This window comes from Talpa occidentalis, unplaced genomic scaffold (assembly GCF_014898055.3).
Source record: "Talpa occidentalis isolate TD23 unplaced genomic scaffold, MPIMG_talOcc4v2.1 talOcc4.5, whole genome shotgun sequence".
Classification (NCBI taxonomy): Eukaryota; Metazoa; Chordata; class Mammalia; order Eulipotyphla; family Talpidae; genus Talpa; species Talpa occidentalis.
Genome location: NW_023604861.1, coordinates 10,591,845 through 10,663,933, shown reverse-complemented (window position 1 = coordinate 10,663,933; position 72,089 = coordinate 10,591,845). Strand labels below are relative to the sequence as shown.

The 72,089-nt window shown below is 40.7% G+C and overlaps 1 long non-coding RNA gene across 1 annotated transcript; it reads right to left on the bottom strand.

The window, feature by feature from the left end:
• Window positions 1-28,017: 28,017 nt before the first annotated feature.
• On the bottom strand, window positions 28,018-57,641 carry LOC129146901 (uncharacterized). Its single transcript, XR_008554262.1, has 5 exons — window positions 57,579-57,641; window positions 57,104-57,171; window positions 53,470-53,589; window positions 53,012-53,198; window positions 28,018-28,042 (listed from the first exon to the last, which is right to left on the bottom strand). It is a non-coding gene; the product is annotated as an uncharacterized LOC129146901 (long non-coding RNA).
• Between the last annotated feature and the right edge of the window lie 14,448 nt (window positions 57,642-72,089).

Genomic DNA, 72,089 nt, shown 5'->3' with positions numbered 1-72,089 from the left:
CCGGAGTTGAGAAGGGAGCGGAGAAGGGGGTCACCGTTAGCAAGGAAATGCAAACCAGAAGCACACTTCTCTCCAGCATTCTTCCCTCCCCTACCACCTCAGGGCTCCCAAATCCCTCAGGCCCCCACCCCATAAATTCCTGATATGTTTGGACCAAGGGATTTCACCTGTATCCTCAGAAGGGCAGTGCTGTTGAAAACTGATGAAATAACATGACGTTTGTTACAAGTTTACTCGGTGATGCTGTGGGAGGAGGGTTAAAGGAAGAAAGAGAGTAAGGGAAGGCTTAAAAAAAAAGGAGAGTCAAGAAAGTCTGTGGGTTGGGCCTCCCTGGTGGCGCAAGGGGTTAAGCACTGCACTATGAAGCAGTGCACGGCCTCTGCAGCATGAGTTCAACCCCTGGCTGGCCAGGGATAAACCCACATGGCTCAGCAGACCTCTCCTGACTCACCCGCTGCTCCCCTCAGCAGTGTATTTCAGTCAGACTGCCTTTTCTGTTCCCCACTCTGTCTCTGGTGAGTCCTATCACCACCCCCCATCCCCCTCATCTCTGGCCTGGACCCCAGCTCTAGTATGCATAAATAAACAATTTTTTTTTTTAAAAAACCTCGTTAAAAAGAGTCTATGGGTAAATCATGGCACAAACAATGGCGACAAGGAACACAAGGAAAATAAAGTACTGTATGTGTGCAATTGAATTTCAGGAAAAGTAAAAAAGCTCACTAACGGGTTTATGAGCTGCAAATGTTAGGTTTGATGAAAAGATAATGCTTGCTCAAATCATAACAGACTTCCCTTTATCTAATGCTCTTGCTTTAAAGTTCCATTGTGTTCATTAGCTCAGCCTTCCGTTAGTCAGAAAAAAAAAATCAAATAGTGTTTTCATTGGTTACATACAAAGTCATTTTGTTGTGTGGATATTATTTTATAAATGTAACCTTGGTTACCTTTCATTATTGTTTTTTACAATTGTTTTCATTATTTTCATCAAATAATAAAACAAGATTTCAAAAGGTGGCTTTTTTGCTCTTTCATAGTATATTCATTCACTCATATTTACCCTTTGTTAGATAAACATACATATGCATATAGATTCTAAATGCATGTGCAAATTATTCTCACTCTTCTGACATTAAGAACCTGATCTTGTACTATTTTTAAATATTTAAGTTGCTATGTATAAATAATCTCTTCTTTAGGTATAATCCATAATTTCTTCTTTATGTAAATTAAATAATAATTAGGATAAACTATAAGTTAGAATCAAACATTTTTAACTGAGCCAAGGCTATAAAGTTCAGTTTATGCATTCTTAAGCTATTCATAAGCCAGTTTTCAATACTCTTGTGTTATAGGATTAAATTATAGCTTTGCAGTAGATTAGGTTTCTTTGTATTGTATTTATACATCTGGTTGGTCTATTATGCATTTTCCCCATACTATCTTATAAACTGATTAGGACATAACTCCTTCTCTATTGTATTCATAGGAACCCACCATAGCATGGATTTATAAAGCAAAATTAAATACCCAATATCTCTGGCTTACAAAATCATTGGTTCTCAATTGCTGCATTGTAATTCTGTCTATAGATCTACCTACCTACATTGAGCTTTAAAAAAGAAAATGCAATTAAAGACACAGATTGCCATGAGGGAGGAATTATATTCTACTAACAGTAATGAGTAAACTTTCCCCATTCTTGACCCCAGAGAGACCATCTAAGAGCTTTACTAAAGAAAGGCTTGGATGATACTCCTATGTCTTAATACAATACAGAAAATATAAGCACGTTCACAGATCAGCTGGTATTTCTTTTGGCTTTAAGAAGCTGAGCCTTTGTGTCCTAAAATTATAGCTCATAATCCTTGAATCTGCTGTGTGGCCAAAAAATTGAAAACTCAAGTATGCTCTTTTTGTTTGCTGAAGACTCAATAAGCATTATGAAAAGCAGTGTTTTGCATTTTACTAAGCATTTAATGTCATTCAAGTGATAATATCCTTTACCACTTTAGCAGTTGCTGAATTTCCTATTAAAGAAAGACAAAATGGATGGATTGGTTAAGTCCAGCCAAAGTTAAGCTTTGGAAGCTCTTCTTTACATTTGGAGGATCTGGCAGTTGGCTGCCAAAACTAGAATGCCAATTCAGAACTGCAAGTTGGGCAGAAGTGGGCACTGGTGAAGGTTTGAGTGTGTAGGAAAATATTCCTGGAATTGGCCCACTTAGTAAGCATTTTCATTTGAAAACAATGAGAAATTAGAGTTAAAAATGGTGCTGATACTCCTCTGGGCATCTACAATAGCCTGGGTAGTTCCAAACTTGCCCCTCTTCCTGTGATATTATATGGTAACCTCCTAGGGATAAAGGAACTAGATTTACAGCCCAGTTATAGTGGCTGGCTCAGTGTCACCCCTTACTAGGAGATCATAAAATGTTTGTTCAATGAAACCAATGAATAAATGAATGGGACATGATTCTTTTGAAATATTCTCTTACTCCTGTCTAGAGCTTGATGACCCCAGACTTTCCCTGTGCCAGCACAAGTACTCCAAAACTTATTGTCTGATTAACAGAAAGGAGTATCAAAAAAACCATCATGGTACTAGAAGTACTCAGATCTATGGATTAGGGATTAGAAGTGACCCATAACTTATATTCCGTGACCTCAATTTCCTAAATGTAATGTCCCAAAGACCTTTTTGGACCATACCCACCTGCAGTTACACTCTTAGAAAGGAACTGTACAGGAGGCAGTGCTGCCTTTATTAGCTTATCTTGGTTTTCCTTGGCTGCAAAGAAAGCAGCCAAGAAAGCAAAGAATTATAATTAGTGTCGCGAGGTATCAAAGGAAGATTGCAGATTTAATAATAAATCTGCAATTTTTGACCCATATCACCTCCTCTCAACTCTCTCTCTTTTCCTTTCCCGTCACCTCCTTTCTACCCTCTCTCTACTCTGCCTTTGATGGCAGGAGCTTCTTTACCTTGAAAACGTGCATTGGACCATGACTTGTACAGCTCCCGGAATTGTTCTGCAGGTGAAAAACCTTCCTGAGTACAGAAACAATTAACAGTTCCATTTACAACTAGACTCAAAGCTTTATGAGTGGCAAAGATGTAAATTTATTTTAACCTTAAATCTAAAGAATCATTTTTGTGTGTGGGAAACCAGTGGTAGGAGACTCGTGTGATAGGGAGATACATTTCAATTAATTCTTCCACCAACACCTTATCTCTTCTGCATCAGAACCTTTTATAGTGTTAAAATTAACAATTATGCAGCTGATGGCTGGCGAAATCCACCAGGGGACTCTGAGAGAGCCTCAGATAACACGACACATATAAATCATTCAGGAGAACAATTCATGAAAGAAAAGTTATCTGTGTTTGGGATGACATTGGAAGAACTAAATAGGAGTCAATTTGAAGAAGGGACATTTAGTCCCATTGTCCAGCTTGCCTTTTTCTTTTTTTTCTAATTGTGTCATAATATACATTTTTAAAATTAATTATCCATTAGTGGCAAGATAAATGTCTCTTCTTGTGCTAAGGAAATAGTGGCCTCATTGGTGAAAGATTATTTCACATGGGTAGCGCTCATAAAAAAAGCTGTTCCCAGATAAGGTGGCAATGGGTCTTTGAAGAAACACAATGAAGGGTGACAGGCAAGCCCATGTTTACCAAACTGAATGGAGGACTCGTGGCTTTCAGCCACAGCTTGGTTCTTAAGAGCCAGGACCTGGCCAAGAATACAGTCTAATGGGGCCATGGCATGGGGTCCAGGAGAAGCAAGTACATTTTCAGGGCCTTTCTCTTCTCCCACCCAAGTGGTTTGCCAGTCCCCCCAGAATTGGCTTTATGCGTAAACCTTCAATCACCGTGACAGATGTCTATCCTAGGGCTTTTTATAAAGGCTTTTTATAAATGAATGCAAGGAAAAGACATATGCACACCTACATTCTGGAATAAACTGGCATTTTTAAAACTGTTTTTTGAAGTAACATTGCTTTCTAACACTACAGGTTTCATGTACGCATTACTCTAAGTTAATATCTGTTTATACTCCATCAAGTTCATCACTGAAAGTCCAGTTCTGTCCTTTACTATACAATTATCTCCTTTTACCTAGTATAGCCAAACCCCCCCCTCTTCCGTTCTGGTGACCACTGATTTGTCTGAAAGTTAATTTTTGTTTCATCTAATTGATTTGTTTGTTTTCCATATGAGTGGAATCGTATGGTGTTGGTCTTTCAAGGAGCAAATTGGAACTGCATAGGACTAAGAGCTAAATACCACAGATGTGCAGGTGATCTGTTCTACTCATTTTTATTTGAATTTTATTTTAGATACAAGTTATTTCATCAATTAATTTACAAATCATATCTCCGTGGAATTGATTCATCTTTCTTAGCCACGGACTTTGATTTTTAAACTTCACTCATAGTAAAAAGGGATCCTCTTACAAACTGGTCCAACCACTAAGGAAAGCTGTGTGGGAGACTCTCAAGTTATTAAAAATAGAGCTACCATATGACCCAGCAATTCTACTCATAGGCATCTACCCAAAGAACACAAAAACATTAGTTCAAAAGGACACCTACATTCCTATGGTTATTGCAAATTATTTACAATAGCTAAAATATGGAGACAACCCAAATGCCCAAAAACAGATCTCTGGATCAAGCAGACGTGGTGTATATTCACAATGGAATACTACTTAGCAATCAAAAAAAGATAAACTCATGCCATTCACATCAAATGGATGGAGCTGGAAGGGATTATGCTCAGTGAAAAAAGTCAGAAGGAAAAAGAAAAATATCGGATGACATCACTTATAGGAGGAATATAGGAGAACCAACCAAAGGGTCAAAATATATATATACCACTTGCAGGCAGCTAAACTTCTGAGGCTTAAAGCAGGGGAGAGGGAAGAAAAAGGATCAAAACAGGGGAAGGAAGAGCACAAGGAACTGTGGTGATGGGTCACAGGCGCTTTGGTGCTGGGAGATTTATGGGGACTACACCTGAGAGGAGTAATCAGCACTGTACAAGATTGAGCAACAATGCAAGAACATTTAAAAAAATCAATGAAAGAAAAAAAGAGCAAAAAAAAAATAAACTTCACTCACAGTAAACGAAATATTTCACTTGCTGTTTCCACATTGGTATAGTAAGTGAGCAGGTTTAAAAACTTCACTAAGAATGAAGTGACAAAATTGTCATATAATTTTCATTTCTTTCAAGTAATTTACCATTTTCTTCTCACCCCCACACCTTGCTACTGTCATGCAGAAGAAATAAAAATCATGAGAGGAGAAAAAAATGTATGGGTTTTGGACATGGTTCAATAATTGTCACAGTGTGGTGAACTTTTTACTATTCGTTATTCTTTTGGGAAGTATGAATTATATTTGCTTTAATATTTATATGCATCCAAAAATACCTGGATAAAACTTCTGGTTTTGTTTCTACACTCCTTTCAATTGTGCCAAAAGTGTTTCTGATGACACATGATGTTTTTAATTATTTGCACTGATGAACCCATCAGTTATATATTCATTCTGGCCTCTATCTCTTTAGAATGACAGATGTGATCAAATGTTGACAATAATGGTGCAAAGATGTCATCAATTTGTGTAACACTCATTAAAATGTAGACAATAATGATTAGGAAACAGACATGATGATTCCAGGATTGACAGAGACAGAGGACAAATCCAGTTTTTCTAGAACAGAAACGGTTCCCTAAACAGGCAACATTATATTCCTCTCCATAATCTTTACCTACTGCACATCGTTGAATGATGTTGCTTTATTATCCCAGTCAGAGGTCACTGCATGGTCTCCTGTGTCCGTGTGGCTTTTCTTTAGGGATATTTGTTTCCTCTCACATCCCAAAGATGTACATGTGATGTTCAAGGATGTGTCTCAACTGCCCCTGTATGTGTGTGTGTGTGTGAGAGAGATGTGGCTGGTGGTGGAAAGTGTCCTGTCCAGAGGTGGGTCCCATTTTGTGCCCTAAGGTGCTGGGAGAAGCTTCCAGACATCCATGACACTGAATTGGAATAAATAAGTTGGGAAATGAATGAAGATAAATGATTGCTTAACATTAAAAATGTAGAAATGTTTGGAGCCTGGTCTTTAAATTTGGTGATGTTTCTGTAAGCAGGAATATGCCATAGAAACTCAACTGTTGTTTACATCACCTAGTCTATGGTACAGTTAGTGTCACAGTCTGTCATTTTACTTAAAAAGTCCAGATTCCAAGAACCTTTGGATGACTTTAAGTGAGGACTTGTAATAATATGTATGTTACATATTAAGTATAGATAGATAGAGACATAGGACTATTTTACAGGTAATAAAATATACTTTGTCCTACTACACTTGAATTACATTTGAGCAAATCCATTACCATCATTTTTTGTACTAGATTTTACATTGTTTCTCTTCTGAGTACTGCAGGTTACTCTTGTACCATATCTTTAAAATTTATTCTTTTACCATATCTTGTGATTTCAAAGAACTCCCAAATTTTAGTTTTGCTTTTTTCTTCTTAAAACCAGCCTGGCGGTTGCCTCTTCCTGCGGCCTAGCAGCGAGCTTTTCCTACCTTCTTCATTCTTCTGAACTCAGATTCCTCTAGACCTGCTTCTCGCGGTCTCTGGTCTTTCCTTCTTTGATTTTCCTCTTCCCTCTCCTTAGTTTCTCTTTCTTTGCTTTCTTTCCCTTTCTTTTTTGGGAGACTTCAGATAAGACTCCCTTCTGCAGAAATGCTTTGTATCTCGTTCCCAGTAAAATTTATACAACTTTGATCTGTTGTTTTCTCGACTACTTTCCAAACAATCTGTGTCTCATTTTTTCACACGTTTCTTCATGAAATGTAATTTATTAGCCTTCTCCATCACTCCATCCCTCTTTTCTTTTCTCCGTTTCCTTTTTTTTATGCCAGGGACCTGTCAGCCATTGATTTGGGTTTCTGTTACCTTAGACTGGCCCAGCAAAGCCACCAGGGGTTAGCAGCAAACCTGTGTCCTTTTTTATTACAAAGAGCAGACAACCTTAACACTGAATATATTCCAAGAGAGGAATTTTGTGTTTGTGGTTTTCTGTATCAACTTTAATCTTTTGCTGACTGAAAAAAATCAAACAAACCACAAAACAACAAACAATCAAACAAAACAACAAAAACCTGACCAGTTTTCTAACAGTATCCCAAGTCTTATACAGCTATTTTCTCTTGCCTGAATTCTATTTTGTATCTGTATTTCTTTTTCCAATCCAAAGCTTTCTGTTATTTTTTACTGAAGTTGTTAATGCAACAAACCTCCTCTTTTGGGGGTCACATTGGTTCCAAAATCCATAGTTTGGGTCTTGAGGAGAATGAATTGCTTTCTGAAATATTAGGAATTTCTTCCCGAATGGTTATCATTTTCTCTTAATGTTGTATCCAAAATAAATGCTTGTACTTTTTTTTTTTTAAAGATTTATTTTATTTTCGGCCTCCTCGGTGGTGCAGTGGGTTGAATGCCATGCTGTGGAGCTGTCCGCAGCTCTGCAACACAGGGTCGATTCCCAGCCAGCCAGGGAGAAACCCACATGGCACGGCAGACCTCTTCTGTCTCACCCACTGCTCCCCTCAGCAGTGTCTTTGGTCCATCTGCCTGTTCTGCTCCCCGCTCTGTCTCTGGTGAATTCTTTCACCCTCCCACCGGGTACAGGCCAGATGTATGGGAGGGTGAGAGGATTCACCAGAGACAGAGCGGGGAACAGAACAGGCAGACTGACTGAAATACACTGCTGAGGGGAGCAGCGGGAGAGACAGTAGAGGTCTGCCGCGCCATGTGGGTATCTCCGCACTCAGCTGGGATCAAACCCACACTGCAAAGGCTGCGGGCAGCAGTGCTGCATTCAACCATCTGCGCCACTAGGGAGGCCCTAAATGCTTGCACTTTTCAGTTTCTTGTATAAAGAAAAAGTTCAGGGCCTCCCCGGTGGCGCAGCGGTTGAGCGCTGGGTTGCGAAGCTGCCCGCGGCCTCTGCGGTGCCGGTTCGATTCCCGGCTGCTCCCCGGCCACCAGAGGAGGGTCCCACATGGCGCGCAGACCTCTCCTGCCGCCCGCTGCTCCCCTCAGCAGTGTCCTTCGGTCCTTCTGCCTGCTCTGTTCCCCGCTCTGGCTCTGGTGAATTCTCTCACCCTCCCGCCCTTCTGACTGTACCCAGTGCATGTATAAACAAACAAACAAATAAAAAAAAAAAAATGCCTGTATGAAAAAAAAAAAAGTTCAATAGATTTTTGTTAGGTGAATGGGGAAACGTCAGTTTAGCACATGCCAGTTGTAGTAGTAATTAATAACTTCATCTCCACCACTATTACATCATCTTTGCCACAACAGCTAACATTCACCAACCTTAGCTATATGCCAGGAACTAATACTTCAGAGGCATTATCTAATCAAAGCAGCTGCACATAACCTTGTTTTTCTTTAGAATAGCTTAATGTAGAGTTCATAATTCCATTCTACCAGAATTATAGATGCCTTATCTCAGATATTTCAAAGTTTCCCCTTTTTCTGGGGAAACAAAAGGAATGATATTATACTGGGCAGCAAGGCATAGTATATATTGGGCAACCCAGCTTAATATTCCCATTTTCTGCCTCCTTTGTACCTGGAGCCAATTCTGGCCAATGAGACATACGAGGAAGCCAGGTGGAAATTTCTAGGAATGCTTGGGCTTCCACATGAGCTGATGCTGCCCCTCTCCCTCTTCTTCCTGCTTTGACCTCAGATATGATGATGCCTGGAGCAGGGACCACAATCTTGAGAGTGCAGGAAAGGCCAAAAAATTGTAAGCACTTTACTGAACCATTGAATCAATTTGCATAATCATCTTTTTTTGGACTTCCTATTGTGTAAGAAATTTAAATACTTATTTTTAAAGTTCCTAAAGTTGTCTGTTATGTTACTTGTGTATGAATGCACTGGTAAGTAATGAGTAATACAGGAGGACCACAGAGTGTGGGCATACGGGGGGTACTGTCCTTCCTTGGCCACTAACATCCCATCTAGTCTTCCATTATCATTTTGCACATGTCATTAATGAGTTCCCTTGTGTTTGCCTATTCATTGTTTTTATTTTTTATTAATTTTTTAAATATTTATTTATTTATGCATATAAGTGGGGGGGATGAGAGGATTCACCAGAGATAGAGCGAGGAACAGAACAGGCAGATTGACCAAAGTACACTGCTGAGGGGAGCAGTGGGTGAGTCAGGAGAGGTCTGCTGTGCCACATGGGCAGCTCCCTGGCTGGCTGGGGATTGAACTTGTGCTGCAGAGGCTGCAGACAGCTTGGTAGGTTGTGTCTTAACCCTTTGCACCACCAGGGAGGCCCTTCATTGTTTTTAAATCTCAAACTTTAGACTCTGATTCTTTGTCATGATGATTCTAGTGTTGGTGACAAGCATCTCAACTGGTTCAGTATTACCAATAAAACTCTAAACTTCAAGGTTGTGACAGACACTGTTATTAACCAATAAAACTCCCCCAACTTCCTTGTGAACAAAGTGATGATATTATATGGGCAGCAAGGGGTACAGATACTTGGGAAGTTGGTTATGGCTCCTCAGTGGGTTATTATAATGGTAGCTCCCATTTAACTGCCTCTTGGGTGTCCATGCCTTGTGTGGCACCTTCCCACTTGATTCAAGGCTTGGCCTCACATCTACATGTCGTCAGTAGGGGATTAGCAAGCATATTGCAAGCAGAGGTTCAATAAGCTGTTTCACATTGAGGCTTTTGTGTGTGGAAGGCTCCCAGCTGCCATGTTATGAGATGTATAGCCTCATAGAGAGACCAGTGGGAGAGACTGAGACATTCTACTTGGCTTTTGGAGGAGCAACCAATCAACAGCTAGTCCAAATGGCAAGCCATACAAATGAAACATCCTTGGTATTCCAACCCCGCTGAACCTCAGAACAGTGATAGCCCGTGCTGAGCCATGTGAAGAAGAAGAATCACCTCACTGAGCCCAGGCAATCCACAGAATCTTAAGAGGTAACAGAATGCTTATTGAGATATTTGTTACATAGTAATTGATAACTGGAAATGGCTCCTCTACCTAGAAACACCATGATAACCATATTATAATGACTGGCATAGAAATAAAATTAGGAACAAAGAAGTATTTCTTTTGCATTTTTGCTGCAAATCCTAGATATGATTTTCACATGTATGGGACACAAGAAGATTGATACATGTATGTATCAATTAAAAACACCACCTTTCTATTTTATTCTATTGTACTTAACCCCTATATAGTGCTCTTCATAGAATACGGGTGATTTAGAACATTGTTATTTAGCATTCATTTAACTTTTCTTGCCTTCTATGTATGCTACACATTATTTTAATTTTTATATTTTGAATATACTTTGTAGTTATTTACATTTTAAAATTATTTCCTAACTCTCCAATATAACACTGATATTGGGCCCAATTTATATCTTCTTAAAGCATGTGGTTGTGTTGACTGATTATAGCTCTGGATCCAGGCAATGAGTAGAAATGGAACATCAAAACCATTACAGCAAAGGTCACACCAGAAAATCTATATTAAAAACATGAGTCATAGCCAATTGCTCCCTTCAAATAATATTTCATATAATTATCACAGAAGCCACAAAAATATTTGGACAATTCAAGCTGAAGGTAGTGCAGAGTGGTAGACTAGAGAAAAGCTTTGGAATGACGCAGGTGGATAAGGTTTTTGACCTCTCTGATTATTAGCTTTTCATCCATAAAATGGTTATTATTTTATAAGACAGTGGTGAGGACTAAATGAAACAAGAAGATTTAAAAAACTTAATGTAGGGACTGATACACCAAAAGTATGTATTATACCTAGTCTTATTACCGGTAGAGCATTATTAAGGTTATCGGTAAGATCTTATTACTAGGACTGTACACTAGTGGAGAATTAATTTCTTAATGTCACAACACTGTCTTGGTTTGAAGTATGCAGAAATGCTTTAAGTTTATGAGGGAGGGTGCCATTCTGTAACTTACCACTCTTTTATAAATGGCTATAAAGAATGAATCCATTGCAGAGTTTATTAATCCTATGTGTTTGCTGTGACACATTTGAACATTTTGTTGATTCAGGCTTATAGGTTAAAAATATGAAACTTTTTTTGAGGTAGATTTTAAGTATTTGAATTTAACCATTTTTGAATCACTGAATTTAATCACTCTTTGGCACTTTCAAACACTATTACTTAGGGATTTGGCCCTAGTATCATTCTCTCCCAAAAATAATGACTAAAACCAAAATAAAAAAAGAGCTTTGAACAGTTATCAGCATAAATATAATGTGTTAGGAGGAAGCAGTAATCAAACTTGCTCGTTTGATTACTTTGATTGCTTTTGAAGGCTGATTTCCTAACCTGGTAGGGGTGATTTGGGAGATGTCGTTGTAAGAAAACAGATAAGCTGAAATAGTTGGAGACAAAGGAAAAGGAAGAGTTAGTCTTTAAGAACAAAAACAGATGACTGGATCAAGAGGATGTGGTACATATATACAATGGAATATTACTCAGCAATCAAAAAAGATAAACACATGCAATTTGCAGCAACATGGATGGAACTAGAAGGGATCATGCTCAGCGAAATAAGCTAGAAAGAAAGAGAAAAATATTGGATGGTCTCACTCATAGCAGGAATTTAGAAAACCTAAATAAGGGACCAGGAAAAAGACTAATTATAATAAAGTAAAAATCAAAATTAACAAGCAACTATAAACCAGAGACACACTGAGGAATGGGGAAGGGAGTACGGAGTAGGGTCAAAATAAGGGGGTTGGGAATTGTATGGGGAATATAACCAAGATGAAAATGAATACATTGTATAAAAATGAAAAATGATGTAAAAATATATAAAATAAAATTTAAAAAAAGAACAGGTTATAAGGAATATTTAAGGAGGAAGAAGAGATGATAGGGAAAATGTTTAAGTGAAAAATAAATTGATAGCTGAATATGATGCATACATAAAGGGAAAAAAGCCCACAAAAGAGGTCTTAAAGAAATGTGAAAAGGCCCCAGAGATGAAATGTTATATAAATATTGCTAGTCAGTAAAATCGACCATGGCAAAGCCACATGTTTTGTAACTTAAAGAACTAAGAAAGGCAAAATGACCTACTCAGCATTGGATAAAGAGAATTTCAAAAAGGAGGGCTTATTAATTGCCCCCCAATAAAAAATAGGGGTGTAGAGGGGTGTAGTATTTAGGACAGCTGGGGCAAAATTCAAGGAGATCATGGATGGCATGAAAATGTTGAGAAAGTAGAATGAGTACTAAGTTAAAAAAAAAAAAAAAACGAGAAAAGAATAAATTTCCCTCTTGGAGTTAAACTAGCATTAAATCAGAACTAATTGTAATGAACAATTATAGCCACATTCAGAGAGACTGAGAAAAAGAAGAACTTACCGGCATATCAAATCTAAAGAATTCTATCTGTGGCAGGTAGAGGAATACAGATAAAAAATTTAATATCATTCTTACCAGGCGAGTCTCCTGCTAAAAACCCACCTCTAAAAATCCTCCTGCCTCTGAACCCAGCCTCGGGCAGTCCGCGCTAAGCATCCAGTTCTGCTCCCTCCTCACAGGCCACTGCCCTCCAGGGTGACCCCAAACTTGTAGAGCCACGGCCGCCCACCCACTCAGGCCTCCTGCCTCTCTATCAAGGTCTGTGCCTCCACTTGCATAAATGTCCTGTCCTGATTTCAGCCTTGATATCGCACAGATCAAATACAGCATCTTCTCCCCTAAACACTTGCTCAGGGATGCATGCGGCCTGCCTGTTTCTGCCCTTGAACTCTTCCCCACTCTGGGCCACAGCGGTGAGACAGCAGGCCGAAATCCTCGCTTCACAGAGCATATTTTAGTGAAGAGCCAGCCGGTGAATAAACAAGTAAAACCACCTTGAAACATTCCCCCAACTTTCCTGTATCTGTTCCCAGGGCTATTACCTCACATGACCACCAAGCTGGGGAACTCAAACAACAGAAATGTAATTCTCTCACCCCTTCTGGAGGTCGAAGTCCCTGTGGAGTTACTGGGTGGGCCCCACTGCTTCTGAACCGCTGGGTGTGCTAGCCTCTTCCAGCTTCTGGGGTTCCATGGTCCCCCAGGGCCCTTCCTCCAACCTCTGCTTGGCGCTCACCTCTCCTGCTTGTCCCTGGGAGTCTCCCTCGACCTTTCAGAAGGACACTTCATTGCATTTAGGACCCACTTGGATTGAGATTCAATTCTAGATTCTTAACCACCTCTGCAAAGACCCCTTTTCCAAGGTCACTTTCTAGGTTCCTGGGGTCTGTAGTAGGTGCTCGTGGTCTGGGAGTGGTTTCCAGACTACCTGTTTTCTATTCTATGTACAGTTCCTTTTTTTTTTTTTTTGGATAGTGAACAATTCACTTATTTTTAAAAAAATTACATTCTGCTTTGTAGGTGGCCATCCATAGACCTGTTTTAAATCTCTCCTTTGCTTTCTCTTTTTTTTCTCCCATTGCCCACATGCAGCAGCCCCTTTCAGCTCTCCTCCCACAACAGACCTTCTTCCTTCCTTTATGTCTTTGGTCCAAACAGCATTGTTTGGTCTCCATGTTCTTACTGCGGCCTCCTAAGTCTTCCCTGACTCATCCTGTTGGGCTGCGGAGACTGCTCCTCAGAGCAGTGACACTTTCCCAGGCAGACCCAAGGCCCTGCACATCCCTCTGACTAGTCCCACCTGTGCATCAGCACCTCCCTGGTCACCTGAGTCAGCATTCAGTGTATCATGGTCCAGATGATCATGTGTGATGACTTGCAGGTCTTCTGTCTCCTCATGCTGTAGTGGGGTGTAAATGCCATCTGAGTACCATGGTTTTTGAGGAATTTAAGAGAGGCTTCAGGAGTATAGGCTGGAAAATTCCCTGGAATCTGAATCAAAGCAGCCGCCATTCAGGCACCATCTCCACCTGCAATCCTGGGAAGACTTCACCCTTCAGAAGTATCTCCCTGGGCAGGGAGAGCCTCGCTCAGGCTCAGCAGCAAAGCTCACAGTTAGGCCCAGGTGCCTTGTTTCCTTAGGCAAGAAGGAGATGAATGCCTTCTGTTAGCATTTCCGCAAGGATCAAATAAGGAATTTCTGACTGACCTTTAATCACCTTAAATTTAAATAGTCATTTTATCTTTAAGTGCTCCTTTCAGTTTTCCTCTAATTGTGTGGTTCCTAAAGTGTGGGCCCAGATCAGCGCCATTAGTGGCAAGTGGGAACTTGATGCAATGTAGATTTTTGGGGTCCCACTCCAGAGCAACTGAATCAGAAGTTTTGGGGGTGGAACCCAACCGGCTGTGGCTTAACAAGCCCTCCAGGTGTTTCTGATTCTTGGTAAGAACCACTGTTCTAAATTGATTTTAATGGCTTTAACCACTCTCATTGTGTTAGGCTTGTTTTAATACCATCTTTGTTATTTGAGTATTGAGCCTTCTCCTGTGATGCCACACCCTTTTTCTTTCAGTAAGTGAAACACCTTGGAAAAAACCTTTTTCAGAGTTATATGAGATAATACAGGCTCACACACATATACGGACTACATATTTATATATAATATATATTCACAAATATGAGTATATGAAATATATTTATTTATATAATAGAAGAAAACATTGGGTTTATATGAAGATTTTCTCCATAAATACAAAGGTAACCTTTATTATTTTCTTACATTTACAGAAATATAGTAAGTATTAATTGAAAAGATATTAATTTCCTCTGCACCACAAATTAGTTGATCAGAGGAGCTTTTTTCTTGAACTCCATGGCATATTCTTTCCTTAAAATTTTATGAATTTAAAAATTACATTAGAACATGAAAACTCAACTAGGTGGAGAGTAGTCACCAAAAAAAAAACTTCAAGCTGGGGCCTCCCCTGGTGGCGCAGCGGTTGAGCACTGGGCTGCGAGGCTGCCAGCAGCCTCTGCAGCACCAATTCCTTCCCCGGCTGCCGGCGAGGGTCCCACAAAAAAAAAAAAAAAAAAAAAACAATTAAAAAAAAAAATTTCAAGCTGGATTCTCATGGTTCATACTGTAGAACACACACACGCACAAAATCCAAGGGAAAATGCTCACATTTGAATTAAATTTTAAAATAAGCTCCAAATGACCCAAGATCTAAGAGTAAAAACTGAAGTCTTAGAAGTGCTGGAGGAAAATATGGGGAGATTGTTTTATAAACTTCAAGTGGAAAGGTCTTCCTGATTGTAAGGGGCAGGAATGGCCACTGAGCAGGTTTTCTGATCCAGCAGACCTGGTAAAGGAGGAGTCAGAGTCCTGTGGTTTTTTGCAGGTCTTTTATTGGGATTACCAGGTACACAGCAGGCAGGGGTGCTGGGGGGCCGGGAGGCTGGCAGGCCTCCCAGCCCCCAGCAAGTCTTCACTCTTTCTGGGCTCTCCGGCCTTCTCTCTGCTTCTCTACTCTTGGCTTCTCTTTCAGCTTCTTTCTCTGCTTCTCTCTCGACTTCTACTGCTTCCTGTGTCCCCGTGATGCCTCGCTTAAAAGCCCAGTCTCAGTCCAGGTGAATCCCACCTCCCTAGGCCCACACCCTACTCCAGGTGCCCGCCATCAGGCATGCATTCAGGTCCGCAGGGATCCATCATCTATCCTGATGGCGGGAGGGAAGAAAAGCCTGACATTTTTCCTTAGCCTACACTGATGAAGACTCAAAGACTCCAGTCAATAAAAAGAGTAATGATTTCAACTTCATTAAAAGAAAACTTGAAGACCTATGGCTTGATGGATTTGTATGTATGTGGGCCATTCAAACAGCAAATAGAGTAAAAACACAACTTGAACTTAGCAAGACAAGAGGAAATCCCCCTAGTTCAAAGGAAAAAAGAGGAAAGGATCAGTAATCCGTTAGAAAAAATGAGGAGAGGAACCAAACAGAAAAAAAAAAAAAAATACAAATCTTCATTAAATATGTGAAAAGATACCATCCATCCCCATTAAAAAAAAAATGTGGACTAAAACTATACTTAAATAACATTTTAACTGATTTTTAAAATTACAAATGTTGGAGAATGCACAAACTGGCAAGTGGAGAAACAGGATCTTTCCACTGAAATAGCACAACTACTATTAGGGACAATTTGGCACTCTTTTTCAAAATGACAAATTGGTCATTTGCCCTTTGACCTACTGTAGGGTAAAGAAAATATCAGGCTTTTCTGCCCTCCCGCCATCAGGATAGATGATGGATCCTTGTCCTGAATGCATGCCTGATGGCGGGCACCTGGAATAGGGTGTGGGCATAGGTAGATGGGATTCAGCTGAGCTAAGACTGTGCTTTTTAAGGGCGGTGTCACGGGGGGACGCCAGCAGCAGCAGCAGCACCAGTAGCAGCAGTAGAAGCCGAAGCCGAAAGAGAAGCCGAGAAGCAGCAGAACGAACGCTAGAGAGCCCAGATAGAGTGAAGACTTGCTGAGGGCTGGGAGGCCTGCCAGCCTGCCAGCCCCCCAGCCAGCACCCCTGCCTGCCATATGCCTGGTGAACCCCAAATAAAAAACCTGCAAAACTACTGAGGACTCTGACTCCTCCTTTACCCGGTCTGCATGGGATCAGAGAACCTGCACTGTGCCCAGTTCCTGCCATTACACCTACAAATGTTTTTTCTTTATATTTACCCTACAGAAACACCTGCATACTTAAAAAAAAAAAAAGGAGATTATTCATTGCAGCATTTTCTTCTTCCTTTTTTTTTAGATTTATTTATTTATGCATATAAGAACTGGGGTACAGGCCAGAGGTGTGGTGTGAAGTGTGAGAGGATTCACCAGAGACAGAGTGGGGAACAGAACAGGCAGATTGACTGAAAGACATGCTGAGGGGAGCAGTGGGTGAGTCAGGAGAGGTCTGCTGCGCCATGTGGGTAGCTCCCTGGCTGGGGATTGAACTTATGCTACAGAGGTTGCAGATAGCTTCCTAGTGCTATGTCTTAACCCCTTGTGCCACCAGGGAGGCCCGGCATTTTTTATATAGTAAAAAACAGTGAATAATCCAGATATCCATCCCCATGGAACTAGTTAAATAAATGATAGATCAGCCATATAGTGGAATACTATGCAGCTATGAAAATAAACAAGGGAGTTATTTTGTACTCTTGTGGAAATATCACCGAGACAAATTGTTATATGAAAAGCCATGTCTAAATCTGTGAATGTAATGCTACATCTTGCGTAAGAAAGGGGAGCATGTATTTATAGAATGTATTTACATATGCTTACATCTGCATGGAGAAACTCAATGTTTCATAGAGGTCATAGAGGAAACTAAAATGAATAGTTACTCATGGAGCAACAGAGGGAGATCAGGTCTGAAATAGATGCAGTATTTACCCTGTTAAATTATATTGATTTTTTGAACCACATGACTATATTACCTTTTCTAACGAAAGGCACAGATATAATTTCTAAAGAAAAATAGATTACCTTTACAATTCTACAAATAAAAAAAATAATGCTTGCACACTTGAAGAAATTTATCAAGGAGGTGTCCTAATCTGTGTTTAAGCACAGAAGATTTGGAGTCAGAAAAATTTACACATGAATGCAGGTTTGTTCTCTAAAGGCTATGTTTTCCTTTGCTCCCTGGGGTGAGGGTGGGGGGATGTGGGGTGACTCCCTCCTTTCTAGTCAGGAACTGAGACCTATTAAATTCCAAACTAGAGTCTGAACTAGATCTGGTAAGTGTCTTTTAACTGGAAAAATTAAAAAATTTAACAAGCCTACAGCATGATTGAAATAAGATTTGGCAGAGATTAATTTGGTGATCATCTGGCAGATGGAATGGAGAGAAAGAGATAAGCAGAGACTGAAGATTGTTGCAGTCTTTCTAGAAGCACCTCTGTGAATGTGAGCCTGAAGTTGGGAGGGGTCCAAGAGAAAAGAAAGGAGGAGATGGAAAGAGGAGAGACTGCAAGAAAAACGGATGGGGCTTGAAAATATGAGGGGCAAAGGAAGCAGGGAGGTAATCAGCTAAAAGACTGGCAACTGAGGAGGCGCGGGGCGAGGAATTGGTGTGAGACGCAGTATATAAAGAAGGAAGAAAGAGAAAGAAAAGAAGGGAGAGAGAGAGACGGGCCAGAGAACTTGAGTATGTGGATGAAGGACTTGAGATGTCAGCAAACTACAGAGAAGCATGAAACAGATGGGAAGGCTGCTCCCAAGATGATATGCAAAGCTTCTTTGTGGGCCCACAGGGAGACAGGAAAACAGGTTATTTCATGAATTGAAACAATAGTCAGGTCACTTAGGACTGACCTCATAAAGCATTATTTTTTTTAAAAAATGGATAATTCCCCATGGGAAGTAGAGGGATTTATGATAGACCGACTAGAGGTGACCAGAACCCCAGAATCTAAATCCATTGTGTGGACCTCCAGAAGCATACCGACACCTAGAGCTGATGGAATCAGACATTTTTGATGCTACTTTAAAGGGGTAGGATCCAAAAGGCTGTAAGCAACCTTCAAAATCTGCCTTGGCGTTGGGGATGTTTTGACTGAATTAGCTGTGAATTGCCAGGAATGCAGAGACTACAATTGCTAGGTAGGAAGGAGTGAATTGGATTTACAGATTAGGGAAAGAATATTTTAACACCCAAAACATTTTAGGTCTTTAGGCAACTGACTAGACAAGGAAAAAACTAAATAGGGAATGCATAGAACGCAAGGAGTCTCTGAGGCAGTTGAGAGATGAAAAGTAGTTTCTTATAGGAAATTTAATCAGTTTTTAAATATCTGCATGTGGTCTATGTGCTTTGCAGATTCACCTTGGCCGTTTAAAAATATCTTGCTTCCACTCTTCTTGCTGGTTACCTCCCACTGAGGCTAACTTGATAGTTCTAAGGGATAGACAGATTTTCATTTATGAATATGTGGGAAAGCATTAAAGAAATTATACTATGCAAGTGAGTCCTAACAGTTTGCTTTCTAAAACTCTAGTGTGAAGAGACTTTTTAATTATCTGATAATTTAGGGTGACCTGTGTTACTACAGTGTTTTGGTAACACCTTGAAAATCAGCTGCCTACCTTTGAACTAAATATTTCCAGCTCCTAAATCATTCTTCGGCTTGGGAGACATGTTTGAACAGCTGTATATCAATTTTCTATCCCATCCTATATAGATCTTTGTATTCTTCCATGACCTCCAGTCAGACATCCCAGGAAACAAAATTGGTTTACTGACAATATTGGGTTGATTGGCTCATGGCAATGAAGGAAAACTAATAGCATGAGGGACCATACCATGTCAGTAGGAGAATGCTAGAAAGATCTTGCTATAGGACTTGGGCTTGCATTGGGTGATTTTAAGGAGAGTTCAAGGATGCTATGAGGAAGAAGGTTCTCTTCCATGACTGGAATGTTTACATTAAGGCAGCATAAACAGTGCAAGTCTGGTGGATAAACACAGCAAAGCTGCAACTGACAAAGATGTCACAGTCACTCCTATTGGTCAGAATAGGGACTACTCGAATATTTGTGTGGTTTGGACATATTCTTTTTTAAAAGATTTATTTTTATTTTATTTATGCATACAAAACTGGGGTGTAGGCCAGAGGTGCTGAGTGTAAGAGGATTTGCCAGAGACAGAGTGGGGAACAGAACAGGTGGATCTACTGAAATACACTGCTGAGGGGAGCAGCAGGCAAGACAGGAGAGGTCTGTTGTGCCGTGTGGGTAGCTCCCTGGTCAGTGATTGAACTCCTACTGCAGTGGCTGGCGATAGCTTGATGGCCCTGAGACTTACCCCTGTGCCACCAGACAGGCTTGGGCAATATTCTTGTCTTGCTCAGATATGATGGTGGAGTGGCCCTGCTTTTATCTCCATCTATCAAGGTCACAAGGTAGCCTTGAATGACCTTGGTGTCTATGAAATACTTTGTGTTTAGCAGGAGAGCTCCGGGCCTCTGAGTGGTGGGGCCATTCGAAGCCACACGGGGCCCAGCTGCTAGTGCAGGTGGCTCTTCACTGGCTGGGGCTACATCTTTCTTTCTCAGTTGGAGCCTCCCCAAGCTGCTACCTGTTCAGTTTCTCAGAAACGAGGAGCATGCATTTATTTATTCAATGAACTTTTACTGAGAACCTATTCTATTCTAAAAATAGGAATAATTCCAGGTACATAGAAGGCAGGAAGGATTTATGTGTGTCAACAAGAGGTAACCAGATCACCAGAATCTAAAACTCCAGAACAAACCAACATCCCAGAGTTGATGGAATCAGAAAATTTTGATGCTTCTCCAAAGGGGCCTAGGATTCAAAAGACGGTGATGTATTGTCCCAGCTTGATGTGTGGGGTTGCAGTAGTGCTGCAGGAAGACATGAATCTTTTGACAATGAAAGCCACAGTGTGTAGAAGAGAGGAAAATTCACTCTTAAAAAATCAAATATTTAGTTACACGCTGTGATAGTTGTTAAGAAGGAAGCGTGCCAAGGATGTTTAGAATGTGTAGATACAGAGCTAATTTTGTATTAAGAGTCAGGAAATTATTTCTCAGCAGAAATCCAAGACATAGGTGAGAATTGCTGGGGGAAAAAGGTAAGGGTGAAGGTGGGAAGAAGAGCCTGGAGTGGACTGACACTCATCTGCAAAAGCCCTGGGGCAGAGAGACTAGAGAAAACAAAAGAAGGCCAGGCTGGCTGGCTCCCTGTTCATCTCAAAGCTATTTTCCAAGTCTCTTGGTCCAAACAATACTTATCAGCTGAATAAAGCTGCCACAAGTGGTTTGTAAGAGTTAATGTTCTGTGGGCTAAATCTGCATTTTGAGTTAGCTTATCCTTTTAGCATTTGGTTTTATCTAACTTTTCTACTTTAGATTTTTGTGTCTGCAAAAGTGGCTATAAGTTACCATATTTTAGGGCTAGAGTTTTATAGGCTTGATGTGAGTTTTCCCTTCAAAATGTGTTCATCCATGATTTTCACTCATATGTCAATAATGAAATGCTTAAGCTTTATCTAAGTTTCAATATATTCTAACATCTGTGCCTCCCCAAATCAATAAAAATTAATTTATATTTGGGGCCTCCCTGGTGGCACAAGGGGTTAAGTCTCAGCACTATGAAGCTATTGCCAGCCACTGTAGCACCAGTTTGATCCCTGGCCAGGGAGCTACCCACATGGCGCCGCAGACCTCTCCTGTCTCACCTGCTGCACCCCTCAGCAGTACTCTGTCTCTGGTGAATCCTCTCACACCCCACACCTCTGGCCTACACCCCAGTTCTTGTATGCATAAATAAATAAATCTTTAAAAAAATAATTTACATTTGCAAAAAATATTTAAAAAATGTTCAAAATATCAGTGTTACAATGTGGACCTACAACCTGGGTATTTCCTCATGGAACATCTGGGTTCTGTCTCTTCTTTCAAAATCACTGCCTGTTCTGTGTCTCTGGTTTATTCCTTGGCCCCGCTCAGGGTAGGAGTCCATCTTATTCATCTTCACCAGACTCCTTGGCCCCTGGCAGTTGTGGGTTTTGTTGTTTTAACTAACATTCATGGAGCAACGTACTCAGTAGTTTTTGGCGCCAGGATCCAAAATCTAAAAAATAGACTCTGCTCTCCATGAGTTTAAGCTGTCATTGGAATCTGAGCCATCATCCTGAGACATGAAAACTCTTTTAGCCATCTTAGGAAGTGACTCAACACAACTGCTTCTCCTTTGCTAACATAAGTTTTGTTTTCTCCTTTGGAGTTGAAGAAACAACTTTTTAATAATATTTTGAAATTTAAAAAAAGAAGTTTGGTGATTACAAGCTGGTATTACTGTTGTTAAAATCAAATGACTTAATTGTGATCCCATTTATAATTGATGCTTTCACCTTGGGGTATTTGAAAATGAGGTGCATTTGCTTTTATCTTTCCAATGGCTGCCCCTTGTAATGCTTGTGTGAGCACAAGACTAAGAATTAGGAACTCTCCATTCGGCCCCTGACTCACCAGGTTACCCAACTTAACCTCACCGTTTCCTCCTCTGTGAAATGGGGATAATAATTCTTACCTCTCTCACTGGGGTGTCATGAGTATTAATTAGTGTTTGTCAAATGCTTTGAGATCTTCAGATGAAAGGCCCTGTGGAAGCCTGTATAAAGTATCATTATATAAAGCCTCCCCACCTCCCACTTTCACTGAGTCCTGATTCCCAATTATAGCCAACTCTAAATGGCGGTAATGCGGCATTCAGACACGACAAGGCAAGTTTTATTGGTCCATTAGGACATGCCTATTTGAGGGAATTAGTTTTGTGAAAATGGTTATTATGCCAAAGACTTTTATTTTAGGCAGTTGTTGGTCTTAATAGTTAATGGTTAAATATGTGGCCATTTGGAAAGGTTGGTTTCACATTTCAATTGGGAAGACAGGCTTGCATCTCCACGCCGTTTACATGCAGAGAAACTCGGGCATGGGGGTGGGAGAGCTCACTTCCCACAGAATGAAATCATATTTAAATGGAAGGCCAACTTCAGTTTCTGAGAAACCAGCTGGATCATGAAGACAACGCTTCCCTCTTAATTAGGAGAAGAGAAAAGTCTCCCACCTATCATTTTCTGGATTCCAGTTTCAAAGATTTTGTGATTTGCCAAACAACAACAACAACAACAACAATAGTTCCCTCATTAGAACCACAATTCATACACAGTGTGAGCTCGATCAATAAGGACACGCTTTCATTATTAATATTTTTTTAGAGGATCAGTATTGACTCAGTACTTGGGGATTAGAGGCTGGTGTTTGACCTCAGCAAGAGGGTATGACTTACAAGTGACTACTGGGTGGACATAGGTGTGTTCTTTGAAGAATTAAAGCACCATGGATTTATCTTGCTACAGGTTTGTTTGTTTTTTGATAGGCCATTAGGCAGAGCATTTCGTGGTTCAAAAGTATCTCTTCATTTCTTCTTCAGGAAATGGCATATTAGCTAGATAAGTCTATTTAAAAAATCTGAGTTGTTAACAAGATGAAGATCTTATCAAAGAGATGAAAAAAGATTCATATTTTCATAACTACAAATTTCTTTTAAAAGATAAAAAATAACATTTTATAAAGAACCAACATTCCTCAACCATTGCTGACATGTATTTTCTTCATTTGTTTGAAAGACAAGACAGAAAAAGAAGAGGTGACAAAAATTTACCAATTTTTTTCATACAGAAAGCAAGAAACTACTCCCATGTAGATCACAAAGTAACATGTCCTTGTGAGATGGATTCATATCATGTTTATAAATGCTGTATGACCTCTTTAGATCCATTCCTAATTAATCATAATTTGGGTATGTTGAGAAGAAAACCCATCATTGTTTTACCAGTGAAAATGGAATTCCTTAAGCAAATTCATTGTGTAAATAAGGGAAACACTTTCTTGACTTAAGAGTGAGGCTTAACATTGTCTAGGGCCTGAGAAACCAGTTAGTGGCATTGTTGGCATACAAGGAACATGCCAATTACAAATGATTCTTATCTACCTATTAACATACTTAGCAGTCACTCTTTAACACTTAAAGCCCATTATCCTGACCATAATTTTACTATGTTTGCCTACTAACACACACACACACACACACACAGAGTATCTTTTTTAAAATAATCACAGATTTAAGTGATCTAATGCATTTTACTGTGTGTGTTTTATTTTTAAAATATTTTCATTAATACTGAAAATCATTTATTCATTCAGCAATCACCACCACACTGTGAATGACATTGGTGGGACAGGAGGGAGTCTACTATTAAAAATAATGCTGTGTGAGACTCCTAGGTATTTACTCAAAGGACACAGAAACATCAATTCCAAAGAACACCTGCACCCCTATGTTTATAGCAGCACTGTTTACAATAGCTAAGCTTTGGAAACAACCCAAATGCCCCAAAATAGATGACTGGATCAAGAAGATGTGGTACATATATACCATGGAATATTACTCAGCATTCAAAAAAGATAAACACATGCAATTTGCAGCAACATAGATGGCGCTGGAAGGGATCATGCTCAGCGAAATAAGCCAGAAAGAAAAAGAAAAATACCGGATGGTCTCACTCATAGCAGGAATCTAGAAAACTTAAATAAGGGACCAGGAAAATGAATAACTATAAGAAAGTGAAAATCAAAATCAACAAAAAACTATGAACCAGAGACACTTTTTGGGGGGTAAGAGGTGGGAGGGGAGGGATTGGGGTCAAAATGGGGTGGTTGCAATTGTATGGGGAATATAAAAATAAAATTTATTATTTTTTAAAAAAAAAGTTCACAATCACTTATTAGAGGAATGCAAATCAAGACCATGATAGATACCATCTCATACCTGTGAGAATGGCCAGTATCAAAAAAGAAAAAAAAAAAAAATAATGCTGTGTGGGCCTCCTTGGTGGCGCAAGGGGTTAAGCTCCGCACTATGAAGCAATCCGCAGCCTCTGCAGCATGAGTTCGATCCCCGGCCGGCCAGGGAGCAATCCACATGGCACAGCAGACCTCTCCTGTCTCGCCCGCTGCTCCCCTCAGCAGTGTATTTTGTCAGTCTGCCTGTTCTGTTCCCCACTCTGTCTCTGGTGAGTCCTCTCACCGCAACCCCCCATCTCTGGCCTGTACGCCAGCTCTTGTATGCATAAATAAATAAATCTTAAAAAAAATAATGTGTCTTCTGATATAGGAGGAGAATTATATTTATTTCTGGAGAATTCCAGGAAGGGTGGGTGGTAGAAAGAATATTGCTGGAACTGTCCCTTGCTAGGAAAATTGCCTGAAGTATGGGGAGGAGCAGAAAGGGACCTGCAGGAAGAAGGAAGAAGAGGTTGGAGGTTGGAGGTGGGAGGGGGCAGAGGTGAGGAAGAAGGTTGGACTCAGATAAAAAAATGGTGTCCTGGCTCATGCTAATTGGTTAGATTTTATCCCAAAGATGACTGGTCATGGTTGGAAGGCTTTAGCTGTGTACTGTGATTAGATTAAGTCCAGAAAAGTCTTTCAGATCATCCTGCTCAGGGACTCCCTGGCTTGGCTCTTCATCAGAATAACTAAAAACCCCATAACACAAAAACCATTTATTTTAAGCATTCAAATCAAAAGTATCCTCCTTTATGCCCTCATTAACATGAAAGTCCTTTTTTTTCTTCCTTCCAGTCTATAGGCAAATACAAGCAAATTTGAAAGTGAATTCTTATTTTCTTCTCTTTCTTTCTTAGCCCAAAGGCAGAACATTACAGTAATTACTCCACATCTTGCTCTTTTTGTTTTTGAGATTTCATTTAGAAGGGATATGCTTGGGATTCTGTATTCTCGCAAGGCTACTCATTGACACTAATAATCATGGAAACCACTGGCCTAAGGGATGGGTGGGGAAAAGATAAATTTGGAAGCAGGAACCCAGTTTGGAAGTGGTGGGAATGGAAAGGAATATCCCAGGGATATTTAGTGTCCTTTAGCATGGGAAGTATACTGTACACTGTAATCACAATAGTATTTTGAAAATATTTAACTCCAGGTGCATTCTATTCCTGGTAAGTCAGTTTCACCATTACAAACTGGAAGTTGGGGAAAGGGTGGAGACCCCAGGAAAGAAGGGGGACATGGGGCCAGGGAACACTGACCAGATGGAACACGTATCGGCAAGAAGGGGGTAGAGGAGCGTCCGGGTTAGGTCCTAAGAGTGTCCCTTAGTCAACGATGATGTGAGGGTAAGGAAGGTACCCTAACTCCTCCAAGGGGTGGTGTTGGCTGAAGTAGCTGCCTGGACTACTGGACTGGAAGGCTAGGTCCCTACACAGACCACCTACCGCAGAGACAAGTGTTCATGTGTCAAGGCTGCGGTGTCTCCCAGAGGTTCTCCCATCAAGAAGGAACATCAGGCCCAGATTGAGTCAGCTAAGCCCACAGTGGCAACAGTGGACACTGCACTGAAAAGTACCTGCACAGATCGACCCAGTCCCTCAAAGAAGCCTCAAACCTCTTCATCTCTTTGATGTACGTACCAAGCTGCCATCTTGGACAAGAACAGAGTGAGGGACAGGAGATCTGTAGAAGTGAATATTTATCCAAATAAGACTAAGTCAGCTTAAACATGTGCTTATGTTTGTGGGGCAGGCTGAGTTTATTTGCATTGCCAACAATGAAAAGCAGATCAGTTATGCTAAGGGGGAAAAAGAAGCAAGTTTTTCTTTGTTTATCTAATTACTATAAGTATGTTTGCAAGACCAATACAATACTATTTACATTTTTTATAGTACAATGGATTCCATGCTTCGCCCAAGACTAGAGCATTTAAAGATGGCTAAGGGAGTTTTGCCCAAGGCTCAGAAAAGTGCTATTAAAATATGCAGGTCAGAGAAGAATTGAGTTGATTACAGGTATGTTTATAGCTTCATTTTATGAAGTTGGGAATTAGAAAGGCTCTTAAAGAGTTACAAGGTCAGTGATGGGACTAGTTTTAGAGCTGCCACTCATGAGGTTGGGCTTCCTCTCCTTAAGACCGTACTCCTCATACTTACTTAGCACTTTTGTGGTGTCTTTAGCCTACTTTTGTGTTTTCTATGAAGGCACAGAAAATTATAAACTTCACAAATAGTGGTAGCACTAGATTCCTAAATGCCAGGGGCAGTGAGAATTAGGCAACCTACATCTCCAGCCTGCCTGGAGAATTGGCTGCATGGCTGATGACAGGTGGTTGATGGCTGTTGTTTTACCCCAAAGTGAACTGCTTGCTTTGATTGGCATGTTAGAGAAATCAGTGTCCCCTTGAAGGCTAGGAAAATCCCTGTTCTCAACAAGGATATGATTCCGTGGTAGAAAAATTGACCCCTGAGAAAATTTATCTTTCAGCATAGCTGGTTTGAGTGTGTGATAATCCAGTGGCAAAGGTCCCAGGTCAGAGTCCAGAAAGCATTTACATACTATTAAAAAAAATTGGGTCTGTAGTGTCTTTATCTCCAAACAGCTTAATCTATTAATGGAGGTACAAGCCATGGTATGAAGAATAGAGCACAAATTTTTTTTTTCCTGAACTCCTAAAGTGTTTATATGATGTAGAATTTGTCAGTAAATGAGTAGCACCACATAAAGAGACTGATATAAATTACTTGATCACAAAGTTCATGTGGTCCTTAAGTAAATAGCTTAATTGTATAGTATTTTTTATTAGCTATAGTTAGAAGATTTTGTATTATATAATTTGGTTGCTGTTTCTCTTCAATGAAGACTTTTAATAGTAATATAAGCCTTGAGTACATGGTAATGCCAAGGGCTTTAACCATCAGATGTAACTATTACTGGGACAATAAAATATGCCTTACTATCTCCTAATGCAGACATTACTATTTTTCAGGAAAAGTAGTTGTTTTTTTTTTTAAGATTTATTCATTTATTTATACAAGCACTGGGTACAGTCAGAAGCGCAGGAGGGTGAGAGAATTCACCAGAGACAGAGCCGGGAGCAGAACAGGCAGACTGATGAAGTACACTGCTGAGGGGAGCAGCGGGCGGCAGGAGAGGTCTGCACACCATGCGGGACCCTCACCCGGTGGCCGGGGATTGAACTGGCGCTGCAGAGGCTGCGGGCAGCTTCGCAACCCAGCGCTCAACCGCTGAGCCACCGGGGAGGCCCAGGAAAAGTGGTTTTAAGGAAAAAGGTTAAATAAAAGAAAATAAAAAGTAGTTACCATAACTTGCTTTGGACAAATAATCACAGAAAATTCAGAAGCAATTATGAATTAAAATATTTTAAGTAAAGAAGAATTTGTTGTAGAAGAAAAAAGATTGATTTCATACAATTGTTTAATTTTGATGTCATTTTTCTTTGTGATGTTTTCGTGTTTTGAGCTTTTTGGGGGAAAGATTTCATTTCATTTCTTTAACCCTCCTGCCCTGAGATCTTCTTTCACCTTAATTTCAATCTTTCTTGCCTTTTCCAAAAAGAAAATCTTTCACAGATGCTGTCTGCCTGTTCAATATGTCTCCTGGTAAAGTAAAAAGAAACAAGATTTTAGTGGTTTAAAATTAATGAAAGTCACCCAGATGTTTTGAAAATTGACTGGATTAATATTAGGGGTCAAAAATTTTTACAGGAGCAGCATATCAGAGAATTCCTCAATGTTTGTTTTCACAATAGATTTCTCCCTTTTCAAGCTACTTTGGGTGGGTAATTCAGTGGGGTAGAAACTGAATTACTTCTGAAAATTCTTCCATGCAAAAAAAAAAAAAGTGCATGGTTTTGGGAACATTATAAGATTTTATAAGTCGGCCAGAGGCCCAGTAATTGTGCAAGGAAATGGGTAAAGCACTTGCGTGTGAACTGACATAACTGATATTTATTGAGTGGCTAGTATGCACCAGAACTGCCACAGGTACTGAGAACACAAGAAAGCAAGGGAATTCTGATGGGATGTTGCTCAGAATCACGCGTGTCAAGTTTACTTTTGATGAATCAAGGTGCAGGTTCTCAACAGGAAGCATCAATGCTCTCCTAACCTCTGGAAAGTATAGCTTCTTTTGTGCAACATCATTTGTAACACTACCAAGAGCTGATCTTGTTTTTAGATCACACATTCAGCTGAGTAGTGGTGGGAAAACCATTTATTTACTCTGGGCCTCTGTTTCCTCACCTAAAGTTAGTTGATAAATTGGAACAAAATATCAATGACCAGAAGACTTGATAAAACCCATTCTGGTGGGCTAGACCCCCAGAATCTGAAGCTCTGGGGGTTGAGCTTCTGATTCTGGGGGTCTGGGGCCAGGATGTATTTCCAGTCCTAACAGGTATGCAAGGGATGCCTGTCATAGACCTCACTTTGGGAACCACTTGGCTAGGACATTGACATACTCATAACTCTGATTTATAGTATATTTCTACATGATACAAACACAGACTCTCCCATTTTTATTTTCCTTGGATTTTTCTATCTAAGGCTGTGTAGACAGGCACCCAAAAATTGTGCTTGATAATCCTTGATGCTAGTGTAGGGGGTTTCAAATTGTGGACATTCTTGAGAGTCAAAACAACTCCCTTCCACACAAGCATACATGCAAGTTGTCTTCATTCCTGGATCCCTGGGTAATTTATTTGCTGTTAAGTGATAACCCAGCTCGGACACAGAAACATCAATTCCAAAGAACACCTGCACGCCTATGTTTATAGCAGCACTATTTACAATAGCTAAGCTTTGGAAACAGCCCAAATGCCCAAAAATAGATGACTGGATCAAGAAGATGTGGTACATATACACCATGGAATATTACTCAGCATTCAAAAAAGATAAACCCATGCAATTTGCAACAACATGGATGGAGCTGGAAGGGATCATGCTCAGCGAAATAAGCCAGAAAGAAAAAGAAAAATACCGGATGGTCTCACTCATAGCAGGAATCTAGAAAACTTAAATAAGGGACCAGGAAAATGAATAACTATAAGAAAGTGAAAATCAAAATCAACAAAAAACTATGAACCAGAGACACTTTTTGGGGGAGGGTGGCGGGAGGGGAGGGATTAGGGTCAGAATGAGGGGGTTGCAATTGTATGGGGAATATAAAAATAAAATTTATTATTAAAAAAAAAAAGTGATAACCCAGCTCTACTCTGCTGAAATTTTCAACACCTCTCTTTCCCCCTTCTTCTCCCATCTTCCTGGAAGATCTTAAGTCTTTCCAGAAAAGAAAGGGAATTGAGAATATCTTCTTGGCACTTAAAGCCAGTTGGGACTGTTGCCAAGTGGACAGGATGGTAAATTCTGGTCAAGTTCACGATGAGCAGACTCTGAATTCTATATGTGGGTTCTGTACCTGGATGTTTTGATGTCTTTGTGGAGGGTGGTAACTGTAACTGTAGAAGGAACCCCTTTAATTACCACTTGTGAGAAGAAATTGGAGAAGTCATTGTGAGCAAATCAGTGCCCTTTGGCTTTTTTTCTTTGATTTTCATTCTCATGCTAATATACCTGAAATCTAATCATGGTCACTTAATCAACATCTGGCATATAAAGTCTTCAGTTCTCCCCTTGGGAGGCCAAGAATAATCTGGAATCCTGAGCAACTGGCAGTGTCTTATTCCTGCCCCCATGCCCCAATCATGTTCTGTAGGGGTGGCTTGGGCTTTGTATGAGATGGAAACACCCCCCGCACCCTCAATACACCCAAAGCTGCTGTGCTCCCTGATAGGCCCATGTCCGATTGCACTCACCAGACTAAGCTTTCTGGGCCCCCTGCATTTCTATTAGGCCACATAACTATTAATATCAACAATATACATGATACTGATAGTTGCATCTCATCATACTATGAAGCTTTGAAGCAGGGAGGGCAGGTACGCCTTTGTGACCATGGAATCGCGGATTTAGAAGTCATTTATTCCTGGGATGCTCAATATTGTTCAAGTTCATCAGGTGTCCTAGGTCCTAGGGCTGCAAGGAGGGGGGAGAAATAGGAGTAGAGAGAGGGTTGGACACACCCCTCCCTTAGCTTGGCTTTTGTCCAATTTGTACGTTGAAGTTCTACATGGGATTTATTTAAAAGACACTAAGCAGTTGGAAAATCACTCATTTGGTACAAGTTCCCATTGCATGATTCCAAAAACAGACCAGAAATTAGCCCAAAGTCACAGAGTTGCAGTTAACTTTGGGGAAGGTGTGGTTTTGTAAGTTCAGCTAATCTGTTTCTCCTAAGTCTGTCCTCCGGACATAGGCGGCGTGGCTACCATTCATTTTCAGTTGCTCAAATTCCTTTCTTATTATTTTTTCATTTAGATACAATTGACAAAAACGAATGGTTTAAAGGTGTGGCATTGAGCACATCTATAATGTTATGCAATCACCACCTGTAGTTCCAGAATATTTTCATCACCTCCCCCCAAGGAAACCCCAAACTATTCATCAAGGACATGCTTCCCCTTCCCCTCCCAGCCCTGGCAACCACAGGCCTGTTTTCTGTCTCTGTGGTCTCACCTGGTCTGGACATTTCGTACACATGACATCATACAGTGTGTGGCCTCAGCAATGGCTTCCTGATTTCATTTAGCTTCACATTTTCAAGTTCCATACACACTTAGCCTGGATCAGGCTATCATTTTTCTTTTTTACTCTTGAATAATATTCTTTATTATTATTACCATTATTTTTTTTTTAGTAAAGGCACTATTTAAAGTTATATATTCTTTTATATTCCCAGTACAATTGCACCTCCCTTATTTTGACCCCAATCCCTCCTCTCCCCGCCCCCCCCCATAGCATGTCTCTGGTTTATAGTTGCAATATTCTTTTTTCAAAAAAATTTATTTATTTATGCATACAAGAATGCCCCAGAGGTGTGGAGGAGGTTGGGTGAAAGGATTCACAAGAGACAGAGTGGGGAACAGAATAGGTGATTGACTGAAATACACTGCTGAGGGGCGCAACGGGGTGAGTCAGGAGAGGTCTGCTGCGCCATGTGGGTAGCTCCCTGGCTGGGGATCAAACTTGTGCTGCAGTGGCTGCGGGTAGCTTCATAGTGCTGCGCTTAACACCTTGCGCCACCAGGGAGGCCCTTGAATAATATTCTATTGCATGGATAACATTCTACATGTTTATTGTAGTTTCTTTGTTTTTATTTTCTCTTCTGAGACACACTATTCTTGTTCCTGGAGACATGTTGGGGACAAATGAAGATAACAACCAGATTTCTGCACCCCAGGCTCTTCCTCAATCTTGTAGTGACCATCATGGGTCCTTACAGCAACTGACCTTGAATCCATCACTGAATCTCCATGTGCCTCAATTTCCTTAGCTATAAAGTAGACTTGATGACTGTTTGCTAGCCACCCTACAGGTAATAATGAGTTAACGCTCATTAAAAGCTTTGAGGTTCTCAGATGTTGGGCACCATGTCATATATAAATACAATGTAGCAATCTAATAAGCAGCCATCAGGAGTTGTGTGTTTTTCCTAGGACCTTCTCCAAAATGGCAAACATCAGCCAGCTTTCCCATGGATGCTGCAAGTTCTCTTCCTGTTTCCAAAACATGCAGTGGCAAATAATTTTAGGGATCCCTGAGTTTGTATCTCTGCATCTTCCAGAACATTGCTGCTCATCAATTCCTGAATGAGTGGAGGATGCTCAGAGTTTGCGAGCTCTATCTAAATGTAAGGCATTGGGTTCGACATCTATTTGGTCCCCACTCAACCATTTCATCTAGTCTGATGTTACTATAATTTGAACATGAAGCAAGTGATGCCCAGTGAAGTGTGACTCGTGTGAAGTCCCAAAGCCAGGAACAGGTGGAGGTAGGATCCCCTCCTAGTTATAGGGATGCCACACTTTCTGCTGTTTCACCTCCTAAGTTGACTGATCTCTTGAAGATTTGAATGGACATGTTGGGCTCCGTGCAGCTGAAAGCATTCAGCAGGATTGTAAAATAGAATGCAAGAAGCAAACTGAATAGTTTGTTGGTTGAATAGCATCCCTCCAAACTCACATCCACCCAGAACCTCAGAATGAGAACCTGTTTGGAAATAGGGTCTTTGCAAATACAATTGGTTATTGAGGACATATTATATATAAGAAAAGGGAAAGAAAGATTCAGACACAGAGCTGCAGAGAAGATGGTCACGTGAGGACAGAGGCAGAGACTGGGGTAATGGTCCGGACCCACAGTGCATCAAGGATTGCCAGCAACCACCAAAAGCTGGGAAGAGGGGAGGAAAGATTCTTCCAGAGAGCTTTCAGAGGGAATAGGGCCCTGCCTAAGTCCTGATTTAGATTGCCAGGTTCCTCTGGAACTGTGAGTCAACACATTTTTGTTGTGTTAAGTCCCCTGATTTGCGCTAATGTGTTATGGCAGCCTTTGAAAGTCAATAAACAAAACTTCCTCTATTATATAAGCTTGTATGTGGACTCCCCCAGAAGGCTCTTTATCTCAATAACAAATGAATGGAATAAAAAGATGGTATAAGTAGATGGAATAAATGTCATGGAATGGACAACGGACAAAAAAAAAAAGAAGATGGCCTGAATTGAACTGCCCAGAGATTAAATTAATGGGAAGTTATAACCTTGTGAATAAAATTCACTTCATAATCACATTTTAGTCACATGGCTGTGCTTGTTTAATATGTACCTGAAAGTTTAATATGTAACTGGAAAAGAAAAAGAGCCAGCCTGGAAAGGAATAAAATGACATATATCTGTAAGGAAATGGACCAAAGAGAGACTAGAAACAGATTTGGCACCAGGGAAGTAAGGATTTGAAGCCATTTATTCAATCAAGGAAGGCAAAGCTGAAAACAAATAAGAAGTAAGTCAAGAACAAGAAAATGTGAAAGTTTGTTGGAACTTAAATTCTTGATTGGTATAATTTCTTGGTTAACATGTCTGGAAATTTAACTGGTTAAACTGGTTAACTGGACTTCTCTCTGGGGCAAGGATAGGGATTAATTGAAGGCAATGTGGGTATAATTTATTGAAATGCCATAGACAGATTCTTGGGGATTTTGACCAATCTCTCTGGTGGTGTTTTTTAATCAATTGTTTCATCTTATTCTTCAGTGTGGAAGTCTGTGAAGAGACTGGTTGCCAAAGTTTGGCTAAAAAGAGCCCAATTTCCACACTGAGGGTTGGGTAATCAATCAGCTATGATTTTCACTCGGTAGAGCAGAAAGAGCAGAGGATAGCGACCTGAGGGCCTGATTTCTAGTCCAAATTCTCATCAACTAGCCTGTGACCTTGGATAAGACCCCAGTCTCCATAAGTCTCAAATTTCTCCTTTGTTTCATGAAAGGACTGAGCAACGTACTGTATAACGTAACTGCATGTGCTAAAATATCCCTTCCAGGTAAGCAAAGATGCCAAGAATGATGTTGCTAGAGGATGCACAGGGACCAGGTCAAAAGGATCAGTGAATGGACTCTTCATTCTAAGCAGAATTAAAGATTTAAGATGAGGTTTCATGAAAGCCTAAGCATAGATATCAAAGGGATTCTATGAATTAACTTGATGATGTTCTACATTCACTAGTGTATGTGCAAGTCCAATATTATGAATTAAAAGAAACTGACAGTGCCTCCCCTGTGGTGCAGCAGTTGAGCGCTGGGTTGCGAAGCTGCCCACAGCCTCTGCAGTGCCAGTTCGATCCCCAGCTGCTCCCCGACCACTGGGGGAGGGTCCCACATGGCGCACAGACCTCTCCTGCCACCCGCTGCTCCCCTCAGCAGTGTACTTTGGTCCTTCTGCCTGCTCTGCTCCCCGCTCTGGCTCTGGTGAATTCTCTCACCCTCCCACGCTTCTGACTGTACCCAGTGCTTGTATAAATAAATAAAATCTTAAAAATAATAAATAAAATAAAAGAAACTGACATAAAGAGTAAAGATGGCATTCTTAAAGAAACAGTTTACTGCATTATATTGTGCAGTAAAACATCTAACCTAAACAAACACTGCTCTCCAAAGTAGTGAGACTGGAACAAAACCAATGTGTTTAATAAAAGAAAATGAGATTTTTTTTTTTTTTTTTTAAGATTTATTTGTTTATTTATTTATACAAGCACTGGGTACAGTCAGAAGCGCGGGAGGGTGAGAGAATCCACCAGAGCCAGAGCAGGGAGCAGAGCAGGCAGAAGGACCGAAGTACACTGCTGAGGGGAGCAGCGGGTGGCAGGAGAGGTCTGCGCGCCATGTGGGACCCTCCTCCGGTGGCCGGGGAGCAGCCGGGGATCGAACCGGCGCCGCAGAGGCTGCGGGCAGCTTCGCAACCCAGCGCTCAACCGCTGCGCCACCGGGGAGGCCCATGAGATTTTTTTTTAAGATTTATTTTTATTTATTTTATTTATTTATACAAGCACTAGGTACAGTCAGAAGCGTGGGAGGGTGAGAGAATTCACCAGAGCCAGAGCGGGGAGCAGAGCAGGCAGAGGGACCGAAGTACACTGCTGAGGGGAGCAGCGGGCGGCAGGAGAGGTCTGTGCGCCATGTGGGACCCTCCCCCAGTGGTCGGGGAGCAGCTGGGGATCGAACCGGCGCTGCAGAGGCTGTGGGCAGCTTCGCAACCCAGCGCTCAACCGCTGCGCCACCGGGGAAGCCCCGAAAATGAGATTTTTTAAATGAAAATCTGCTTTGTACAAATATGTGTACAAAATGCCTTGCTTTTGGTAGATGCTCATAAAAGATTGGTGGGAGGAATAAATCTTTTTCTTCTGCATGACTCTAATTTCTGTTCCTCTCCCATTTTTGATTTGTTTGTTCTTTTTCACTTTGATTGCATTGGGCTTTGTTTTGTCTCGTGTCTTAGATTGGGGGTGGCATCAGAATAAAGTGATGACCCAGGGCCCTTCCTGTCCTGGCCTGACAGTTTCTAACCTAATTGGTAAGCCACGAAGCTCTTCCATCCAAGATTCCCCAGACCTCATCTGAAATGAGACGTGCGCCTATTTATCTCAAGTGCAAACTAATTTAAAAAATACCCAATTCAATTTTTAAAGTTAAATCAAGACTGAAAATAATTTTTCAGGGCCAATTTTTTGGTATATGAAAGATGAGAATATCTACATGTTGAAGTTGTGTTAAAAAGGACAAAATTTCATTTCCTTCGCATAAATGTTTTGATGGGAAACTCTCATAAATGGAATTTCTTCAGCAATCATAACACTAGTCCTGGATTCCGTAGCACTGCTTGCCATTGTTTCTATCAATTTATAGTTTCTGCAATCTCAGGTCATTCAGTGTAATAGAAAGCAGAGTTTGCAGTTAGAATTTGGTGAGAGAACTGAAGCTTGTTATTAAACCCTATCTTAAAGCCGTGTTGGTTATTGTCATCATCAATAGTGGTTCGGTCCATCTTCTGGACACTGAATATTCAATTCATAAGAATGTGAGTTACAATGATTATAAAAGGAGCTTTCATATCCATGGATGAAAGACATGAGATAAGTATAGAGTATTATGATTATTAATCACAATTGCTGTTATTATTATGATTGCTGGCTATTATTATCATTTTATTGGAACCCCTCAGAAGTAATGGTCATGCTGATGATCTTAAAGTTTCTTAAGAACAGAATTCTTAACTCCTTTATCAGTATACTTGATCTATATCTTCAACTGTTAAAGATGTAAGCCAATTGAATTATTGGAGCTAAGTGAAAATAGCTCCAGCAGAGTTGAAGGGTAAATCATGTCAGCTTTTTTTAATTTAAAAAATTAAAATGCTCTCTTTATGCCTCTCCTATCACAATGCTGGTACTGGACACTTTTATTCCATAGAAATCAGACATCTTATAAGAAGGATCGTTCACTCTGTTGATAGTTTATAGAATTTGATTCTAATTTCTATAAACATCCAATTCAATGAGATATTTTTGATGGAAATTACCCATTTGTCCATCTTTCCATATTTCTGGACTATATTTCCATCTACAGAATGACAAATAGTTTCTATCCATGCCCTTATTAACTCTCAGTGATTCCCAGCCTTCTTGGAGAGAGGACAAATAGGTCAACCATTAAAATACCTGTGTATTTAAAGTACAATGATATAACACACATAACACACCCGTGGAACTTAAAGGAGAAGCATCTAGACTGTGGAGCAGCATTGCCTGGTACAAGGAGTTGGTAAAAATGGAAAAAGAAGAGAAAGAGCTCCCCAGGATAGGGGAACCAAGTAAAAGAAGAGGTGCCAGAGTTAGCTAGGGAAATAAGGATGATAAATCTTTTAATATGTTTTAAGAAATTTAGTGTGTCTGAAGAATAATAAGACTTGGGGAAAGTGGTGGTGAAAGAGACAGGTCCTGTGCTGTGGACCAGAGCACAAGAGCTTTGGATGCCAAGTCAAGGAACTTGGAATTGATCTTAAAGATAATACAAATCATCAAATTATTTTTAAGTGGAGACTTAGAGAACCATTGAGAAAGACCATTTCAACTCCAGAGTAAAGGATGACTCAAAGCAGGCGGGAAGGAGAAAGCTTGGGAGATGTATATAGAGATGGGGGGGGTGGATATAGCAGGCTTTGTGGATGATGGTTTCTCACACTGAATTGGAGAATATGTAAGAAGGTATGGGGTTTTGTTTTTTCTTTTTTCAGGAAAAATGGAAAATGCTGGGTTTGTGGAGGTGATAGTGTGGTAAGTATCTTTTTGCTTTACTTCCTCCACCCATTTCAATGAAGATGGTGGAGGTAAAGGACAAGAGGACTGACTACTCTAGGCAACCTTATTGTGAAACAAAGACCATTTGACTTTGCAATTTTTCACTAAAATGTTAATTTTTTTAATGATGAGTAGACACGGTTCTCGTGTCTCTGAGATTTATTTACCTTGACATATGCCATCAACCTTGAAGGAAGGAAAGAAAAAAAATCACTAACCAAATGAAGCTTCTCTAGATCTCTATAGTCACTTAAGGATGGGGTGCATGCTAAGAAATGCATCATTAGGTGATTTTGCAGTTGTGCAAACGCCATAGTGTGTAATCCCACAGGTCTAGACTCTACCACACTCCCAGGTCATGTGCTCAGCCTGTTGGGACCTCTGTTGTATGTGTTTTGTCTTTGACCAGAACATTGTTAAACAACTCATGGCTATACAGAAATTCGAGCACTGGGAATGTTTAAAAATCCACTATTCGGCCCTCTCTGGTAGCACACCCTTGTGTTAAGCACCGCACTATGAAGCAATCTGCAGCCTCTGTAGCATGATTTCAATCCCCAGCTGGCCAGGGAGCAACCCACATGGCGCAGCAGACCTCTCCTGACTCGCCACTGCTCCCCTCAGCAGTGTACTTCGGTCAATCTTCCTGTTCTGTTCCCTGCTCTGTCTCTGGTGAGTCATCTCAACCCCCACATCTCTGGCCTGTACCCCAGCTCTTGAATGCATAAATAAATAAATCTTAAAAAAAAAAAACCCACAATGGGAGGCAGTTTCTGTATTCTCAATACTTGTCATATGTGCCAATAAGACCTATGAAATGAACAATGGAGGCTCCAGTTGCAAGTTTCAGTCCTATCACTGACTCCCTATAAGCCTAGAATAAGAAAAAGTATGTTAGGTGAAAGGTGATCTTAATAATATTCTTCCACATTTAATATTTAATAAGCTTGTAATCTTTTCAAAATACAAGTATCCAGAGAACACAGTTCAAGTTCCAATCTGGGCTCCACCACTTAGCCATATAACTTGGGGAAACTATTTAACTTCTTGTATTATGGTTTCCTCTTTGAGAACAGGAAGATAAAAATAGTAATTACCTCATAGGATTGTTGTGAGAATCCAATGATTTAATGTTTATTAAACATTAAATGTACTTAGACTCTGTCACCTGGCACATAATAAGTTATATGTAAATGTTGGCCATGATCATTACCATTATCAACTGTTATTTCTCATGAGGAGCAAACTATGAATTAGCTAAGTAGTTAAAAACTTAAGAAGTTAAATCACTTTTTTTCAATCAATATGGTTTTAATTTTAGTTGATTTAAAAAGCATAATGCAATTTTATAAAAGTGTCAAGACTTAATTATTTGTGCTCTGAAATCCGTATCTTCTCCTGAAATTAAATTGGGTTGCACATGAGTATCTTGAGGGCAGAATGTAGACTTGAGGGAAAAGCTTGTTCCTGTCTAGAATGTATTAAAAGAGAACATTGGCAGAGTACCAGTGAAAGAGTGAATGATTACAACATGTGTGAACCTTTCCTTCCTCAGAAGAATATCTGAGAATGTGGCAAAGGAAGAAAAGTATGAGTTTTGAAAGAGAATATAAAGCCAAGAGAGAGATTGTCATTTGAGCTTTGGAAGTAAGAATTCATTTTCTAAACTAGCTCAGGGACTCAAAAGATGACACAGCTTTAGGAAGGTAAAGATGAAGAATCATTAGAATGACCCCCAGTGCCTGCCGTGGTCTTCCAGCATTGCTTTATGGTTCTTTTCACTAATTGCTAGCAATGGTATGTTAAGAATAGTACTCATTTAATAAGTAAGGAAGTTGAAATTGTATTGATATGCAGAGTTGGTTTGAAGCTTTTGCTGTTTTTAGTCTGCTCAAATAAACAACTGGTTGACAATAATTTAGTTAGACTCAACTTAGTGAAAATAGCAGAACTATGGGAGTTAGAGAGGCAGAGTATTAACAAGCATTTTGTACAGCATGTTCATACTACAGCTAAGGAGGAGTACGTATCTTTCAAATTCAGGCCTAGAAAATTCCTACAAAGGCATCAGTTAGAGTGTTTAAGAGTTAGAAGTCACCATTTCTCTATTTCCTCTTTATGTTGAAAACCTTCCCACCCCAAGTCACACCTCTCAGCCCCCAATATTTAGGTCCATATAGTTATACCTCGACATAGTTGAACTTCATGATCAGATATCTAAAATAAGGCAATGATGTTATTAGTATACCAAAATCCATGTTCTCCTTCCCTTGGACACACACACACACACACACACACACACACACACACACTTACTTTTTCCCTTTTGATTTCCTTCATCAATTCCTTGATCTCATTTCACTGGAAATGGATCCAAGTGCAACAAAACCATACAAACAAAATTAACCCAATTTCAGACTCATGTGAAAGGCCAGACTTACCCTGCTTTAGATGACTAAAGGACCGAGGTTAAAACACCTCAACTTTGACGCAGGTCATTTTGTTTTAAAACTCTAGACAGAAAATATCAGTCAGAACAGTCTTTTTCTTTAACCACAGGGATAGACTCGGGCCTGTTGGTTGCCGTAATGGAAGTTGTGGATGGGAATGGATGGCCGAGGCTCTACTTGACAGACTATAATTATACTTGACCTTTTCTAAGCCATGCTCCCCAACAAAATTGTCCCGAATCCCATTTTTAAAGTGCTCTTGCATCTTTTGTGTGTGTGGGCAAGATTACAGGATACTTTTATTTTAGAATAATTACATAGTGACCTTCAGAGTGATTTGCAAAGGTCATATTCTCTTCACATACCCTGGATTTCCTTTCAGTTTTTCCTTTTGTCCCACCAGACATAAATTTAGCGGAGGAAGAAGAAAGAGAGGGAGTATTTTTTTTTTTTTCCTGTGGATGAAAACTGAAGAAGATAGTTCAAAGTCCCCATAGGCGCAGGGAAGGCTGTTTGCTACCATTTAGCTCCTGCATTATCACTCCTCCTTTTTCTTCATTATTCTCCACTTATCACATGCAGCATCACTGCAGAGTCCAAATAGAGAGTTGTAATTACCCAGCTGCCACCTGATAGCTTCCCTTCTATCATCTTTATCTCAGTAGGCCTTGCTGTTTCATCATTGGATAAAACTTGCTCCTGGCAATGCCTCTGATAGTGCATCTCAGAGATACATTTAAAGTTTACTCATTTATCGCAGAAAAATGCTGAACCCAAGCAATTATTAGATACACTTGCCAGTTTATTTGTTCCGTAAGGTTACTTTCACTCCCTTTTGTATCAGCCATTTTCCCCTTCTCTTCTGGAAACACCCGGTCGCAACCGGCTACTGAAATGAAATTTTAATGGAACTGTGTAGCCTCAAGAACATGGAACCTGCCGTGTGTGTGTGTTTGTATGTGTGTGTGTGTGTGTGTGTGCGTGTGCACGCGCATGCGCATGCACCAACCTACCCTGACACAGAATTCCAACATCACTCTTGTCAGGCACACCTAAAAGGGTAGCACATTCTTTTGAGGGGGCTCTGTGGGACCGGAAAAGTTGCTGGGCACCAAGATTCTAGGAAGCATCACATTTTGTAAAAGATAGGCCCGCTCATGATTGTAAAAATCAGAGCACAGAGAAGTTGGCGTCTAAAAAATGTGTAAAAACATGTAGTGGGGTTTGCTTCCACAGGTTCTCTGAGACTTTCCTTTCTTGGCTTGCGAAGGATGTGGACCAAGGGCAAGATTCAAGATTAAGGGCACGTTTCAAGAAAAAGTGCTGAGTGGTGGCATGTATGGGTGTGTATGTGTGTATTTGTGTGCGTGTGTGTGTGTGTGTGTTTATTGCAAGACCCCAGAACTAGTCTGGCCTGGAACTCTGTGCTCTGGTCCAAAGCAGAACTACTATCTAGTCAGTGCAACCAGAAAAATGTGCTTATGTGCACATTTCTAGTTTTCTATTTCAATTGGATTAACATTGCTTTGTGACATTGCCTGTTTCAGATGCCCGGCATTATAACTTGGCATCTATAAATACATGATCACCACCAAAAGTCCAGCTTCCATGCATACCATACAGCTCACCCCTTTCACCAGGCTCACCTGCTCTCCTCCCCTTTTGGAAACCACCATTTTATTTATATATTCTCACATTCTCACATAGTACTAGCCGCTTGCGCCACCAGGTTGGCCAAGAAAAGAACTTCTATGGCTCATTTTTACAGCACTTTAATATATGCTGGGGTAATTGTAGTGCAACTGGTTAATATGAACGGGCCTTAATTTAAGAAGTGAAGAAATGAGAAATGGGGTCTCCCTGGTGGCTGCCCCCAGCCTCTGCAGCGCCGGTTCAATCCCCGGCTGCTCCCCGGCCACCGGAGGAGGGTCCCACATGGCGCGCAGACCTCTCCTGCCACCCGCTGCTCCCCTCAGCAGTGTGCTTCGGTCCCTCTGCCTGCTCTGCTCCCTGCTCTGGCTCTGGTGAATTCTCTCACCCTCCCGTGCTTCTGACTGTACCCAGTGCTTGTATAAATAAATAAATAAAACTTTAAAAAAAAAAAAAAGGAAATGAGAAAAAGTATTTACATTTCATCAAGGTCCTCCACTGCATTAAAAAAAAAATAAACTCAATGAAAGTTCATTGTAAAAAGTACCAACTTGGGTCCTCCCTGGTGGCACAAGGGGTTAAGCACCGCACTATGAAGCAATCCGCAGCCTCTGTAGCACAAGCTCAATTCCCAGCCGGTCAGGGAGCTACCCACATGGCAATGCAGACCTCTCCTGTCTCACCCGCTGTTCCCCTCACAGTGTATTTCAGTCAGTCTGCCTATTCTCTTCCCCACTCTGTCTCTGGTGAGTCCTCTCACCCTTCGCATCTCTGGCCTGTACCCCAGCTCTTGAATTCATAAATAAATAAATCTTTAAAAAAAAGTTAAAAAAAAAAGGTACCAACTTGAAAAATCCTGTATTACTAAGACAGGTGATATTGCAGGCAAACCTGCCCATTATGGAAAAGGTGTGTGTGTGTGTGTGTGTGTGTGTGTGTGGTTGGATATCAGTGTGGGAGAAAAAGTGTCATGTACAATACAACAAAAGGTACATGGCTCCCAAGTGTAGGATTTAAATGTGGTTTTATAGATGTGGTTTTTAAAATTACATCCTTCATGAATATTTAATCTGCCTTGATTAATTTACTTTATGGGATGATCTCTTTAAAACAACAAACAATAATTCCTCATAATAAGCACTCCCTGTCAGAGCGTCGTGAATACATTCACACACACACACACACACACACACACACAAACATACACATTGAGGTCCGTGTACCTTTACACAATTTCCCACTTTGTTTACAAGTTCTCCTGTTCCTGTATTTGGTTTCTCTTTGACATCAAGATAAATTAGAATTGTGTCCTGCAGGTCTAGAAAGCTGTTCTTTCACAGAGTCGTTTGAACTGTTCACAACGGAAGTCAGAGATGATACCATGAGAAATCAAATCTACTAGCAACACATGAAGCTTCATCATTTCTTTTTTTTTTAAAGATTTATTTTTATACAAGAGCTGGGTTATGCCGCCCGCCCCCCCCAACCCCGCCCAGAGGCGCAAGAGGGTGAGAGGATTCACCAGAGACAGAGTCGGGAGCAGAACAGGCAGATCGACTGAAATATACTGCTAAGGGGAGCAGCAGGTGAGACAGGAGAGGTCTGCCGTGCCATGTGGGTATCTCCCTGACTGGCCAGGATCGAACCCATGCTGCAGAGGCTGTGGACAGCCTCACAATGCTGCACTCAACTGCCTGTGCCATCAGGGAGGCCCAGCTTCATAATTTCTTAAAAAATCCTTTACTGTTTTGTGGACATACTAGTTATAAACAGGAAAATGACAGAGACCACTGGGGTAAGTGCTTGAGAGAGGGAGACGCCAACCCCCACCACAGAAACAAGAGAAAAGAACTTGGCCTGGGCCTCTCAGAGGAAAGGATGAATTTCACTGAATCCCATTTTCCTGGTGTTTTAACCTTAGTGTTTTTGTTTGTTTGTTTCTGTTTGAGTAGCTTACTGTGCTGCTTTTGGAAGGCCTTATATTTGTTTCAGGAAACCCAATGTCTTGAGATCATATGTTTTCCGTTCAAATATAGTTTCATCACTGAGAAGACCATTGATTAATTTGCTATGACTTCAAATGTGTTCCCTGTCAAGAGCAGAAAGAGCAACTCCATGAGCATCCACAGCAGAACTACCACTGGAAGTTTTATTTTTATCTTCTACAAATGGAATTAGAAACCAAAGATAAACATCGGGTGGTTTCCCTTCTATGTGGAATAACAGAGAAACCTCACAAAGGGTCAGGAAAAAGACAAAACTTGTAAGCAGATCAGGGATGGGAGGCATCAGCAGGGCAGGGAAAAGGGTCAAAACAGGGATGGGAAGAGCACAGGGGACTGTGGAGATGGGTCATGGGGGCTGTGGTGGTGGAGAACTAAAGGGGTCGACACCTGAGAAGAGAAATCAATACTGTCCCAAAATGAACAATGGTGTAAGAAAATAAATAAAATAATTTTAAAAAAATATTTATTTATGCACACAAGAGCTGGGGTACAGGCCAGAGGCGAGGGGCATGAGGATCCACCAGAGACAGAGTGGGGAACAGAACAGGCAGACTGCCTGAAATACACTGCTGAGGGGAGCAGCGGGTGAGACAGGAGAGGTCTGCTGCACCATGTGGGTTGCTTCCTGGCTGGCCAGGAATTGAACTCATGCTGCAGAGGCTGCAGACTGCTTCATAGGTTGCATCTTAACCCCTTGCATCACCAGGGAGGTCCAAAATAGTTTTTTTTTTAAAAATAAAGAAACTGAGGTTGGTAGAGTGAAGCATGGAGAAGGGCTCGCTTGCCTCTGGGCTTTGGACTTGGGCCAGGGACTTGAGGGGCATGGAGGAGACATGTGGAGGAAAGACAGGTAGAAATGCTTGGAAGAGTACATAGGAAAAGAAAATTACCACATTCTATAACTCCTCTAGAATACCAAAAAAGCCATGGAGGTGAATTTCGATTCCCGATATACAAGCCACAAAAAGTACACAATGGTGGGGCCTCCCTGGTGGCGCAAGGGTTAAGATGCAACCTATAAAACTATCCACAGCCTCTGTAGCACGAGCTCGATTTGGCTAGCCAGGGAGATACCCACATGGTGTGGCAGACCTCTCCTGTCTCTCCCGCTGCTCCCCTCAGCAGTGTATTTTGGTCAATCTGCCTGTTCTGTTCCCTACTCTGTCTCTGGTGGATCTTCATGTCCCACACCTCTGGCCTGTACCCCAGTTATTGTATGCATAAATAAATAAATCTTTTTAAAAAAGTACACAATGGAGCTGAAGGGAAACAGAGTTTGTCACTCTAAAAGATATCTCTTTGGGGCCTCTGTGGTGGCGCAGGGGTTAAAGACAGCACTACGAAGCTATTGCCAGCCGCTGCAGCACAAGTTCAATGCCCAGACTGGCCAGGGAGGAACCCACATGGCGCCGCAGACCTCTCCTGTTTCCCTGCTGCTCCTCTCAGCAGTGTATTTCAGTAGATCTGCCTGTTCTGCTCCCCACTCTGTCTCTGGTGAATCCTCTTATGCACCCCACCCCCATCTTTGGCCTGTACCTTACTTCTTATATGCATAAATAAATAAATCTTTAAAAAAATAAAATATATCTCTTCGACATGGAAAAAAACAAGGAAACCAACACAAGGTCCCCAAGGATTGCTGCATGCTCATGTCTCCCCATTGACTGGAAGAGAAGGCCAACCCAGCATCCTGGCCAACCTTCTGTGTGAGCCACTTCAGGTGTCTGAACTCCTGTGAGAAGAGCCTAGGGCCAGGCAAAGCAGCACATCCAGGTCAAATGCAACTCAAATGATACCACTCTTACTAGTGTGGGACCATGAGGAAGTTGCATGCCTCTCCAAGCTTCACTCCTCATTGTGCACTAGGTGGAAAACACCGCAGCCTTGCAGGGCATCTGGTAAGTGGACTGTCCAACTTCGAACACCCAGAGTACCTTGGGCACCTAGCAACCTGTCACTGGTCTCCCTGCTGAGCTGGGGTGCTTTGCTCACATGGACTCCCAGAAGCCAGCACACCCATGAGGTGATGAAGGCACACACAACCCTGCCTGACAGGTAAGCGGGTCACCTTGACATCCCATTTGGCTGTTAAGCAGAACTTTGCTGCATATGGTATATTTCCCAGGAGAGAGAGATGTATTATCTCTTGTATATTCATATATTCAGAAGTCAGGACAACCTCAGATGTTCAGACTAGGAACTTTGATTTTGCTTTGGGTTTAAGATTCAACCAGAAAACTTTCCATTCAAATAAAAGTTTGTTTTTTTTTTAAATCCAAAATTCCTCAGAAGGAGGGAGGGAGGAGCACAGGCGACTGTGGAGACAGTGCACGGGTGAATTGGTGGTGGAAATTCTATGGGGACTACGCCTGAGAAAAGAAAGCAAACATTGTTTAAAAATGAACAATGATGTAAATAAATATAAATAAAAAATTTAAAAAATAAAATAAAAATTCCTCCAGAAAAGCTCTGGTCCCTGAGTAAACAGAATTCTGTCAAGAAATATGTGCTCTCTCTTCTTGACAAGCTACAAGAGCTATCAAGGGCAGGGCCATCGTAGGCAGGCCTAGGGAGAAACTTGGTGATGGCCACTGCCCAAGGATGAGGTGGAGGCATTTTCCAAGTCCAAGAGACTTCCTGCAGAGTCAGGACAAAAATTCAGTGAAGCAACACTTGGCATCCCCACCAGCCAAGTAGGTATGAACTCACTCGTCTGTGTAAGCTATGGATCTTGAACAAAATACCTTTCAGATTTAATCTATTTTTAGAGTCACTTTAAAGACCCATCTTTCCTGTCCAGCGTCACTGGTGAACATGTACAAAGGCTCTGGATCAGTGTCCCCGTGGGTTTCAGAACACTGTGGATCTCCTAAAAATTTCTGCAAAGGTCTGAGTTTGTGCTCATTTTGCTACAAGAGCATGCACAGGCTGGGTCGGAGTTTCAAAGGGGTTAGCATCCTACAAAAGGGGTAAAGATCCATTTTTTGCAACAGGTTTTCCAGGAAAGAAAAGAACAGAATATCTGGAAAAAAAAAAAAAAGAAAGACAGAAAGATAGAACAGAGCATGTAAACTGGAAGAAAGAATACACAGAGGTTTCCAGAGAGTGGACAAGCACATGCAGTCCTGCACTGCCTTGTAGGACACCTTCTAATACCTCTTGGTTGGTGTTTGCCAAGCCCTTTGGCTGCAGTTCAGCCAAGTCCAATGTGTAGTGTTAACTCTGTTCAGGAGTGGCATGAAAAAGGTTTCATGCCAACCCCTACCAGCTTCAGAAACAAGAGCCAGGTCATTAGTTTGAATTGGCTCAGGATTTTTCTCTCTGTTTCAAAGAGCTGTGATTCGTGTTACGTGCATCCTGACACAACGTGGCATGCCATATCATGCACATTTTAGCTCTAACTTTATTGAGCCACAATGTGTCATCCTTCCTGATTACCCTTTACCACTTTGAATAAAGTATAGGTGTTATTATGGCAGCTCCTAAAAGCAAGTCTATTGATCTATTAAAAGAAGCACTTTTAATTAAACAATAATATGTGGTTGAATCACGATGCCAAGTCATAAATTTCTATGAATGACTGCCAGGGGAGGGCATTGCAGAAACTTATTTGAGTTATTTGCCAAGTTTGAAAGCTGTTCTTCCAAGAAAACCTTTCTCCCTCATTGGGAAGCCAATATACTTGGAATTTTTATGTTGCTATATTTGAAAGACATCAAACCTGTAATCAAGTCATGTTTCAAAATAGGTGATCTTATTTGACTCCTGCTGGTTGTCACCTAAGAGAGAGTTCATACTTTATATTAAGAGCCATTTCTCCCTGTGTCCTTCCTGAGCAGAGAAAAGGCTAGTAAGGGAGCAATTACAATCATCTCAACTCATGTTGCCTATTTAAAATTTGTAATTCTTGTACAATTATTATGGCAGATCTGCATAGACCAGATAAACCCAGAGTGAAGCTTTAGCATCATTTAGGACCCTCATGGCCAAACCCTTCACTGGCCTGAACATCCCTGTCTATAAAAGTAATTTTACCTAATTCCACAACATCAAGTCCTTTTTCAGTCTTAACTCCGTGCCCTGTCTTATCTTGTAATCATTTCCCCTCCTGGCAGGTTCTTCCCTCACTTTTCTGTCTGTCCAGATGTCAACCATCCTGAAGGCCTGGCTCAAGCTGACCTCCTTCATCAGTTTCCTCTGAAAGCTTTAGCCTGGAATGATTTTCTTCTCTTGCTGAACTTATTTAAATCACAAATCTATCTCTGGTATATATAGTCCTCTGTCACTGCTGTTTCACAAATGATCATTGAAGGTTTTGAATCATATTGAAAACTCCCTGTGGGACCATGTCTCGAATATTTCCTACTCAGTACTGTGCATATAGTAGCTGCTCACTAAATCATAAGAAAACTAATAGCTGCACATTTTCTTGCCATGACTGACATCGTAAGTTGGATAAAATTAGTAAAGCAGGTTTCAACCTGTGGTAGGGACTTTCCCTTTAAATTTCGTTTCCCATCATGGTCTAAATAAAGAAGAAACCAACGCCATACTAAGATTTAGAAACTGAGATAATAAATCTGCCTTGTAAACTAAAGGATAAATTAGACTGATCCACAGGCCTCAGTCACCATATTGTGATTTATTAAATTACACTCTCCCAGCAAAATTGTTATGCATGTTGGTATTGTAATGATCCTGACCAGTCAGGAAATGGGTGTAATTGAAATACAGTGACTTATGCTAACAATTTAAAATGAAAGTAACCACTTGTCCATGAACCATTAATAAACACACATGGGAGGCAAGAGCAGATAGGCTAGCTGTGCCCAGAGGCCAAAAAAGCCCAAAAACTTAACACTTATGAAGCTGTATAAATATAGGAGCTAAAATAAGTCAGTCTGATACACCGTGGACTCCATGCCCATAGGGATCTGCACTGTTATCCACATTTGACATCTGTCACTGGAGGCAACAACCCCTACCCTTGCCCCATAAGCTGACATCACCAGGGAAGTTGTGGACCCTGAATTATTAATCTCCCAATCTCAATCTCATCTTAATGGTTTGTAACCCTCCCCACCTTACCGGGAATTGAATTTTATGCTTACATTTTTGTGATGTGGATTTCCCCCAATAAATCAGATTGCTATTATCTGTGATTGGCTTGAGTCATAAATGGAACCCCTCAACCCAGGTGGGAGATAGCAAGTTGAGATCTGAACTACAGACTACAAAAATGAAGTAATTGATTCAATATAGTAATAATTAAACCTCATCTTTTCTGTTTAGGTCTCAGGAAAGTAAAAGCACATACATTATATCCCTGAGTGTTATTTATTTTATAGTAGAATTCCCTTCTGACTTGATGTAGTGGCTCATGCTTAGTGGTTCTTAGTGGAAAAAAGTGGGGACAAGGAGGATTATGTCTGAATCCTGACACTGGAGCTTTCGATCAGAGCTGCTGTGTCAGTAAATCATTAAGGCTAATGAGAATGCCACTGGCTTCTGATGGATGACATCATCACCATCACCATCATCACCATCATCACCATCATCACCATCATCACAGCATGGTGATCATGCCTCTGGGTTTGACCACCTTAAGCCTATTGTGCTGCCGTGGTTATTTTATTGATCGATTACTGAGATATAATTGACTTAAAACATTATATTAGTTTCAGAAGTACAATATAGTAATAATGATTTAATATACATATATATTGTGAAATGATCATCACAGTAAATTTAGCTAACAACCATTACCACATATATCAAGAGTTACACAACTTTTCTTCTTGTGATGAGAACATTTATGATCTATTCTCTTAGCAACTTTTAAATATACAATACAGTATTTATTAATTTTGGCCACTATGATTTACATTATATCCCTGAGGGTTATTTATTTTATAGGTAAAATGTGTACCTATAGACCCCCATCACCCACTTTGTTCATCCCCGACCATTGTTTTGGTTATTTATTGCACACATTTTCACTCTTAAAACTGCTCCAATTTGATGATAACTTAAATAGTATCTAAAATTATAGATGATGTTTAGTGAGCATTTACTACATACCAGACACCTAGCAAGAATGTTATTTGTTTTCATTTCATGACAACCTTGTGAAGAAGTAGTCACTCCCTTGGCCACCACTTGACAGATGATGAAATTGAGGCAGGAAGTTTAAGAAATTTGCCCATGGTTACCCAACTTGCAATTGGCAAGCTGGGATTTCATCCTAGGTATCTGGATCCAGAACCCTAGAACTAAAACCCCACACTACCAGCACAGACAATATGGGAGTTCTTGCTCTCCAAACATCAGTTCCATCATAAGATATTTCTATTCCCGGGGAAAAACCCTGGTGGTTTTTACCCTGGAGCCACATATAGAAAATGGGAGTCTAGTTCACTGCAGCCATTTTAATCTTTACTTTGTTGTTCATTTAACCAAATAAATGAATTCCTTTCCTTAGTAGGAGACTAACTCCAGAGCCCTTGATTCAGTTAAATCCCAAGAGTGGGATGAAACAGATCTGAGAAGGCTACAAATTATTCAAGGCTAGCCCACAAGATCATGCCTCCCTGTCACCTGTTAAAAATCCACCATGTGTAGGTAAATCACCTCACACATGCATCTTGCCTGTAATCATCACCCCACCCTGGAGGTGCATTATTATCCCCCTTTCACAGATGAAAAGGCACACTGGGGAACTTAGGTGACTTGTCCACAATCCCTTAGCTAATACCGTTCAATGCTGGGATTTTCAACATGATACCTGACTTCAAAATCCATGACTCGTGGACTTGTCACATCCTATCGACTACAAAGTTTGTGATGAATTAATATGTGAGTAGTAAACATACATAAATATTTTCCCTGCTAGCCAGCACAAAGTTAGACACCTTGCTATTCATTTATTCAGCAAGTATTTGTTGAGTACTTTCTAATTGCCAGGTCTCATGGTTGATGATGGGGAAATAAGGTATTAAGCATGAAGAGATCGTTTCCTTCATGCAGTGGGAGTGTCAGGCACACAAACATATGCTATAATGTGAGAGACACTAGGCGTGAGTGACAGCGCAGCTCCTAATGGGGGAAATGCTCACTGTTCTCTGGGTGTACAGAAAGAGGGGATATGAGCGACAGTGGAAGTATCTCCAAAATGTAGGTCAAAACTAGAGTGTGACCAAAGTTATATATCACATGAGGGTTTTGGGTTATGTTTACAGGAGGATACACAAGATAATTAAGCAGACTACAACATCTATAATTGGGGGAAATGCTGGGGTCAGTGAAGAAGGTAAACAGAAGCAGAAATCTCATAGGTAGACACCAATTAAGAGGTTACTGGAGAGGTTTGCTGTAGAGGTGACCAGTGCTTATAAGAACTGAAAATGAGATGAAATTCAGTGTCATTTCACTGAAACGCAGATTTCTATTTAGGGTTAGATTTGGCATTAGGTGCAAAGGGCCTGGACTAATTCCTAGATTTCTGACATCTGTTCAGAAATGTGGTGCCCTGGGGCTTCCCTGGTGGTGCAAGGTGTTAAGCACAGCACTGTGAAGCTATCTGCAGCCTCTGTAGCACAAGTTCGATCCCCAGCCAGGGAGTTACCCACATGATGCAGCAGACCTCTCCTGTCTCGCCCACTGCTCCCCTCATCAGTGTATGTCAGTAGGTCTGCCTGTTCTGCTCCCCACTCTGTCTCTGGTGAATTCTCTCACTGCACTTCCCCTGCCCTGCCCCCGCACCTCTGGCCTACACCCCAGTTCTTGTATGCATAAATAAATAAATCTTTTTTAAAAAAAGAAATGTGGTGCCCCTTACTATGATAAGGAAGAACATATGTTTTGCTTTCATCAGGAGCTAGTAAGAGAGGCAGTTGCTGGAGGAGTGGACTGGAAATCATTGCCAAGGAGGTGGTATTTGAAAGTGTAGAAGGAAAAAAAAAAGCTTTCATCCTGGTTTTGATTAGTGAACATTACAACTTGACTGCTAATTGGTAGTCAAAGATGGCCTGTGTTTGGGTAGCTTGCATGAGCCTGTCATATTATTCACGACTCCTTCAGGGATTAACTTCAGTGCAGAAAATTAGGTTTGCTTTGCAGATATATTTCATAGTTGACAGTTTTTACAGGATGTGTGTAGAACCCAAGTGGTCTCAGGCTGTGGTCCAGTTCCAGTTCCAAACCACTGCCAGATGAGACTCTGAACTACAACAAAGTCAGGGAGAGAGAAACAACACGGCCCAGGAGTTGTGTCCATCCCATGTGCTTATACCTCTGAACTGAACTTCTAAGAATCAGCCAATTTTCTAGAAAGTGCATTTAAACTTGGGAAGGCAGCTGATGAGCTGGCCCTGCTGATAGTGCTGCTGAACCACGGGACTCACCAACTGGCTATGGAGTATTGGCACACACTCCTTTGGGGCTTCACAAGACAGAAAAGCAGGTGGTCTTGAAACTATGGCATCTCCACCTGCTAACAGGCCATGACTCCAAAGAACAAGTGGAGGTGATCTCATGTGAGCCCCCACGTCAGAGGTGGCTTGGCAGAGGGGTTACACAACTAACTCAACCTAACGCCCTGGATCCCGGACCCACAGTTTATTATCTCTGGGATTGGGGCAACTATCATAAATGCTCTGTGCCCACATTTTCCCATCCTAAAAAAGCACACAGGGCCAATAGTTGTACTGAACTGATAAGATTCAGCCTGATAATCTATGCAAAGTGCTTAGAATAATGCATAACACATTGTAAAGACTAGATAAAAATTAGCCATCTCTTTTTATAATAAGTTTGGGCTTATTTGCTGCTCAATCCTGGTCTGCCATATTTTTCAGGTTATTCTTTCTGAAAATTACACAATATCCATGACCCTGGACTCTTTATACTCTGCCTTCACATTTTCTGTACAGATGTGCCTATAGGACAATCAGGACTTCTGTTGTGTGAGGATTTCGAAATGACAGGTCAGTGTATTCATTTTCCCAAAGTACTTTAGTTTGGTAATTCCTCTATCACTGGAAGAAGATTAGAACTTGACATGATAAGAAAGTTAGATCAACAAAAACCTTCGATCCAGAAGATAGGATAAGACAGAAAGTCACAGACTTCTATGGGCTGGACATATAACAAGGCGGACTTCTAGCAAAATGCCTGCTGATGACTCAGTTTATCTGTAAAAGATGAATCAAGCGGAGGCGCATAGTGAAAGAAATGGATTAATAGTGTTGAAGATTAGATAGGAAGGAAAGGCATTACGGGGGAGATTGTCATGGTTAATAAGAATAAGCAACAGAATGACCACAGTCTGAATAATCTCATCCGACCATTTGGTTGATGTGCTGCTTATGGGAAAACATTGAAAAGCAAAGAAAAAAAGAGTCAAAGGACATACAAATCCACATGTCTGGCTTTCAATCTTCCCTTGACAAAATGTGGGGGTTGAACTAAATGACCTCTATGGCTCCTTCCAGTGCCATTGTGTGTAGCTATACAGTTCCACCGTGCAGAAAAAGCAGGGGAAGTCCAGTTTTATATATGCACATGCATGCACACACATGCATGCACACATGTGCATACACAGTGCACACACATGCATGCACACATGCATTCACACATGCATGCACTTGTGCACATACATACACAAGCATGTGCATACACATACACAGTGTTCTGGCACAAAAGTCACAGCTACTTACTGTTTTCCCAATTGTTAGATTTTAATTTCATCTCTTATGTGTGCCAGTGACCCTGTACTTTTATCCTTCTCTGTTTTCTCAGCAGCTACGGTTTTAGTGAGTAGGAGCCACAGGCGGTCAGACCTTTCCCACCGTTGCTCTTATTGTTGTCCCCTGTTTGTTTCACTGTAGCTGTCAGAGGGAAGCTCTGTAAATGAAATGAGACAGGGTGCTTATCTCTAGAGGCAGGTAGGAAGTGGGAAATGTGGGGAGAAGAGGTAACCTGCAGCCAAGTTAATACAGGAATAGCACCTTCCAGAAAGAATGGTGGTTTTGGTTACTAGAAAGGATTAAAAATATATCTAATTTCCATTATTTGCTTCTTTCTACTGATTTTCTGATTTATTTGTTCTTTTTCCATAGTATTCTACAGTATTCTACAGTTAATTAAGCTGTAGAACTAGGTTATTTGGCATTACCCTTGTTTTGTTTTTGTTTCTGTGGGCCTGTGTTACTACGAACTTCCTTTGCAGCGCTGCTTTTAGAGTACCCCATAGGATCTGGTAGCTGGTCTCTCCATTTTGGATGGTTTCACTGATCTGTGGGATATAAATAACAAAAAAAAAAAACTTATGCTGGCAAAACACTGCAAAAAAATTTTTAGAATTAGTGGAAAATATATTGAGAAATAGAGCAAATGGGAGTGGTGATCAGGGAAAGGCAGGAATAGGGTATGGCATGGGAGGTTGGTGGAGGTTGAAACATATGCATGTTTGAATGTGTGAAAATGTAACCCCAAAGTTATATAGACATGTAAACAACCAACAAATGAACATAAAAATATAATTTGTTGAGATTAATTTTTTAGAAAGCTCTATGCAAAGATCTAAGAGTTACAATAAAAAATAGGGCATGACTACATTTTATCAAATGCTTTTGTGGCATCTATTCAGATAATATCCTTTCTTTAACTTTATAGTATTGGGAATTGTACTACTTTTTCTAATATTGAAGATATCTTAAATTTCTTGGGTTATGCCCATTTGATATGGTGTGTTATTATTTTAATATTCTGCTGGAATCTGTTTATTGGTGCTTAATTTCTATTTTTGCATCAATATGTGGGATTATCTATACCTTCCCTTGTTACAAAGCCAATTTTATTATTAGCTCTATAAAGAGAACTTGAACACCGTCTTTCTTTATACTCTTAAAATCTTAAGTAAAAAAGACTTCATGAAGACTTGAAATTATTCAACTCTAAAACAAACTAGATTAGCACATTTTGGTGTGTGGGGAGGGAGTGGAAACTCTGACAATATCTTCTATTTCTTTTATGTTTACTGATGTGTTTATTAATGTTTGGTATCATTTTTGTTCATTGGTATTTTTCTAGATGTTGCTACATTGAATACAAATTTCAAAACTCAGCATGGATTTATTCAAAGCATTTTCTCACAATTCTTTTTTATTTTCTAAGCATGTGGGAATGAATCACCCAATATTACTCTTAATTTTAGTCACTTGCAACTTTTCTTTTTATCTTTTTGTCAGGCTAGCTAATGATTTGTTTTTTCCCACTTTGAGGTATGGCATGTAAATTCAAGGTGCAAATGTATTGTGATGACGATTAGGTACATATTTATATTATAAAATGACTGCATAATAAGGTTAGTTAACATAACTAGTGACTTATTAACTTTCTCTTTTTTCTTATATAAGTAATTATTTGACTTACTGCATACAAGATATAGCATGATGAAATCCAGTCAAATTTGCACCAATAATTGGAACAAGTCTCCTCCAGGTGTGAGATTAGGAGACTAACCTGTTCAGTTTGGGCACAAATGGTATCAGTGGGAAAATAAGCATTCCGGGCTTAGCTATTTTTTTCCAAAACTGCATGGGGAAATAAGAATGTCTGCCTTAGACCTGAGTATGGAATTGTGGCTGCTTATGAAGTGTAGGTTTAAGGGCAAAAATCACTTTAAAATCTAATTTCTTTCCTATTTTCTCTCCCTTGCTCAGTCATCATCTCTCCATCTTTCTTGGCTACGCTATTCCTCTTTTCATGCATTTAGTCAATTGGAGTTAGAAGGAAAATTTGCAATCAGCTATTTTACAGAATACGTAGATACTTCTAAAATATATTCAGCTTGAAAATTCTGTATAATTGATGATGAAAGGAAGCTTCAAACAAAGTGCACAGTGGGTGAGGGTGAAGAGCAGTGAATATGAAGCATTTAGAAATTTGAAATGACAACAATTTGAGAAGCGAGTTTTAACCTTCAGAAAAAGAACACAAGAAACCGAATGATGAAAATTATATAATTTTTTGTTGCTGTAAATACCAAGGTCAAAACTTAACAATATTCCTGAAACAAGGCTCTTGTAGAGACATGAAAGGAGTTAGTCTCTTGTTCAAGTCAAGCCCGCAGGATTTTATTTTTTGCATTAGCAGTGAAGTTTGATTTTAACAAGCAAGCCCTGACCTTCTAACATTTACTTTATGTACACAGAAGTATTGTTTTTTAATCCTTTTTCTATCTCACCAAAGTTATTTAGATGCAAATAAGCCCAATTTCCTAGAAAAGTCCACCATTACCTACTAAGTTTGGAGTCCACGTGGTATATTATGACTTACAAACATGTATTACCCTCTGGCCTATCTCAAGGGTCATTGTAGCTAATCTAGAGTTTTAAAAATCTGGTAGCCATGGAAGCTACAGGCCGAATTTGCCACAGCATCCTGCATCAGGACCAGGTATCCATTTAATAGTAAACAGCACTGAATGCCTGAAGATCATTTGAGGTTCTCTTGATCTAATTCTTTGCTTTGATTTGGGATGGATTTCATTGTAGGCACTGCAGATTTGTTTACATGGTATCAGTGGTTTGCAGATAAATATGCAAGAAACTCCATCATTTTGTATACTTGACCCACAGACCCTTTTGTCTTATCCCTGAATCATCTAACCCATGTGTGAGGAACAGAGCGCAGAGTCAGATGCAAGCAGTGAGAAGAATTTCTCAAGCATTTAGTTTCCAGGATCTTATTCAAGTCTCTTCCTGGCTTTCTGATAGATGGCGTGATGGGATTGATAGGCACTGATCTCAGTTTCACAATGTTGACAATAATACTATGAATACAGATGCTACTGCTTTGTAAAACTTGACTAATTCCAGGACCTTCACAAAGCTTTTTACGTATACACTTGGGGGTCTCTCCCATATCACACCCCCTCACAGCAAATGCATGACTACAGGCCTGAATCAAATATTCCAAACAGTGACTTGATTGGGACTTAAGTTCCATCTCAAACTCTCACTTTGCCCCGTGGCAGAAAAATCTTGTCTAGTTACTTCTAGGTATGCTCACCCTGTTCAGGACTGAAATGTAAGCTTTTGCTCCTCCTTTCTTCCCTGAGTGACATCTCTCCCCAGAGACTATTAGGCATCACAGCATTGGACAATATTAATGTTTTAGGAACTGGTGTCTCCATCTTCTTCTTCGATATTTTTATTTATATTTCTTTTAAAATATTTTTTGAGTATTTTTAAGCATTTACTTTTCTATGTGATATTTGGAAATAGCTATTAATTAGTTTCAAATTTTCTGCTGGCCCCTTACATGGGATTGTCATAAATTTATAGCTGAATTAAGGGAGAATGGTTCTCTTTACAATAATGAGGCTCTCTCTATAAAAAGAGGGCATGTCTTTGTATCCAGCCCAAATAGGTCATGCCCTTGGGAGAAACATAAGGTCTCTATACTTTGCACACATTCACACTCATGCACATACGTCCCTGAACTTAGCATGTTGTAATGGAATTTTCTCTTGCCATTTCCTTCTATAGATTTTTAGTTCTTTAAGGGCAACTCTTGATTGTATTATTGTGTTATGCTGTGTTAATGCCCAGAACTGCGGACAGTGTTAGCATTTAGTGAACAGTCAATAAATAAATGGATGAAGTCACCACAATTAATTGTGCATTTTCATTGACCCTTCCAGTAACTGAGTATGAGGAAGTACAGGGGACAGCAGCTTGTGATTAATTCCCAGACCTCGGCTCTCAAAACCAAGTATTGTTCTAGCTCCTCCTGTCACTCACCTCGCTGCTTCCCACCAAACTGAAAGGTCGAACCAACCATCAGAAAGACAGGCGACACTCATTTCTGTCTGTGAATGAAAATTTCATCAGTGCTACAAGGAGGGCCCATCAATATTCCCTTTCCTTTAAGGGACGGACAAATTGACTGCAGAGAAGGGCTCTTTAGTGCCTAAGTTTTTTTATAACAAAGATATAGAGACTTTACACAACGTCCTCAGCTCATTCTTCTTTGGTCTGTGGTGGGAGAATGGGGATCCTCTGCTCAAACAGCTCTTTGGAGGAAAGGATAGAAGTTCCAGCATTTTAATGTGCCCAGCTGCATTCGAAGCTGGAAGCGGGCCTGTTCTCAGGATTGGGGGCTCTTGTGGGAAATGCCTCTGGTGCACTTTACTGCCCGTCCCTGTACAGCACAGCCCAGGGGCACCCCGGCCTCCCCAGCTACAGGGTCTGGATCATGAGAGACCAGCGAGCTCACTAGTGAAGGGGGAGAGAAGCACGCGCAAGGGTTCCAGACCAACGCAAGTCTCTTGAATCTCTGCCTTCCGAAGTGATGTCACAATAGAAGAATGAAAATTGACCCTTGGCTGGGGGCCTCCCTGGTGGCGCAGGGGTTAATTCTCAGCACTACGAAGCTGCAACATAAGTTCAATCCCCAGCCAGGGAGCAAACCCACACACGGTGCAGCAGACCTCTCCTGTCTCACCTGCTGCTCCCCTCAGCAGTGGATTTCATAAATCCACCTGTTTTGCTCCCCACTCTGTCTCTGGTGAATCCACTCACCTCCCCACACCTCTGGCCTACACCCCTGGCATCTTGCATGCATAAATAAAGAAAATAAAAATTAAAAAAAAAAAAAGAAAATTGACCCTTGGTCCTGCTGGGGGAAAAATTTGGGGGGGATGGCCGCTGCTTCCAACTGAAGCAAAGTTGAAACACCAGAGCCTTCCAAAAGTGTTGGGCTGACCACACACACATAGGGAAACATCACAGTGTATTTTCTGTTGAATCGTTGCGACAGATGTTGATCATTACATAGGCTCTTGTTCCTCCTCTAATTTATCTATCACGAAATTGAGACCAGAACAGTTGAGATGACTCGTCAGTAGTTGCATAGAGAGACCTGGCATGGGAACTTGAGTCTTCAAGCAAATAGCCTAAGGTTCCTTCCACTTTCTCCCATTACCATTATTTAATCCTGACATACCTTACATTTGCATGCGGTTTTTAATTCAAAGATATTTCCTGTGAGATTAGGTACAAATAGAACCACGCGTCAAAGCTAACTATAAATCTACTTTCCAAAAACTTAGCATTTCTCTAGAATGCTTTTGCAAAATGCATTTTAACATACTTTTCTGGCTTAAAGTAATTTATGTCAGGTCATGGAGAGATAGCAACTGTTGGTTCACATTATTATTATCTTAGAGAAATTCAGGCTATTATCTCTCATTTTATGTCTGGCATAGGTGTACAGTTATAAAAATCACAATTTTCACTCTTTCTAAACCATGCAACATGTGTGGAAAGTATCTCTTTGGCACTTATGATGGTGATAACACACCTTTTCTTTTCAACCACATTCATAACATTTTTGACAAATTTAGGATAGTCTGACAATTCTTTCCTGGCCGCTTTTGGTGCCTGGCCATAAAAGATTTGACAATGGGATCTAAATCATATAGTAAAACATTCCATAATGAACGTGCTTGCAAAAATTGAGCTCCAGTTTGCATTCCCCAAGCGGTAAACACTGAACTTAATAATGGATGCAAATATAAAGGGCAGTTGCTCATCAGTTTCACTTATGCATTTAGGGTCTATTTATTCATAATTATGCATTTATCCATTTCAGTGTGTCAGATTCCAAGCTAGGAATAAGGATTCAGTGGTAAATAAAATAGACATGATCTCTATCTTGAAGTTCATAGCACAGCAAGCTGCTTAAGAGTGAATAACCAGGAACAAAGAGAAGGCTTCTTGAAAACTTGAAGGATGGGCAAGAATCAGATAAGAAAGAGAGGGAGGATTCAGAAGAGAGTGAAGCAAGGTAGAGCAAAAAAATTGTTTTTATTTCCTCTATTTGAAGGGAGGAAATAGTGCTCCCTCCCCTTGTGCTCAATGGTTACGTAAGGTGACTTTGGCTACCTAAGGTCAACAGGAACTGTCCTTCCATGACACCTAACTTCTGCTCCCCAGAGGAAAGATGCTCACTCTCTCATGCTCACAGCTCAGTTAATTTCCTCTTCCTGTTGAGCCATTATATTCGTTCTCCTGCTCCTCTTTCTGCTCTCCCTCCTTTTCCTCCTTCCATACAGACAAGTAAGAGGATAAAATGTTTAAAATGATTTTAAAACTTCAAATAGTACAAAATTATGAAAAGCAAAAAGTGAATCACTTTTCCATCTACCACCTCTCACATTTTTTTCCTGAAGTAATCCTTTCACCTTCTAAAAACATATAGGAAATGTATACTACTTGATATATCAAAATATATATAGTGCAAGTCTTTAGTATGAAGTACATTAATTTAAAAATCCTATGAAACCCACCACTCAAAACAAGAAATAGAATTACGGCCATATCATCCCTTTCCCCAATCCAGAAGTCATCATACTCTTGAGTTTTGTATTATTTCCTTGCTTGTCTTTATTGACTTTATGAGACAATAATGAATACATCTTTAAATTTTCATTGTTTTGAGATTTATAAAATGATATCTACCTTTGTACTGTCTTCTGTTACTTGTTTTTCTACTTGACATTATATTTCTAAGATTCAGCCATGCCATATGAGTAGTTGTGACTTTTCAATCTCTCTGCTGTATGGTATTCCACAAGGGAATATATCATAATTTATTTGTTTTCCTGTCAATGAACATTTGCATGCTGTGTCCTTTTCACTCCACCCAACCATCTGTGCAGCTATGCATCCTCATACATCTGTCTGTCTGTCCATCCATTTGTCCATCCCTTCATCCTTACAAATAAGGCTGCTATGAACATTCTAATACATTTCTCCCGGCACATGCATTTTCTCAAGGTATACGCCCATTTCTAGGATTGGAGCAGAGTCATAAATACATGCCTAGTCAACCTTAAAAAAATAATGCTAGCTTGTTTTCCAAAACATTTTGAATCTTTATACCTTTTGCTGTACTGCTTCCTCACCAATACTAGTATTGTTGATTTTTTATTTTTGAAAACCCAGCCAATATAACATTGTATTTTCTCATGTCCTTAATTTTCCTCATCATAAATAAGAATGAGTTGTTTTGTGCTTGTTCAGAAACTTTAAAGTTCTTCATATATTCCAGATATTTTTTACTTTTTGATAAACATGCTGTAAATAGCTATTTTCTCCCCACCTCCAACTAGTGGTTTATATTTCAATTTCTTTATATTTATAAATGAATAGAATTTCTTAACTTTTTTCTTAATATAAAGAATACACTCTACAAATGTTGCCTTATTATGATTAGAACTTTTCCTTTATTTTAAAACAACTCTTTCTGCTTCCTTAGCTCACATATTCCATATTTTATCCCCAAAACATAAAATGTTAATTTATATAGAATGATTTTTGTGCCTGGCATAGAGATCCAATTTCCTAGTCGTTTATCAATCCACGCTATTTGTTGACTAGTTTAGTTCCTACTTTCTTCCACTTATCTGCATTAGTCATCAAGTTTCCATATAGGTGTGAAGTTGTATCTGGGCTCTTTCTTCAGTTGAATTAATCATTCTTTTCTGCCTCTGTCCTATTCCATACAGACAATGACTTTATTATTATAAGTCTTTATGTCTGGTATGGAAATTCCCCCTCATTGCTCTTCGGAGTATCTTGACTGTTCTTGACCCTTTGTTATTCTGCATCAATTTAAGGATCAGCTTGTCCTAGTCCTCAAATAATTCTGCTGGAATTTTAATTGACATTGCTTTGAATTTATAGATCAACTTAGAAAAAAATGCTATCTTTACAATCTTGAACTCTTCTTATCCAAGAATATTATATATTCTCCCAGATTTGCTCCATCTCCTATTATTGGAAGTAATGTGGCAGCTTTTAAAATTAGGCTTTCTAATTAGTTACTAAGTTATTAAAAGGCATTTAGACTAGATCAGGGGCACTCAGAGTGGTAAGGCTGCAGACTGGAAGGTTTAACCTTATAATCAGTCGCTTTCATTAATGTTCTTATTAGTTCTAACAATTTGTGAATTCTTTTGAATTTTCTATGCATAGAATTATATCATTAGCAAATGAGTGTTTTATTTTAATCTTTTAAACTTTTATTTCTTGTCTTAGAGTTTGCAGTCAGTGTTGATCGTTGGGTTGAAGCAAGAATAATTAGCTTCCTTGTCTTATTTCTTATTTTAAAGATGTTTTAAATAGTCTGCCATTGTGAAATGGCAGGTCTATTGTAAGATAAGAATGTTTCTCATATTCATATTTTACTGTTTCCTCCCCCTACAAATGAACTGGTTATTTTCAAGACTAATGGGCGTCATTTCAATAATGAAATTTCCATGTCAAGTCAATTGTACATTTTGGGGATAAACTCAGTTTGTTCATGGTATATTTGCATCATGTAGGATTTTTATTTATATATGTTTTATTTATATGTATTTTACATCATTGTTCAATTTTGTGCAATATTTGTTTTCTCAGATGTAGTCCCCATAAAATTCCCATCACCAGTTCACCTGTGCACCATCACCATAGTCCCTTGTGCTCTTCCCTCCCTTGTTTTCACCTTTCCCTCCTTCTTCCCTACAGAATGTCTCTGATTGATAGTTGCCTGTTAATTTTGGGTTTTTATTTATTTTTTTTCCTGACCCCTTATTTGTTTTCCCTAACCTTCCAAAAACTATCAACTCATGGCCAGTTATGTTTCAACTACACCCTTTTCTCACCCCAAACATTTTAGAGAATATCATGAACATTATTTAATGAATATTTGGGTATATTTTTCTACAATATCAAGAAATATCAATATCTTTAATTATCCAGTGTTCGAAGTTTCTGATTGTCTTATAACTTACTTTTTGCAGTGTGTTTATTTAAACCAGAATCCAATTAAGTTCATCCACTGTAATTGATATTATGCCTCCCCCTGCCTCTTTTATTTTTTTCCTTGCAGTAAATTTAGAGAAACCAGATGGCTTGCTTGGTAGAATGTTCTACAATCTGGATTGTGCTAGCTGGTCACTGTGGTATCGTGTCTTCCTCTGTTGTTTATATACTGAATTGGTAGTTGAAGCTGTTGGTTTGATCACACTATGCTGAATTTATGGCAACAAGACTTCTCGGGTAGTGGGGTGTCCTTCTTTTGCAAAGAAGGTCTGTTTTCTCTCTTTCTGTTGGGTCACCTCCCTGGCCGGGGTTCAAACTCGTGCTGCAGTGGCTGCAGATTGCTTCATAGTGCTGATGCTTAACCCCTGAGCCACCAGGGAGGCCCCTCTTTCTGTGTTACAAAACTTTCTGTGTTGATGACTATTACCAATGCTCAGTCATTCATTAGGACGGGCAGGTAATTTCAGTGTTCCGATTCTATCTCTTTGTCTTTCTATATTAGTCGAACTTCTACAAAGAGAAACTTTCTCTTACCAGTTAGTTTTTCATCCTGAGATAGACGTAGTAGCTATAAAAACGCAAGGTAAATACTTCACGCCTTCCCTTCATTTTACCAAATTTCCAAATAATGACATAAAAAGCTTTGGCTAAGTAGCTTTAAAAGTCAATCATATTTTTTTATTTCCAAGATTAGCTGTTCAAATGGAGCTCCTCTTTGAATTTGCCACCAAAGTAAGACATAAAAAGCAACTGTGTTACTTTATATTTGCTTTGGTTTTCATTGCCTCCCAATTAAAAAATAAAAAAGATTAGTCACTGTAAAGGCAGGAAGAGACACGGAGCAGGTTTTCTATGACCCTAGCAGATGGGGTAAAGGAGAAGTCCTAGGGCCCTCAGTAGTTTCACAGGCTTTTATTGGGGTTTACCAGGCACATGGCAGGCAGGGGTGCTGGCTGGGAGGCTGGCAGGCCTCTCAGCCACCAGCAAGTCTTCACTCCTTCTGGGCTCTCCAGTGTTCTCTCGTGTTCTCTCTGCTTCTCTGCTTTTTTCCCTGTGATTTTGATATATTTGCTATCTTGTTTTAGCCAATTCTCCAAATTTTTTTCTTTTGGCTTGGATAATGGACTATTTTTAAGTAATGAAACTGTCATACTGGACATTCATGGACAATGCTGCTGACTAATTGTTGCTTCTCTTACACACATTGTAACCCTAAAAAAGACTGTCTCCTGGGCCTCCCCTGGTGGTGCAGCGGTTGAGCGCTGGGTTGCGAAGCTGCCCGCAGCCTCTGCAGCGCCGGTTCGATCCCCGGCTGCTCCCCGGCCCCCGGAGGAGAGTCCCGCATGGCGCGCAGACCTCTCCTGCCACCCGCTGCTCCCCTCAGCAGTGTCCTTCGGTCCTTCTGCCTGCTCTGCTCCCAGTTCTGGCTCTGGTGAATTCTCTCGCCCTCCCGCGCTTCTGACTGTACCCAGTGCTTGTATAAATAAATAAATAAATGTTTAAAAAAAAAAAAAAAAAAAGACTGTCTCCTAAGACTACACCCTGAGATTGTGCCACCATAGATATGGTGGAATAAAAATTAAAAGGGGGGATTGTAACAGGGTGGTCCCCAGGAAAGGGGGAGGTTCCCTGTCCCACCCAAGGGAGGGTGGAGCTGAGCAGGAAGAGGAGAAGCTGCAGAAGAGACTGAGGAAGGAAGCAGGATGGAGCCAGGAGACCTGGAGGAGGCGCATGGAGCCTAGAGACATGTGAAGAAACTGCGTTTGTCTTTTGGTCGTGGACTGGGTGACACAGATGTGGGTGAGACCCGTGGGGAGGTGACAATGGCAGCTTTTATCTTGATGTTGATTTTGCTCTTTTCCTTCCGGGCTTGTCCGGTTGTTTCTGACCCTTTTCTGTGGGTCCCCACTGGAAGATGCTTTAGACTTGTAGCAGGCTTTGGGTCCTTGCTCTGGGCCAATCCCATATGGATGGACTTTTACCCACGAGGGGACGGGTAACTTTGGGTGCTTCATTCAGAAACTAGACTTTTTGCCTTACCTGTGTTGTTTCCTAGTTTAATTAAAGTTCCTTCCCATTAGAGTCTCATATGTTTTGTGTTGATGCGGCGGATGGCAGAACCCATTTAGAATAGGCAGGTTTGCGGGGTTTGGGCTGCCCCTCTCCCTGTCCTATAACAGCCACCCTTATAAGCCCAGTCTTAGCCCAGGTGAATCCCATCTACCTAGGCCCACACCCTACTCCAAGTGCCTGCCATCAGGCATGCATTCAGGACCTCAAGGATCCATCATCAATCCTGATGGTGGGAGGGCAGAAAAGCCTGGTACTTTACTTACCCTACAATCACATTGGTTACCCAACATATGTAATCCTGCAGGAGCTTTGATATTTTCCAAAAATCAAATCCATTGTCTAAAAATAAAGTGCTTTCATATTATCAAGGAAATCATTCAAAATGACATGTGGATTTCTAGCTTCCTCTCTATCCCCCAACTCCTATCTATCTATCCATCCATCTAGCATGTATTTATCTAACATCTAACTCTTTTGTACTCATATGATGATGAGCACATACTAATTCATCTGCTGTGGCTCAAACAGGTGACTCCTTGTTTTCTGGTGTCGATACTTCTAGAAAATCACGTTTACCCCAGCTGAAGATAGGTGTTCCTCAGATGCAAAGATGACTCACTCCTCATAGCAGCATTTCCTCAGGAGAACTTTCCCACCTGTTCTGACTCTCTGATCCCCTAAGGCCTGGGCCAAAGCAACCTTTAGTAGAACTTTAAAGGTAAAACTCCTGAATTAGATCCACTTTTTCAGCTATTGCTGCCAAATCGCACACGTGGGTGGAGGTTCTAGGTCAGAGGGGCCTCCAGACTCAACCCTCTGCTGTTTAAACAAGCTCCCCGACAAAACCAACCAGAATTGTGGCAAATGCACCCCCACCTCCCTTACAAAGAATATTGAAAGAAGTGTGCTTTGTCAACATGTTTTAAAAAAGACCTGCATTATCTTATTTTTCCAGGGAAATAGATGTCTACTTGACTTATAGTTACATAATTAAGAAATCATTAAAATGATTGTCACTGCAAGAAATACCATACCCAAAGTAACTAACTGATTCTACTATTTTTTTTAAAGATTTACTTATTTATACATACAAGAACTGGGGTACAGGCCAGAGGTGTGGGAGGTGAGAGGATTCACTGAAGACAGAGTGGGGAACAGAACAGGTAGTCTGATTGAAATACGCTGCTGAGGGGAGCAGCGGATGAGACAGGAGAGGTCTGCTGCACCATGTGGGTAGCTCCCTGGCCGGCCGGGGATGAACTCATGCTGCAGAGTCTGCGGACAGCTTCACAATGCTGTGCTTAACCCCTTGCACCACCAGGGAGTCCCCTTGATTCTATTTGTTGATTTTAGAGCAGCTGAAAACTTTTTAAGTGTGTTTCCTCAACAGCTAATGGTGTCCTTTTCTTTACTAAGCTGCTCACTCCACTATAGAAATGTTTTCATTCCATGTCACAGATGCACAATACTCAGTTATTGTGATGTTCATTTACCATATTTTATTGAACAGTCCCTCGCAGGTGGACATTTGGATTATTTCTTCTTGGTAATATAAACACAGCCACCAACAACAGCCATTTCAATTACTGATCTCGTATGTGTCAGTATGATGCATTTAACACACATCCTCCCATTTCATGTCACAGCACTCTTGTGAGGTGAGTTTATAATGGCCCACTTACAGATAAGGAAAGGGAACTTTGCAGAGGTTAAAATGAGATGCCAATGGAGCAAGCAGCTCTAAGCAGCAGAGTGAGGATGATGGACGCAAAGGCCATGTCCTCGGCACGCGCTCAGACTGCTTGGTCCCCAGATTGAGGTCCACAAGGAGGAGCAGAGGACACAGGATCCTCTCTCCCTTAACCCCCACAGGCTCATGCCACCAGCTCACATGGTTTGCAAACCCATCAAGGCCAAGATTCCTACCTCTTCCAGATGACAGCCCTCTGCTGGGAGAAGATTTGTTAAACAGCTACACAAGATTTGGAGAGTGGCTCAGGGCATCCCCGTCCAGAAAAACAAAACACGAGTGGCATGGAACAGGGCAGAGATCCTGCTTTCACTCTGGGTCTCCACGGATCGCCCTCCACTCTTGAGGCTGCTGTGTTTCCCAGGTGGATTCATTCTGGGAGAAGGAGGAAATCCTGGGAGTGAGCATGCTGGGACAACCTTTCTGAAGTCAGGGGCTCCTGGGGTTTTCAAGGCCCTGCTGCCTCTCCTTCCTGTTCTAACCTGAAATGGCCTTACTCCCCGTGGGCCAATTCTGAACGGGACGGGGAGTTTGGGGAGCAGGGTGTGGGAATTTCTGGAAGATTTTCCTTCCCCTCCTAGCCTGGCCTAAATGTGGGTAGAGCTAAGACATCAGAGAATATCAGCCCTGGGGTGCCCCCAAAGTCCTGGCAGTTGTAGGGATTAAAATGTTGGCAGTGCCTGGGGCCAGGTGACAGAGGCCAAGGCAGAAATTGTGCAGGACCTTAGAATGGGGACAGAGCGCAGCGAGGCTGGTTCTCTGTGCTTTGAAGCTGTGCTCTGGTTGACCGTGCCAGGGAAGGAAGCCATTCATGTGTGCTGAATGATGATTCTCAGGGGTAGATGGGCAGGGAGAAAGAAGCCAAACATTTAGGAAGTTCACAACTGACCTTAAAAATTGGGTCAACCTGGCATTCTATTTTTGAAGCAAGAAAAAAAGGAGGTAATAGCTCATAGCTCTGCAGTATTCAGGCACTGAGCATTTACCCACATCATTTTAGTTACTGCTAGTGACGATCTCAAAAGAGAAAAATTCCATTTTACAGATAGGAAAATTGAGACTCAAAGACCTTCAGTGGTTTGCCCAAGTTTGCAAACCCAGGATGTAGTGGAGTCCTGACTCACACTCAGACCTGATGACTACCAGTCTAGGTATTTAGCATCTCACAATGCTGGCGCCTCTTCGTGCATTCATGATTGCTCTCTTTAACATCTGCTACGTACGTACGAACCACGTATCATCCCAGGGATACAACAATGAATGAAAGACATGGTCCTTGTGCTCATGGAACTTATCCTCTGGTAGGAGAAAAATAAACAAGGGGAAATAACTAAAGAAGTAAAACAAAATAAATAAATACCATGATTACAGCCTGTGAGCACTGCTAGGACTCCCATCTTGTTTTAAAATTAAATCTTCTTGGGCCTTCCTGGTGGCTCCAGGGGTTAAGATGCAGCACTATGAAGCTATCTGCAGCCACTGCAGCACCAGTTCCATCCCCGGCCAGGGAGGTGACACACAGGGGACAGCAGACCTCTCCTGTCTCACCCGCTGCTCCCCTCAGCAGTGTCTTTGGTCCATCTGCCTGTTCTGTTCCCCATTCTGTCTCTGGTGAATCCTCTCACCCCCACACACCTCTGGCCTGTACCCCAGTTCTTGTCTGCCTAAATAAAAATAAATCTTTAAAAAATAAAAAATTAAATCTTCTTAAAAGTATCCAGTAATAAACAGAAGGAAAGGAATCCTATATAAATCCCCTTTCTATTGAATTTATCCTTTACACTTAGTCCTTTTATTTCACCAGAGCTAAAACTACAGGTAAGGCTAAACTATATTTTTATAATTAGTAGTATTTTTTAATATTCTGAATTCAATGTTTCCCAAACCCCCAAAAATTGATTTCAAGGGATCCAGGCTTATACCATACAGCTCTGTGAAGTGTTTAGAAAATTGTTCCCAGAAAAGTGGGAATCACACCCAAGAGTAGTGGAAGCAGTGGGGGGGGGGTTTCTCAGCAGGAGGGGCCGACACCCTCCCATGGAACATCACCTTCTTCTCTTCCACGCGTTGGAGCTGTGTGAAAATCTTCCATGAACAAAGGCAGGACATTAATTCAACCCATAATTTGAAAGACAAATATATCAGATGAAAAGTCATCTAAACAGTGTTATTATAGTCCACAATTATCATTGTTCTTCCATGTAGTTAGAAGATTGAAATCTGAGCTATCTTTTTTTTCTGTATGTTCATAAATACCTAGGAGGAAGGGAGTAGGAGCTGTTCGTATTCCCATCACTTCCTAAACGGCGTTTGAATTAAAATACCGGCCTCCTACTTGTCTACCTGGAGTTTAATGAGATTAGCATCTCCAAACTGCTGCAGGTTTCCCAGAGATAGGCATTAGGTAAACATATGGTATTATTATTGTTATCATAGTGTCATTACGTTATTGTAATTGTGTGGATTCTCCCATAAAGCTACACAGAATGGGATCCTAGCCCAGCCCATTATTTGTCTAGTGCTTTGAGCTCAGATGAAAGGCACATTCAATTGTCTTGTGTTCACATCACTACCGTGATTATTGTTGCATTTACGACTATGGAAGAATGAAGCAAATTTCAAATGCATCGCAACAACCCTCCCCAATTTTGTTTTAATGTTTCCCATGTACCTGCACTGGGGTGCTAGTGCACATCTATTTGCTGACCTGGGATAAGAGCGCACTGGGGTTTCTGATATCACCCGGGGCAAAGAGGAGACAGACATGATCTCCTGGGACCGTGGTTTCTTATCCCTGTTGGCCTAGAGCCTGGTGAAGATGCAGGGCCCCAGGCCTGTCGACAGCCACGCTCAGGTAAATGGTTCTGGTTAAAACCAGCTCTGAGCGACTCTTCCGTTGCACTTTCTACTTTTAGGAGCCACAAATGGCTGTTCTGAAAGAGATTAAGATGGGATCCATTTCAAAAAAAGGAAGGAAGAAGAGCTAGAGAAGCAAACAGCACACCAGAGAATCATTTTACGAGATTAAAGTAGTTGATTCATCACTAAATAGACCAGCTGGTAAAGTCCAGAGTTTATTTCAGGAGGGTATTAACAGATCTCAAGATTTATGTTATGGGTGATGAAAATTTTAATTTGGAGTTTGTGAGTTTGGGATCTGCCTGATTTCCTTGCTGTCTCTGCCAATGTCATATTCAAAGGTCACTTTCATTTCATTGTATTGCTCCCCCTCCTGCCACCCCCAAACCCCATTATGGATCTAGTATTATGGATCTTCTTTCAGTTGTGTTTTTAGATGAGGCCTAATTATTTACGTCTAAACCTCCCCCTTAAGGTTTGTGTTTCCTTTCATTCCCTCCACTGAAGGTCCAATGACATATACCACCAGAGCATCTGAAAAATGGCATAATTTTTAAATGGAAGATGCTGGAACCCTTTATCCCATAGATGGAGTTCCTCGCAAGCCTGAATATCCTCACATTTAAATGACGACAACATCTCCCAGTCGATGAACCAGCTGTTAACCGAAATTTTATTATCTCTTCAGGCCTCACACTAATATAATACAGCCCCGCGTGATTTATTAAACAAGCTGTGACAAGAGCGGTCTTCCCTCTCTTAGCAATCCTGATTGGTTCTTGGGCTGGTGTTTCCGATGCTGCTGTGAATGTCATGGTGGAGAAAGCCTTCGTTCTCTGATCCACAGGCCCCACCCGGTTCTGCCTGAGGAACATGGCTGCAGCGCAGAGCTGGGCTCCGGATGCAAACAATCAAACAAAAACGTGGCTGTGCCTCCAGCTGCTATTTCTCCTAGAATCTGTGGGTGCATTTCGCAGGCAGCTACAGGTTGCAGCTGATCTGGCCGAGGCTCTGTGCGGCTGGGGGTTCATGCCGCCTCTTGATTATCAGAACAGAACAGATCTGGCTGATGCGCGTGGTATAAAGAATCCCAGGGAGCCGGGGCGCCTCATTCTCCAGCCATTCTCTCCAGTTTTTCTGCTGTTGCACTCCGGATAATTGCAGTTTAATTGGGTGACATGAAATGAAAACTGTGTCCACATTATCCAGGATTATCTCTTTTTCCTGAAGCCTGCCACCAGTTGAAAGGAGCCCATTTATCAGACCCAAGAGCTGCCCTCGGCTGCTTTCATGAGCAGGGAAGAGTGTGAGAACAGTCTGGGAGAGGGAGAAAAGGAGCTGACAGCTAAGAAAAATTATTTCAGTTGTTTATCATGAGGAAAGTTTATCTGATTCTTTACAAAATGATATGGAGGCTGGCGTGTCGGGCCCCGAGTAATGAACGAGGACTGGGTTGGCTCCTCACATGGCTGGACCCGGCACTGCCTCTCCTTTGTGTGGGCACAGATCAACTTTAAAAGCTTCTTTCAAGCAGCATGAATGCACTTCATTTTACCAAAAAGAACTTTGTATTGATAGCTAGAAAAAAGGAAAGTTGTTTAAAAAGGAAGGGGAGACAATTGGGACAAAATGAGGAGCTTTCAGTTTCTATTATGAGCTTGTCACTCCTTTCTTCTGCTCTGTTTATACATTCCCTGCACAATAACGTCTCTTTGCAGTAATATGTTTCCCCTTTTTCACTATTCATATTGAAAAAGCCCTCACATCATGACCATGGTAATAAATATCATAGAAATGTGGGTATAATGTCAATTTGCATTCTGCAAGATCAAGGTAAACTTAAGGGCCCACAGACTATTCTGCTAATGCTCATTCATCATCCCGGTGATCCAGGTAAAAGAAGGACATTGTCATTACATTGCAAACCCCTTCTGTTGCTATTGCACTTGTGTGAACATTTTAGCCTAATGCACCAATTGTTAAGTAGAAAGAGCTGTCTTTGAAATTGTCTATTGCATTCAAATCCCTAGCTGCACAAGGTCTGGGCAGGAGGCGTTTCTATTCACAAAGAAATAGAAGGCTTTAGTTCAGTAAGCACAGTGTCGTTGAAGGTTACCGGGGATATTGTGTTTTTTAAATAAAAGTTGACGAATGGGGGGAAATTCATTATCTATAATGGCAGCCGAATATGGAGCCCACTTCTGGGGAAACTGTGGCTGAAGTCCTGACCTTTGGACTCAGCCATCAAAGGATGTTCTACCCTAGGACGTCCAAAATGTGGTGGGCAGAAAGTTTTTCATGTTGTGGAAGGAAAGACTGAGTTACAAGTCTGAGTTCTCTGAGGTATGTGCTGTGCTATCACACACGTGGATTCAATATTCTCGCAATGCCTGGCGTTCAATTTGATATTGACCTTCAAAAATAAGGAGAGGAAAGTCTCTAAGGAAATATGGAAGATCAACAGTAGATGTTACACAGAGTATGAATATTCATGATGTATTGAGGTCACATAAATCAGCCTCCTCCAGACTCCAGCCTTTCTTTTTTCTTCCAGCAGAAATTAGAGACAGATACCCCAAAGCAGTGACTTCCAGAGGATTTAGATGTGCTCTTTGTTTTCCCCTGCTCGGCAAGCAAGTGCACAAGTGTAGAGACTCAGGTATTCAGAGAATAGTTACAAATCTCTTAAAGGTAACTATTTGCTGTCTCCTTATGCAGAGGATAAAGGTAGACCACTATTTGTTGTCTTGAAGGTAACTTTTCTGCTTAGAATAATTGGCGATTTTTTCGAATGAAGGATGTGCTTTTTTAGATTTTATGTTACAATTTGTAATATAAAGAAGCCCTAAAGAAGTTCAAAGTCATATCTGTTTTCTTGTGATTTGTTTCCCTTTATTCGGCATATTTGCTATATATAATTGAATATATTCCCAGGCCTCTATGTACTTTCACCGATTTTTCTTTCTATTCGAATTATTATCCATTTGGGTTTCTTTTAAGTCATATGTGATATATTCAGAAAGAAAAAAAAAAACCCCAGATATATGTCAATTGTATCTCAATAAATCTGGGTGGGGAGGGGAGAGAAAAACTCAAGTTGAAAAGGAAGGAATCACATTTGATTTTTGCCAAAAGGCACAAATGCAAAGTTAACCTGCCTAGAAATCTCGGAATTTTACTGTATGGAGAAAAAGTCAAATAAAATGAGAGATGGACAGAGTTTCTCCAAAAGGT